The sequence below is a fragment of the Brassica napus genome, chromosome A4, assembly GCF_020379485.1.
Source record: "Brassica napus cultivar Da-Ae chromosome A4, Da-Ae, whole genome shotgun sequence".
Taxonomy (NCBI): domain Eukaryota; kingdom Viridiplantae; phylum Streptophyta; class Magnoliopsida; order Brassicales; family Brassicaceae; genus Brassica; species Brassica napus.
Genome location: NC_063437.1, coordinates 7,459,805 through 7,531,893, shown reverse-complemented (window position 1 = coordinate 7,531,893; position 72,089 = coordinate 7,459,805). Strand labels below are relative to the sequence as shown.

At 39.7% G+C, this 72,089-nt stretch overlaps 2 protein-coding genes and 1 pseudogene across 4 annotated transcripts; all 3 read left to right on the top strand.

Annotated features, from left to right (window-relative positions):
- Positions 1-12,045: 12,045 nt before the first annotated feature.
- Positions 12,046-19,790, top strand: LOC106424953 (transcriptional regulator STERILE APETALA). Its single transcript, XM_013865696.3, has 2 exons — positions 12,046-13,780; positions 17,202-19,790. Exons 1-2 carry the CDS (start codon positions 13,547-13,549, stop codon positions 18,339-18,341), a joined length of 1,374 nt encoding a protein of 457 aa, XP_013721150.2. The 5' UTR covers positions 12,046-13,546; the 3' UTR covers positions 18,342-19,790.
- Positions 19,791-44,525: 24,735 nt separating this feature from the next.
- On the top strand, positions 44,526-44,602 carry LOC125608496 (annotated as a pseudogene).
- An 18,127-nt stretch (positions 44,603-62,729) lies between these two features.
- Positions 62,730-65,858, top strand: LOC106390824. 3 transcript variants are annotated; one of them, XM_013831358.3, is made up of 3 exons: positions 62,730-63,000; positions 63,399-65,603; positions 65,693-65,858. In XM_013831358.3, the coding sequence occupies exon 2, from the start codon at positions 63,506-63,508 to the stop codon at positions 65,570-65,572; it is 2,067 nt and encodes a 688-aa protein (XP_013686812.2). In that variant the 5' UTR covers positions 62,730-63,000; positions 63,399-63,505; the 3' UTR covers positions 65,573-65,603; positions 65,693-65,858. The 3 variants fall into 3 exon arrangements, with proteins under 3 accessions (XP_013686812.2, XP_013686811.2, XP_048633296.1); XM_048777339.1 differs by lacking the exon at positions 62,730-63,000 and having other exon boundaries at positions 63,399-63,661; positions 63,750-63,864; positions 64,002-65,858; XM_013831357.3 differs by having other exon boundaries at positions 63,399-65,858.
- Positions 65,859-72,089: the final 6,231 nt, after the last annotated feature.

The following is a 72,089-nucleotide window of genomic DNA, read 5'->3' as shown; positions in this document are numbered from 1 at the left end:
TGTCCTCAAATCCATTGTACTTGTATCAAAAGGGAATAAATCAGATATAAAGGATTTAAAATTCATGGAAAATTCAGTGAATGAAAATTTTGGACATAAGCTTCCTTGGAAGTTTGAATTCGTTTCCCTCAAGTATGTCCGGTTCCATGTTCCATGAACACAAGTCCTTAGGCGTTCACCAGTGCTTGCTCTCCTTGGAAACTAGTCATGCTTATCCTATTCATTCAAAAAAACTAGAGAAATCACATCAAATCTGCGAAATAAATAATCAAAAGGTTTATCTATCACTAAGACATCAAAATCAGGATCCAAGCCATTAGGATAATCATCAAGCATGTGGGCAAGCATCAAGCAAGTAAACTGATCCCCAAAAATTGGTTGATCAATTTGAAAATTAGGCCAAGGTGTGAAACTGTTAGGAAAAGAATGAGAAAGTGCCAAATCTGAAAGCTTTTTATCATGAACGAAATCAAATTGATTCATTGGCCTAAGCAATTTTGGTTCATGCTTTTTCCTACACCAATTTGCTTTCAAAGCACAAATCATTGAAAACAACTCATGAAAAGATTTAAGCAAAACGTTTTTCAACCAATTAAAGATGTGTTTTTGCTTAGAAATTCTCGGATTCAAAACGTTTTCATGATGAGCAGATACAATCAATCCATGATCCTTACAGTGCTTTTGGTTTGGACAAGAGGTTAGCTGAGGAATCATCTTTGGTTCATTGAGGATCGCCAGTTCCAACGGTTTTCCATGTGGTGAACACTTTGCTGCCTCTTTCGGGTTTTCTTTCAATTCATCAAAATGAAAAGAAGATAGAAAACACTCAAACTCCATGGGCACGTCAATGGTAACTTGATTCCTGCTAGGACACTCAATAGATTCATCAGCACAAATAAAATTAGAAGGTTTGGAAGTACCTCCGGTTTCTTGGCTAATTGATGAAGGCTGAGCTGTCTTCGGTATAGCCGGTTTTGGTGGATGGATCATAACTTCATAATTCCATGGCCATTTCTCCTGATTTCGGTCTTTTTGGAAAGCTGAGAGATCCATCCTGAATCCTATGATCGGCTTTGGCTCATGCCGCTTCTTTCTTGGGCCTGAATCTCTTTTAGAAATCTGGTACTCTCAAATAGACGGACTGAACGACCTCTGGTTTGGAAAATTCATAACTTCTTCCTCCGTGAAGCTTTTCATGTGATTCCAAGCCTCAGTGAATCCTTGGTGAGTTGACCTTCCCGGAAAATTAGATTCACGACAAAGACCTTTTGAATGTTGAGATATTCTCCTTGGACTGAACCCCTGTCACTGGCATCTACAAGGTAGCCGGTTTGGACAACAATGCATCTCCGAATCTCAGGCTGTTGGGAACGGTTAATGCTTTCACATCTCTGACGTTGAACATGTTTTTCCTGGACACTTGATAGACCATATATTTTACCTATTTTTAATCATGGTCTATAAGTGTTTTAAAGTGTTTTAAGATACAATTATTATGTTTTGGAGTCTATTTAGAGTATTTACAATTTCAGGGACGTTTAGGAGAAATATGGTGATTTTGGAGTCGTTTGGACCCTTTGGAAGTGCAGAGTCGCACAGATGCGTCAGATGTTTAGCTATGGATGGAGACCTTCCGACCGTTAGATTGAGCCCATGTTTTGACACAAGTTAGATATTTGAGTTAGATTTTCAATGCCACTGGTCTCAGGTCAATCAGCATCCTGTAGAAAACGTTATGCCCGTTTTACTAAAGAATGGTCAGTCTGCCTCTCGAGAGAAAGCTGCCGAGAAGAGAAAGTCACGTCGATCGATGCAGCACTCTGCACGTCGATCGATGGAGATCCCATATCGTGGGCCTTGTATATTTTTTTACTGCGTGAAGCCCAGAAGTAACCACAAATTACCAGAATGCCTTTGGACAACCATAAACCCTATTTATGTCATTTCTAAGCCATTGTTGACGGCTACGCTTTCTTTACATTTTTCTTGACTCCATTATTCTTGTTTTAGGGTTGGAGAGAAGATAAATTCTCCTTCATAGATTGATTGGAACTCCATTGATTTTATTATTGCTTTCTATTCTATTATATTATTCAGACTATGATTTGTGTTTCTTCTATCATGTCTGAGTAATTCATCTTGTTAGGTTTAGGGATTTCATGAGTTTAATGTCAAACTGATAATCAATTAGGATTGCTAGGTTATCTATAGAACTTCTACACCAGGGTGATTTGTAATACTAGGATGTGGAATAGTTTTATTCTTATGAAAGTGTGACTGATTGTTTGAACCTAGAATCATAGGACAATTGAGATGCACTAAAGTGCAGTCAATTAACGGAACCCAAATCTTGCTGGATTAGATACTTAGGCGCATATGAGAATTTGGTCTAAGAGTCTAGTTAAACATAATCGATTAGGTCGTTAACGCTTGTCTGAGGAAGTATCGATCGATGCTCAGACCATAGCATCAATCGACACTCACTTCTTGTTCGCATGCGAAAGCTGGAACAGAGACTTAGACATCTGATTAGTAATTGCATTGAGAGATGGATTACTTACTTATTAAAATCGAGTTCTAGAATGAATCTATAAGCTATTAGCATCCTTGAACTGTAGTTTTGAATCTCTTGATTGATAAATCCCTAAGTCTAGCTATTTCTCCTTACTGTTTACAACCTCAATCAATCGAACAACTGCCTTGTTCACATTGCTTTATTTACTGTTTTAATATTGATTACCTAGCTTAACATTGATTTCTATAGTCTATTGTGTGCTCCTGCTCTCTATGGATTCGATCCCTAAGTACTACAATCGAACCTCTTATTTGAGAGAGTAAGATCACTTATTAGGGTAATTTGAGTGATATCAAATTTGGCGCCATTGCCGGGGAGCAAGGATTCGCCATTAGAATTGATTAATAGGTTTAGTTTAGGTTTTATTTACTGTTATAGTTACTTACAAAATTTTTTTTTTCTTGTCTTTCAGGTACATGCCTATCAGTACCAGAAGCAGCAAAGAGGAATTACTTTACGTCTCAGATCCTACAAGATTGGAGCGTTCAATCCGCAAAGAAAGACGTTCCCCATCGATCGACAATAACACTAGTTCGTCGATCGACACTCGCCAACCACAGTCGACCGAGACACCGTCTTCATCGGCCGATACTCGCCCACCCCCATCGACCGAAGCAACTCTTCTGTCGACCGACATTTTCCACCCGACATCGATCGATGCTTTACCTCAAACATCAATTGATACTGAGCTGCGAGACATGGTTGCGAATATAATCCTTCTACGAGATGAGAACGGAGACCTGCATGACCACGAGGGTCATCTGTGTAATGCAGCAAGTCAAAAAGTAGATGCACAGGGAGCTGTAATCCTCGAACCATCTACTGCTACTGAGGACGCTAAAGTTCTTCAACCGAGAACGATGGCAGAATTGATCAGACCTAGTCAAATCTATAGCAATAGGTCTGCAATTCAACCTCCAGTAATACAAGGTGTTGATATGAAAGCCATATACTTTTCTCATGTGGCTCAGCACCCTTTTCATGGTTTTCCTCAAGAAAACCCCTTCGACCATATTGAGACACTAGAGGATTATGTGTCTGGAATACATGAGAATGAAGCAGCCACAGACTTTATCATCTGCAAGGTGTTCAAGTATTCTCTCTCTGGGAAAGCAAAAATTTGGCTGAGGCACTTACCACCAGGGTCTCTCACTACCTGGAGTGATGTCAGGACGGCGTTTCTGACTGAATTCTTTAACGAAGGAAGGGCTGATGAGATAAGGGATAAAATTTGGACATTCTCTCAGGAACCTACAGAAGCTTTCAGAAGCTCTTGTGAGAGGTTTAGGAGATACCAAAGAGACTGTCCACATCATGGTTTTACAGAGATTCAGCTGTTGAAGAGGTTCGTCAAGGGTATTGATGTACGATATCATATGATGCTGGATACTGCAAGCAAAGGAAACTTTGAGACAAGAACCCCAGAGGAAGCTAAGAGACTGATTGAGAATTTGGTGTCTAACAACAGTGCCAAAAATCTGGATATGCACAGGATAAATTCAACTGTGAAGGATGACAACAAGATCTTTGAGGCTGAGATTGGTTCCATACATGAAGTCTCACTGGTGGAGCAAGCTATATGCCAGGATGAAGATCAGCGTGATATAGAGGAGATGAAATTTATGCTAGAGAAGCTCTTGAAAGAACAGCAGGAGATGACTGAGGATTTGAATCTGCATTTGGATTTTCTCTACAAAGAAGTGAATGGAAGATTAGAAACCTTAGATACCCATGTCAAGATGCTATACACCCAAGCTTCTCAGACTAAAGACTCTGTAAAGAAGCAAGAAGCATTTTTTCAAAAGAAAAGTACTGTTCATCGAAGTACTGTTCATCCGGTTACTGTTCATCCGGGTACTATTCACCCGACATCAATCGATACTGTTCATCCAACATTGATCGACACTGTTCACCCAACATCGATCGATATTGTTCATCCCGCGTCGATCGACACTGTTCACTCAGTTACTGTTCATCGTGGTACTGTTCATCGCGACACTATTCACACAGTTACTATTCACTACGGTACAGTTCATCGTGATACTGTTCACCAAGTTACTGTTCATCCCGTGTCCAAAAACACTGTTGATCAAGCCATTGAAGGACACCAGAGAGATTCCATCTTAGATAATGAATTGGGAGAAATACTTGAACAGGAAAAGCGGGAAGAAGATGCTTTTCTAGTCGAAAGTTCTAAGTCTGTGGAAAGTTCGTACTGGTGTCGACCGACACCAACATCTAAACATCGCTCGACATCATCGCCTGAGCGTCGACTGACACCATTAGACAAGCATCAATCGACACCACTTTTTGGATTAGACAAGACTGTCCGAATTCAGAGCCACTCCGACTTCGCCGCTCGACACCCACATCCTCCCACCCTAGTTCGCATCCAACCAAATGACGTTGATCGACAACAAGCTGAAAGAATCGATCGACAACATCACGAGAGAATCGACCGACAGGAACATGGGAGCATCGATCGACAAGAGCAGCATAGAATCGATCGATTTCCATCCACGCCATACCGAGTACGCTTGCCAAATCTTGTTGCACACCGCTTGAATGCCACTCAAAATTCATCTCAGACATCAGTTTGCTTAGGGACAACAGAGCAGATCAGTCAGCAAACTGAAGACGCAACAAAGAAAGAACACTCAACATTAGCTGAAACCTCTCTCGTTGAGATTGATCAACACCAAAGGAATGGATATGAACATGTGATGGAAGTGCAGGCAACCAAAGAAGGAGTTCAACGTGAGAAGAGAGTCAAATCTAGGAAACCCTTTATTCCCAAACACCTCAGGAGAGAAGTTAACAAAGTGGAACTTGATGGATTTCACAAGAGGGTGAAGAGGGTTCCTAAGGATATGTCTTTCGTAGATGCATACTATAAGTATAGACTTGGTAATTTCTTCAGAGAGAGCAGAGAGACATATGAGGACATTGAGCAACTATTCAACAAGGTCTGTCGTAAGCCTAAGAGGACTCTGAAGAAGGAACAAGATCCTGGAAAGTTCCTGATTCCATGCTCTATACAAAACCATGATTTGCCAAACGCCCTCTGCGATACTAGATCTGCCGTTAGTATCATGTCCATAGACACTGCTGACCTATTAGGTCTAAAGATGGAACCTTCTCAAGATAGTTTTACTTTCGTAGATAACTCCAATGCAAACTCAGCAGGCATGATCAGGAATGTTAAGGTGGAGATAGGAGACTGCACTACTCCTGTGGACTTTCATGTTTTGGAGATTAAATCAGGCAAGCCATCTTCTCTTCTTTTTGGAAGGGCCTTCATGGCTACAGTGGGAGCAGTTTGTGATCTAAAGAAGAATATGATGTGCTTGACTAACATTGATGAAGGAGTCTACTACGATCATGTGGACAAGACCAGAAGCAAGGACTTTATCTCTTGCATAGAGCTGTCTGACGATGAAGCACACACAGCTGATTCAACTCTCGAGCCAGCAAAACCAAAATCAGCATCGATCGATAATCAACCTTCGGCATCGGTCGACATGCAGCCTTCAGAGTCGATCGACACAAAACTTCCAGCATCGGTCGACACCCTCCATATATCAGAACAGGCCGTGACAGAAAAGTCTAAGTCTGGGGGAAGGACCAGGCAGAGGAAGAAGAAGAAGAGGAAAAAGAATATAGCTGCTGATTTCCTGTCACTAGTCCCTTCACAATTTCAGGAGGGAAGTCTTGAGTGTAGAGTGCACTCCAGAGGAGGTCATGAACCTTTTACCAAGGTTAGAGTGTTATGTGATTCAGAGATGAAAGATAAAGGGGAACTTTCAGCACGAACTTTCATCAACTGCATAAACAAAATGAGGAAGATGGACACTGAGACTTGTTTTAGAGCAAGTTCACATGCTAATCCAGAGTAAATCAGATCTCCCGAAGTCAAGCTAATGACTTAAAATAAGCGCTGAGTGGGAGGCAACCTACTGTTAGGTTTGTTTTAAATATGGTTTAATTTTCATTTATTACTGATTTTTCTTGTTTTCTAAGGATTTCAGGTTAAAAAAAAAATGAACAGTAACGACGACACTGTAGCAGAGGCACTGTAGCATCGAGCGATATTGTAGCAGGATTACTGTAGCAGGATCACTGTTCATCAGAAAAAAAAAATAGTTAGCAAATTGGTTTTATTAGTTATATATTACTGACTTTTAGTATTTTATCTATGTAAGGTTTTAGGAAAAGATCTCAAGAAGATGAGTTCGCACAAGAATCGACGAGTTCTGCATCAGCATCAGCCGACACTTGATCAGTGTCGATCGACAGAGCATCACAAGTATTGATCGCCACTTAATTGTGTTGATCAATACTCAAATCAATGGCAGGTATACCCGCGAGCCTTGTTAAATATCGTCCTTATGGTTTATTTTCCCACCAATCTTAGACTGTATAACACTATTCATAGTGTTGTTTAAATCTGGGGGAGGTTCTACTAATATTATGTTTGAGTTAGATATTTAGAATAGGGACCCGAATAGACGATTGCTTTGAATATCGACCGATTAGAGCATGTTGATATCGATCGACAGTACATCACCTGCGGCGACCGATGGTAACTCTTTTCCATCGATCGACACTTAATCTGGTCAGGTATATCGTTCTTACTTGTTAAATTTTGTACTTCTGCTTTTTGATTTTCACCTTACCACCGACTATGTTACACCGGGGACAGTGTAATTTAAGTCTGGGGGATTACTAACGTTTATCTACCTTTATGAATCTTATTTAAAACATTTTCAAAATTTGTTTTATTGAGTCAAGAAGGGGATGATGATCTAATTCGATTTATCCTTGTTATCTAACCACTCTTTAGCACCATTCTAGACTTACTGATTGCAAATAGTACTAAAGATACTAAAGTGGACCAACCTGTCAGCTATGACAACACTTTTTATGATTGTCTGGTAGAACCAAAGCTGATTTCCAACCTAACCTGACATCTTTTGCTTGTCTTGGGGCTTGGTATACAAAGGATCGGAATCCTCCTGCAAGTCTGGAAGGTAAAAGTCTGTACACTTTTGGTTCCCTTCTTTCTCTCTCTTTGGCATCTCAAAGATCAAAGTATAAAGAAAAGATTGAAATGATTTCCTGGAAAAGGCAGAGGGGTAGGAGTGTCTTCTATGACCCCATTATTCTAAGTCTGAAGGGAATGATCACACATTGTGGAAACGAGGCGGTAGGAGTGTCTCCAGTGATCCCATTATTCGCTACACATTGTCAAAAAGAAAAAGAAAAAAAAATCATCATGTCAATGACATGTACAAAGATTAGCCTGAGTGGCATCAATGTTCATTGGATTTGAAACTAATAAGAGATTCAGAGAAGAGAGTAAAGGGAAGAAAGGGATCAGAAAAGACTACATGTGTATTCAGAAACTTTCTTGAGTTGAATTCATGTGTTCTTTCATCGATACTCCCAAGATAAAGCCTACACCTTTATTTTTATGCACAAATGAAATCAGTAGAGGGGATAACATACAAGATTGCAAAGTTGTTGGCTAGATGAATTTGCTGCTAAGCTAGGATATGTTATAATGTGCTTTTGTGATTAGGACTTCTTAGATGTGGGTTGCAATATTGTAGATGTGATGATTCTAAGTTTTAAATCATGTGAGTTCCTGCCATTTTCAAACCACTTTCAGAGAGACTGCATGTTGGTTTCACTTGAGGACAAGCAAAAGGGTAAGTCTGGGGGAGTTGATAGACCATATATTTTACCCATTTTTAATCATAGTCTATAAGTGTTTTAAAGTGTTTTAAGATACAATTATTATGTTTTGGAGTCTATTTAGAGTATTTACAGGTTCAGGGACGTTTAGGAGAAATATGGTGATTTTGGAGTCTTTTGGAGCCTTTGGAGGTGCAGAGTTGCACAGACGCATCAGATGTTTTTCTATGAATGGAGACCTTCCGACCGTTAGATTGAGCCCATATTTTGACACAAAATAGAGCTTTGAGTTAGCTTTCCAATGCCACCGGTCTCAGGTCAATCAGCATCCTGTACCAGACGTTATGCCCGTTTTACTGAAGAGTGGTCAGTCTGACTCGCAAGAGGAAGCTGCCGAGACGAGGAAGCCACGTCGATCGATGCAGCACTCTGCACGTCGATCGATGGAGATCTCAGATCGTGGGCCTTGTATATTTTATGACTGCGTGAAGCTCAAAAATAACCACAAATTACCGTAATGTCCTTGAACGACCAGAAACCCTATTTATGTCATTTCTAAGCCATTGTTGACGGCTACGCTTTCTTTACACTTTTCTTGACTCCATTATTCTTGTTTTAGGGTTGGAGATAAAATCAATTCTCCTTCAGAGATTGATTGGAACTCCATTGATTTTATTATTGCTTTCTATTCTATTATATTATTCAGACTATGATTTGTGTTTCTTCTATCATATATGAGTAATTCATCTTGTTAGGTTTAGGGATTTCATGAGCTTAATGTCAAACTGATAATCAATTAGGATTGCTAGGTTATCTATAGAACTTCTACACCAGGGTGATTTGTAATACTAGGATCTGGAATAGTTTTATTCATATGAAAGTGTGACTGATTGTTTGAACCTAGAATCATAGGACAATTGAGATGCACTAAAGTGCAGTCAATTAACGAACCCGAATCCTGCTGGATTAGATACTTAGGCGCATATGAGAATTTGGTCTAAGAGTCTAGTTGAACATAATCGATTAGGTCGCTAACGCTTGTCTGAGGAAGTATCGATCGATGCTCAGACCATAGCATCGATCGACACTCACTTCTTGTTCGCATGCGAAAGCTGGAACAGAGACTTAGACATCTGATTAGTAATTGCATTGAGAGATGGATTACTTAATTATTAAAATCGAGTTCTAGAATGAATCTATAAGCTATTAGCATCCTTGAATTGTAGTTTTGAATCTCTTGATTGATAAATCCCTAGGTCTAGCTATTTCTCCTTACTGTTTACAACCTCAATCAATCGAACAACTGCCTTGTTCACATTGCTTTATTTACTGTTTTAATATTGATTACCTAGCTTAACCTTGATTTCTATAGTCTATTGTGTGTCCCTGCTCTCTGTGGATTCGATCCCTAAGTACTACAATCGAACATCTTATTTGAGAGAGGAAGATCACTTATTAGGGTAATTTGAGTGATATCAACACTCAAAACAGAAAAGTGCTCTTGAAGTTCAGAAGACAAAGGGGCAGGAGTTGTGTCAGGATCAAAGCAAAGATAGCTCTTCATGATGATGGAGATGATGCTTGTTGCTTCCTCATCAAAGACTGGACCAGGTTTTTCCTCCTCATCAAAGATAGGATCTGGATCATCATCCAAGGGTTTTCTAGTGTCAAGTCGTGGTCTTTGATGTGGATAGTCCAGTGGCTCTTCCTCAAAAATCTGTGGAAACAAAACAAGATTACTCGGATGCTCCGGTTGCAAAACGATTAGTTCTACAATAGCCTGTTCATCATCATTCATAAAATCAGATTCAAGAGAAAGAAGATCACAGTTTTTCTCACAAATAATCAAGCTTTCAATTGGTTCTTCATCATATTCAACAAAAGTAGGTAAAGAATCTGAAAAAATTTTCAACTCCTCAACATGGGTTTCAGATTTACCTTTGGATTTCTTGCTGATGAATAAGGATGGCTCAACTACAGGTGCACGTGTGGATGTGCTCTTCTTTTGGTTCTTGCTGATGTCCTTGAGGGCTTGTGGGAACCGAAATTCGCACTATCAATTTCCGTTTAAATTAGGAAAGTAGGAGAACCCTAGTTTCCCAGAGGTCCCGGATATCTGCTAATACCACACGCCAAGCAATCAGAACATGAACCGAGAACAATAATAAAATAAAAAATCGAAAAAGAGAGCAAGATAGTTCTTATTCTGAATCTGCGTATGAGCGTTTACAACAAGGTAAGTGCATGGGTTACGAGAGCTGTCGGCGAGATTCCTAGTTCTAAAAACCCTAAGACGGCAAAAACCTAATTGAGTTGCAGCTCCAATAACAAAAACGGAAAATTGTCTAAAATCGCTATAAGTGCTAAGTTTGCTGTGAAAAGTTCTCTCCTTGTGCCTCTCGCCTAGGAGTACTTATATATTCGCTCCTAAGTCGGTCTACATTTTTTCCCTTCTGCCCTTAAGTCGTCATAGCTTAAAAATAGAGATATTCCATTTTCCCAATCTTCGTGATTATCTTCGGAAACTTCGGATTTATCCGCGGAGACATGACATTTATCTTTCCTTACAAACCAAGCATAAACCGTGATATGGCATATGGGCTTTTGGTTTAAAAAATCGCAAGTGGGCTTCGAGTTTCGTCTTAGGTCTCTTTGGGCCATCTTTGACTCGAAATGTTCATTACGGTTTCTTCGTTAAAAACGAACTTTCCGCAGTTTTTATCGTGAAGTTTGATTGACGACTCTGAATGACAAAAAACATGAAATGGTTTAGCCACGGTTTTTGCGAGATAACATTAAAGAGTAGACGAGAATGCATGAATTCATATCGTATCGGTTTTAAGAGAGCTCAGTCGCTACGTAACGATCGAACCGTACTCGTACTCAGTCGCTTCGTAGCGACCAAGCTTGGCTTCAAGCTCGGTCCCTACGCAGCGACCGAGCTTGGCTCGAGCTTGGTCGCTACGTAGCGACCGAGCCGTACGCGTGCTCAGATTCAAGAGAAGGAAGATCACAATTTTTCTCACAAGAAAACAAGCTTTCAATAGGTTCTTCATCATATTCATCAAAGGTAGGTAAAGAATCTGAAAAATCTTTCAACTCCTCATCATTGGTTTCAGATTTACTTTTGGATTTCTTGCTGATGAATAAGGATGGCTCAGCTACAGGTGCATGTGTGGATGTGCTCTTCTTATGGCTTTTGCTGATGTCTTTGAGGGCTTTCATCATTCCCTTCTCAAAGTTGTCACAGATTTCTTGGACATCAAAATGAAGTAATCGCCTTTTTGGATAAGCCACATCTCTTGTCGTTTTTATATGATCCTTGCACCTTACGTCTAGCCATTCCTGCACACTAACAAACTCATCAAAATTATTCGAAGAATATTTAAATGGAGGTTGAGAGAAAGTTTGTCGCGGGGATTTTATCTTAACCTGAAAATCTCAACACAAAAGTTAGGAAATAAAACCTCACACTCTCAACTGTTTAATCTCACCCACTCAAGTGTTTCTCTCAGATTTTATGGTAATCACACAAGCTTTTTCGATCAAGGAATCCCAATGGGTAGATCCAAGCAAACAAAAGGTGTTTAAGATAGAGAGAAAAGAGATTTAACTTTTTGGAATCTGCCTTAACCACCTCAAAGGCTGGATTTCTCCTCAGCCAGCATGCTTTCTCTTCCACCACCAATCGCCAAATGAAACTTTCGATTTCTTTTTTTGTTTTCTCTTTTTTTTTTTTTTTGGTAGATCTTTCTTTCTTTTTTGTATATGGTGGATGGTAATGAGGGGCCCAGATTTAAGAAAGGTAGAAGAAGAAGTGTATATAAGAATGCTAATTTAACCTTTCATTCGGAGACCAGAACTGTAAGGTTGTCATTCATTATTCCAGTGATCGTCGTAGAAACTTGAGCTAATGCCTCTTCAATGTTTTCTGGATTTGATGATTCAAAGATCTGCTTAAAGTAGCTAGTAGCAATGGTTACTAATCCTTTTTCATCTTCAACTAAATTTCTATTTGTATCTAGGAATTGTGTGATTTTATTACATTAAAGGAACAAAAGATCCAAAAAACATTGAAAATAGATGGAACTGTGAGCTATAACGCATAAATCTTTGGCTTTGATTGGTAACTATGCTGAATGGCGGAATGGAGTGTGAAATGCGATTCCGCAAGTATTTTACCAATCAACAAAATGTTGCGGAATGAAGAAAAAACGCAAAAACGCAAGTTTGCGTTTTCGCTGACAAAAATATAAAAAAAAATTTTATTAAGCGAAAAAGTGAGTTTTAGTGGATTACGGTGGAAAAATTTACAAAATTAGTATTTCATATTATTAAATTATATGCTAATACTATATTAAAATTTAAAATACACATCAATAATTTTTTAATGATAAATAGTTATATTGTAAATAAAGTTCTATTATAATTTATATATTATAACATGTCAATCTATTGTTAAAACGTATTGAAAAATAAGCTAGATATTTATAATAAGAACTAAAATATTTTCAATAAATTTTAGTTGTTTTCACATTTGTAATCATTAGTTTAATTATTGCTATTTGTTTTATTGTTATAACAAATTAAAAACCATATAAAATAGTTTAATCAATTTAATATATATTCCACCATACCGCAAATTTTAAATTTTTCCGCGATTTAATTAATTTTTTTCGCAGCTTAACTATTATTTCCGCGATTGCGTGATTAAGCAATGGTTACTAATAGGAAACCATATAAAATAGCCTTTGTCTTGCCACCTGATACAACGCTTTTGTTTTTATTTTGTCTACAAATGTAAAATTTGTATATAAATATATGTAAAATGATTAAAATTAATTCTTGATTAATTACTGATTAAGTGATTAGTCTGTAATTTTTCTTTTTTAATTATTAAGTTCATGCCAACCAATTCACGCGTATCGCAATCTACAAAAATGGAATGTCTCAATAACGAAAAAACGCAAGAAAATGAATTTGTATCAACAAATTTTTTTGTTTGAATCCTGTAGTTTCAAATAAAAGTCGAAATTCGCTAAAATTTCTCAGCAAAATGAATCATTCACTTGGTTTATTTAACTTAATTTTTGTCTCATTTATAATTGAAAATAAAAAATAAAAAATACAGAGAAAAAACATACCTCCACAACCTGGGTCCCCCACCTCGAGAAGTGTCTTTATCTACACTTTTTGTATTTTGTTTCCTCTCTCCCCCACCATTCTTTCTCTGCTGCTCCTTCTCCTTCCATTGTTCCTAAGAAAACCCTTTTCATGTCTTCCTCCTCTTCAGCTTCCGACAACGGTAATTCCAGCGGTGGTCTCAGCTCCGTCGCCGGTAGAAGTGGCGGCGTTTTCGAGGCCCCATCTCCATCTCGCCCTCGCCACAGTGCCAACGACGTCTGGCCAGAACCTTTCCTCGAATCTCTTGCCGTTCAAGTTGCCGTTGACGCTTCCTTCTCTACTAGCCCTGTCGACGCAGCACCTGCTCTTGCCAGCGTTTTCCGGGTCAGTTATTTATAATAGTTTCGTAACGTTCTAGATACGTGTATATTCGTTTTATAGAGTAGATCTTACTCGACGAACATGACACTATCAGAATCGTTTATCATGTATAAGCTAGCAAAATTAGCCACATAGATCTAACAAAGACAAAACGAAGTCAAAATCAGGGGAGGTATACAATCTCGGTCTAGTCAAATGTACTGCTTGTTTCATTTTGTACTTTAGGTGTTGATTCTATAGGCTTAGATTTGTTTTTGAATATATTTCTATGGTATCATTGAATATATCCAGTTTAAAATTTTCCCGATACTATATCACAAAATCATAATGTATTTTTTTTATCAACATCATAAACTCATAATTAAATGATACTAGAAGTTATATCGAGTGGAATTATGAAGAGACAAAAAATAACTGACCTTTGGAAAGGTAACCGCCCTTTCTGTGTTTCTATGATGGGTCCAAGTCCAACTTTTTTGTCTAACAAGACGACATTAACTTGATGTCTCTTTCACATATCATATGGTTTTGGGACTATTTTCTTTTTTCGTTTTAGAAACTTTTTGTCTTCCATTTACCCAATAAGTTTATTTCTTTTATTCTTTGTTCACTCGGAAACTTTTGATACCTTTTAATGTCTATTTCTGGATCCACAACGAACGTACAACCCTTCGGCCCCCAATTTCGTTTTGTATCTTTGAGAAATCGGACATGTAAATTCTAATATTAATACTAGGGCAGAAAATAAGTTTTTTTTTTTACTTGTTGCCTTTAAGATCTTCCTTTCTTGGCATGATGAAATTATAATTTTAATAAGAAAAATTCACTTTTTGACTGAAAAGTCCTTCGGATAATAATTAATTTAAACACTTTCTTGACTCGAAAATATCGACAATTAGGCACAGTCTTTAGTCCAATGGCAGATACATTTAATAGTTCTTTTAATCTATTTATAACGGTATTTATCTTTCGAAAATCTAAAAATCAAATCTTAGAGAGTGACGTCTCAAGATAGACTCGTAAAACTAGAAAATGTCGTAGAACATCTTCAAGCAAAAAAAAATATTTAAGAACATCTAAAAGATAATGGCGAAAAAACCTACAAGTAAGGTCCTGTCTTTTTTGCTTTGCCAATGTTAAGTCATATATTATTATTGCCACATTTAGGTTATTAGATAAATACACAGTCTGCAACAAAAAAAAAAGTATACATGATTTATGTATTCTCTTAGCCGTGTACATGGTCTTCTTTTCTATTAACTATGTCAAAATGAAATTGCAGCTTTTTTGTATATCATATATATATATATATACATACATATAATGTTTAGTTTTTTTCTCATATCTAGTAACGAGGAATAACATAGGAGTACATATGTGCATTTTTTGCGTCCTGCTTTTGTTAATTTTTTCCTGTCAATATTATGATCCAGTGAGTAATGCATGCAGTGCTTCTGACAACTCATTCGCTTTTTCGTATATCTCTCTATATGTGAATATCTATTAACTCCATGGTATTTTTATAATATATTAAACTTTCAAATTTGCAATTAAATATCTTATTAGAAACTCCAGTGTGGTTACAGCATAACCCTTTTGTCAGAGATTTAAGGGTATAAATAGAGTTTTCATCGTTGGTTTTCACTTTGAAATTGATCATGGATTCATCTTTTCCATCGAAGTGGGTTTATCTTTTGTTTTTTTCCCTAACATTCTCAGTCAAAAGAGACGACAGTATGGGCACTACATATGCCAAAAAGCACATGGAACCCAATGTTATGGGTCTCTTAGAGCACGTGGTGTCTCTAGATTATATTGTGTTCTTTACATTTGAACACTAGGCTCTGGTTGTTAACATTACTTATTCTCGTAATTATTGAAATTTTACTTCTTCCAAAACAAATATTGATTCTTTAGAATGAAAATTGTAATATAAATTATATAAAAAGTTTCATTGTATTTTATATATTATTAAGTCTATCATAAAAATAACAGTTAATAATAATTAAACTAATTATTACCAGAAAAATAAATATCTTAGAAACAAGGTATAATATTTCCTTTCAGTTCTTATATAGATATATCTTTTTTTGTTTACATAGATATATCTTAGATCATGTTTTCACTGAGTTTTCATAGACAGTTTTCTAAGTACTAGAATGAATTTTATTGTATATGGTAAATGTGATCATGCCCTAGATTATTGTATCGTGGTCTTAACTGCTAAATGTTAACCTATAGCTTAGCTTGATGTATTATCGTTTCAAAAATGAGTTTCTAGAGCGGAAGGATGAAGTTAAATACAATGCTTTGCGTTGATGAAGAATAAGATACACGCTAAATTAAGTATACTATATACATATGTAAATGTAGAAAATGTAGATACACGATATATTATGTATAGTATACTATATACATACGTAAATGTGGAGAATGTAGGTCCACGGATTCTCGGAGAGAGAGAATCGTGTGTTACAACACATCAAGTATATAAGTGTAAAATTTATGTATTTATGGGAAGCTCTACTTTTAACAAAACAGGCTTAAAGCTATCCTTTCTTGGAAATGAAAGAGAGAAGGGCATGCTTGTTGGCAAAGTCGTAATCTCATGTTCAGCTTCAATCTGTTACTTCCTCTCGTTTTTTTTTGTTTGACAACTTCTCATTTAATATCTTCATCTGTCCACTAATAAATTTACCTCACAATACAGACAAAAGCACCTAAAAAAACCATAACGTTTTTTTTAGGTGGGGAGGTATTAATATCACATTGATTTGCTTTTTCTTTTGACTTGCGAGTAGGGCTTCTCTCGTTATTCCCTTTACTAGGGCCTCTGTTGCTAAATCTGTAACTTGCAGAGATTGATTAGTCGCATCAAATGAACATATACATTACTAACATTCTCGTAATAAATAATTTTTTAAACAATGAGTTGTATTTTCAATAAGACATATTTACGCAGAGCTTGTGTCTGAGTCTGTCGTTGTCTTTCCATCATCCTCCTAGTCCCTATAGAGTTTTTCATGCTTCGTTGCAGGCCTACTTATTTAATTTGAACTAGAGGCTATATCTTCTTTCTATGTTTAATTTTTCCCTCGTCATTTTTTGTATTTAACCACTCTTCCTAGTCTTTAATTTGACTAAGTTGGAATAGCTTCAATTTACTAATATTTGTTTTTATTTATTAATGTTAAGTTATGTACCAACAAAATTTTATCACAATAATATCCATTCTAATAAACTTATATATATTCATGTAAATATAGGATTGCAGATTAACTATATAGTTTGCTAGTAATATCAGTTCAGCTCTGCAATTTAGGCGTAATTAATTCACTGTATATAAATACTCTCCCTTATGTGACATTGAATTATGAAGCTGATACTAACGCTCTCTATATTTCACTAATATTTGTCATTATAGGTCTGCACAATGTGGCAGGCTGTTTCTCGTTCCGACCATCTGTGGCAACTCCTATCTCGCCAAGTTTGGGCAAGAACACGTTTAATGCACGACACATGGCGAGATGAGTTCATCTACCGACATCGGACGGCTAGGAACTTCCAGACGCGTTCGTACGTACACGTCACACTCAATTTTGATCCGTCTGACGTGGACGAACCGGATAGTCTCTCTTGCCGCTGTCTCAGACTCTCTGATCTCTATTTAGCTGCGGGTTTCGCCGACGGAACAGTTCGTCTCTTTCTCTTGAACAGCCGTCTCCACGTCAGGACGCTACGTCCGCCTCCACGAGACCGGTTTGGACGATTTTCCCGAGCAGTCTCGGGCATTGTTATCTCAGATTCGAGATTGGTTTTCGCCACGATGGACGGAGACATCCACGTGGCGGAAATTAACGGCGTGGGTAGTCACACGCGCACAGCTTTCGTTGGAGATATTGTTAACGACGGCGCGTTAGTGGATTTCACGGGCTGTGGACGCTACTGGGTCGGACTTTTTGCTGGTGTTCCGGGTCGGGCTTTTCACATTTGGGATTGTATCAACGAAGAAACAACATTCGTTGGTGGTTCGCTCACCGATCCAGAAGCTGTTATGGGATGGCACACGTTAACGGAGCTAACGATGTCTCTTGGCCGGCTTCGAATCTCCGGTGGAGAAACAGCAGTGGCGTGTACAGGATGGAGAATCATGGTGATCGATCTGAGAAACCAAGGAGTGATCATCGGGGAGGACGAGGAGCAACGGAGAGGACTTATAGTGACGGGTTTTGATGCTAACGATCAGGCGTACGTTAGAATGGATAGTAGGGGTAACGCTATTGTGCGCAGAGTGAGGACGCAAGAAACTGTTTGTGAATTCCGTGTGAGTAGAGCGGCGCAGAGAAGAGTGATGGGCTGTGTTAATAGACTGCACGCCTTAATGTGCGCAGGAGGTGTGATGCGCGTGTGGGACGTACAGAGAGGAGGAGAATATCTTTACAGTTTTAGAGAGAGAGTAGGAGAAGTTGATGCTATCGTTGCCAACGATAGACATGTGGCCGTTGCTTCATCTTCATCAACGGCTGTGAGTACTATACATCTGTGGGATTTCGGTGCACTGTAGAGTTCCAGATTATAACGTGTGGTTGATTAATTAAAAGGAGAAAAGGAACCATTTTCTCTGAAAAAGCGAAGCCCTAAACCTAGGTGTATATGTAGGGTTTCTGAATTATAATTTAATTTGGAAAGTGACGGATTGGAGATGGTGACATGAGGGTGAGATTCACAAGGGAGATTGAATATCTTCTACAGAGTTTGACCAAAAGTATGTTACTGTTTTTGTCTAAAACCAAACAAAATGGACTTTTTCTTATCGCTTTTTCTGACGTTTAGGGTTCTCATATCAATTCTGACGCTGTACGAGATGTTATTCATTTTCCATTTCTGTTTTTATTTTTGTGGTTCTGTATAATTATTTGAAAGTGTTAAAACTTTATCTAGAAAAATATTTCACACGCGGTGTAGACAGAAGCAAGACCAAAACTGTAGAAGGGTTTAAAAGTGAATCATGAGATCAAGTGGAGTTTTGGCTGTTTATTAAATGCTAAGAGCATCTCCTAACACTACTGTAAAATTGAGTTGATTATGTAGTTGTGAATAAATAAAAAAAATATAATTGCATATATAGAGTAATGATTTTTTGTTTGTTCACAATGGTATAATTCACAACGGTATAATTCACGTTATTTTACCATAAATTTTGTAGTAGAGTTGGAAATGCTCTAAGAATAACAACTATTATTATTAAACTTTTTTATAAGAATTTTGATTTTGATTATTATTTTTATCATTATTAGTGTCAATTTCTAAGTTGCCTTCTTCCAGATCACATAAATTGGATTACATGGAATATGAAATATAAGAGAGTTGATGATGCAACTGTTCAGTTCTTATTGTTAGAATTTGTCCATTTGTATCTGTGCCCAAGTAAAATGTTCAAAATGACTGTCAAGCTAATATAGCCATAAAATTTTATGAACTTTTATACACAGATATTGCAATCTACTTACTATATATACAAGTAATTTAAAGATTTTTCTTTCAATCTCAGATACGCAGTAAAACCATTTAGTTAATTAATCTCTGTGTATTTATACTCTTAACTCAATTGTTTTGTAGAATTATGATACAGACAACAAATTTTTATCTTATATGAGTGTCTTTTTTTTTTCTTTTTTTTTGAACGCCATCTTATATGAGTGTCTATAACAAGAGATTTTTATAATCAATTTTGGATACGTCATAAGGTAGTTATCTCATTTTTCATTTTATTTAATCTGCCTTTTACAAAATTCATAATAGAATGTTTGACATTTGAAAGTGAGGGCTGAAATTAAGTATTTTCCAATGTTTTTATGGGCTAACAATGTTTTTGATATTGGATCCAAAATTATAAAGTCACTAGGACAATTCTCTTAAAACACGCTAAAATAGTTTTTTAACCGATATAATACATAAGAAAAAATGACATAAATACATTTTATTAACTAGATAAAAAAATTTTATATCCAAATTTTATAAATATATATATATATTATAATAATTATTTATAATTATTTAAATAAATAATAAATATAAAAATAACTTTTATTATTAATTTGGATTAATACGTTTTTGAATTAGAACTTTTTATATTTTTCAGTTATTTTTCAAAATTTTATCTTGAAATCCAAAATTATTTTTAAAAATATTTTAAAAAAATTTGTTAAAAATTTATTTAAAAAGAAAAAATATAAAACACACTATCCAAAGTCCTATCCCTAAAATCTAAACCATTACTTTAGATTATTTAATCCTAACAGTATAAATATCTATTTATCTATATAATGAAACATGTGGGTCATTTTGACTTTTGTATGCTATATCTATGATAAAACTTTTTTAGTGTCATCTTAAAAAAAATCTCAAGTCACTGTTATATTTAGAGTTTTAATTTGTCATATTAGTATTTATAGAATTGATTCATAAAATACGACATAGTTAAAGTCAATTCTATAAATTTTGAATCAAGTAAAACAAAAAATATGAAATTTGGTTTTCGTATGAAATGTGGGCATATTGGAAAGCTATGTTCATCCTGAGGATATACCTCTCATAAGGAGTTTGGCCATAAGCTCAACTCACCGTCGTGATACGTTCTGCTGGAACTTTACAAGGAATGGCCAATACACGGTCAAATCGGGATATTGGGTGGCTCAGAATTTATTAAAGTCGACGGAGGAAGAGGAAGTTCTGTAGCCAAGTATCACAAAGCTCCAAGCTTTTGCGTGGAAATTGAAGGCTCCTACGAAGATATGTCATCTTATATGGCAGTTGTTAACTGGTCATGTGGCAGTTACGAGGAACTTAATTAGACGTAATATGAGGTGTGACAATTATTGCCCAAGATGTGGAGAAGTGGAAGAGACCGTCACACATGCCATCTTTGAATGCCCACCAGCCCTTCAAGTGTGGTCTTTATCAGCAACTCCGACATGCCCAAATATTTTCCCGGTTTCGAGCGTCTACACGAATATGGATTACCTATTTTGGAGAAAGAATGGTATCATTGAGCCAGAACAAGATAGGGATCCTTATCCCTGGATAATATGGTACATTTGGAAGGCCAGGAATGAAAAACTCTTTAGGGGAATAGACAGAGATCCTTTGGACCTAGTTAGACATGCAGAGAGTGAATGCCAAGCCTGGTTTGATGCTAATGAAGTGGTACAAACGGTGGCACTAGATAACATAAATGAGGAACCTCAAGTCGTAAGCTTGAGGAATATCTGCTTGTTAGATGGATCTTGGACGTCTTCTGCCGTCTTTAGTGGATGCGGATGGGCATGGATGGATAGTTCTGGGAACACTCAGCTTATGGGGACAAGGAACTTCCCACGACGCGAATCAGCCTTACACTCGGAAGTAGAAGCACTGCGGTGGGCGATGGAGAATATGCTGCAACATTCGACCTGCCAGAGCTTTGGGACAGACTGTAAGGACTTAATTGCAATGGTGAAGGATCCTCAGGCGTGGCCAAGCTTTTCGACGGAATTGGAGAGGATAGAGACGCTACAAATATGCTTCCCGGAATTCAACATCATTCACGTTCCACGGGCGCACAATCAGATTGCAGATTTCTTGGCTAAGACCGCTAGATCTTTTCATAGGGAGTTACATTTTATTGGTTGTTCTATTCCGGTTTGGTTACCCAGACCACCTCAAGTTTGAGTAATAGAATGACCTTTTGACGTCAAAAAAAAAAAAAAAAAAGAAAACGAAATTCAACTCAAAGCAAGAAAGAAACGCTGAATACGAGAAAATGCTAGATAAATGAAAAATCTCATAGATTCAAAAAAAAAAACATTTGACCCTTATCTTTACCTTCATTCACCATCAATTGAAGCCTAAGATTTTGAAATACATGTCATAAGATGAGGTGGAATCTCAAATCTCTAAATCTCTAGAAACACAATAATTATAAAAAAATAATTTTTTCTTTATTAGTTTTATTAAACTACTCAAAACAAAAACTCTCGATACTTTTCTTAGATCATATTCATTCTTATGAAACACTTCTCGATACGATCTCTATTTATATGAAATACAATTTTTTTTTAACATGTTGGATATGAAAAACACAAACATAATCTAATAGAAAACTTCATTTTCCTATTCTAGATTTCTTTATTGTGTTTATCTTTTAACTTATTAAACATCTAATAATATGTTAAGTTTCCACAAACTTGAAATTATCCAACATTCACTTCCTTAATTCCAACTTGAACTAGGAAAATCAATTTATTGAACTCTAATTAAGCTCCTCATTTGCTTGAACTTAATCCTTGTTAATGCCTTGGTAAGGATGTCAGCCTTCTGCTCAACACCCGGCACATGCTCCCCTTCGATTTGCTCATTCTCCACACACTCACGAATGAAATGATATCTTGAGAGTATGTGCTTACTCCTTCCATGGAAAACTGGATTCTTAGTTAGAGGTTGATTTGTTGTCTATCATAAGCTTGACCTTCTAACTTTCTTCACTTAGTATCTCACATAACAACTCCTTGATCCATATAGCTTGCTTCGTTGTTTCTATTGCTGCCATGAACTCTGCCTTGCATGATGACACTACAACCGCCTGCTGCTTCTGCGACATCCAAGTAACCAGTGATGACCCGTAATAGAATGCATGTGCTGACGTGCTCCTCCCATCATCGACATCAATGTTGTGATTGTTGTCACTATAACCAACGACGCTCCTTGACACATCTATCTTGAAGAACATACCGAAGTTTGTTGTTCCTCCCACATACCGCAGTATGTGCTTGATGGCGTGTCCGTGAGAGTCTCTCGGATTGTGCATTTATCTGCTAAGAACGCCAACTGCGTAACACAAGTTGGGTCTTGTATGAAGTAGATACCTCAAACATCCTATGATTCTTCTGAACTCTGTAGCATCTATCTTTAGTTCATCTTCAGCTTTTGAAATCTTCAAGTTCGCTTCCATTGGAACTTGAGTCGCATTACACGCTTCCATCTTTGTGTCACACATTATTTCTTGAGCATACTTTTTTTTGTTTTATCCTGATTCCGTATGCTCCTTTATTCACTTCTATGCCAGTGTAGTACATTAGCTTACCATGATCTGACATCTCGAACTTCTTAGACATCTCTTCTTTGAATTGTTTAATCATCTTAAGCAAAGTTCCCGTCACAAATAGATCATAAACGTATATGGCTAATAGCAAGAAGTCTCTTCTTTCATTCTTGCGGTACACTGATGGTTCTTTCATGCACTTCTTAAATCTCATCTCCTTCATACCCTGATCGAGTTTTACATTCTAAGTTCTTGGTGTGTGGCGTCACACATACAACGCCGGGTGTAATACATAAACTCGATCCTCTTCTCCTTTCTTTTCAAAACCCTCGGGTTGAGTTACATACACTAACGCCTTTAGATTTATATTCAAAAAAGCGGTCTTCACGTCCATGTGATGTATCTACCAACCGTTTGTTTCTGCGAGAGCTATTACATAAGCTTTGAGGAGACCAACACAATGCCATATTGGTTATAAGTCAATCTTAATATATGATGGCTAATGTCCACCACAAAAAAACATGGCTTGTTTTCTAATCCACATAGGAGTTGTTCTTCCCAGAAATGTCAATGTTACGGTTGCAGCGATAAAAAAAACAATGAACCATTCAGTTTGTGGATCCGTGTCCTGCCGGGTTTAAGTGGGGTATCAATTTCCAGCCTCCAAATTCTTTCCCCGGTGCTGATCTTGCTAAAGTTCCCGGTTACAATATATACAAAATATCACAACATATTTATAGTTAAATAAATCATTTGCAAATAACTAATATTCTCACAATATTCTCTTAAAAGTATCGTAGGATCCTAATATGTATAAATAACAACTCACCGGCCGATGCATCGACACCTACAAACAAATAAGAGCATTAACTCGACCGTCCATCGTTAATTGACATGAACAGATGCAGCTATGGGCCATCCACACCTACTTTCTCAGCCGTGGGCCCCAGCCCGTTCCAATAGTCGGTCCGTTAATTTTTCTTCGGTATGAAAAGTCTTGTTTACTGACCCTGCAAACACCACCCGACCTTTCTCCGTGTTTTGGCCTCACTCGCACGGTATCGCGAATCACTTCCTGATAGGTCACCCATCCTTCCACTACTTCAGCCCAAGCACACTTAACTTCAAAGTTCTAAACAGATGTGTGACGAAAAAGGAAGTCAACTTTGGTGACATAGGTAGCCAAATCAATTCTCTTAAGCCTTTCCATATATCACAATTCGGGATGTTACAATTCACCCCCTCTCAAAGAACACAATGTCCTCGTTACGCCCACGACAGGTCTCAAGACGCCTTTCGGGTCAGAACCGAGATGGCTAACCAGCTCTGATACCACTTGTAATGCCCCGACCGCCCACATCTACTGTGCCACACACGTCCGCTCTCTCGGCCCGTGGGCCCCATCTTATTCCTACGATCGGTCCGTTAATTTTTCTAAGGCCCGAAAGTCTTGTTTACTGACCTTGCAATCACCGCCCGACCTTTCCGCGTATTTTGGCCTCACTCGCACGGTATCGTGAATCAATTCCCGATAGGTCACCCATCCTTTCACTACTCCAGCCCAAACACACTTAACTCTGGAGTTCTAAACATATATGTGACAAAAAAGGTAAGTCAACTTTGGTGACATAGATAGCCAAATCAATTCTCTTAAACTTTTCCATATATCACAATTCGGGATGTTACAATTCATCCCCTCTCAAAGAACGCAACATCCTCGTTGTGCCCCACGACATGTCTCAAGACGCCTTTCAGGTCAGAACCGAGATGGTTAACCAGCTCTGATACCACTTGTAATGCCCTGACCGCCCATGGCGAATGGGCCATCCACGTCCGCTCTCTCGGCCCGTGGGCCCCATCTCGTTCCAGCGGTCGGTCCATTAATTTTTCTAAGGCCCAAAAGTCTTGTTTACTGACCCTGCAATCACCACCCGACTTTTCCCCTTATTTTGGCCTCACTCGCACGGTATCGCGAATCACTTTCCGATAGGTCACCCATCCTTTCACTAATACTACAGCCCAAACACGCTTAATTTTGGAGTTCGAAACGAATGTATGACAGAAAAAGTAACTCAACTTTGGTGATATAGGTAGTCAAATCAATTCTCTTAAACTTCGGGATGTTACAATTACATTCCTGAAAAATATGAAACCCTTTAAAACTAGGTGGCGTATTCTGGTTTTTTTCTCGGCGTATTAAAGTTAAGTTATTTTGTAACCATTTCCAAATTCAACTATCTCAAAATCACCACTTTTTCTAGAGAAAGAATAGGAATATTGAGCTACATCCAAGAATTTTCATCCTCTTTTCTCACCTTTTTGTGAAGAACCCAGTCTTGTTGGCATATGTCTTATATCTAGTAGCTATCTTCGGTATAACATCTCTTCTAATCAACTCAAGCGTCTGAATAAAGGGCTTCTTCCTCTCTAATTTCAAAGTTATATTGAAAGACTCAGTGAAGTTATATGTATCATAAATTATAAAATAAATTAGTATAAAATAGATAATCCAATTAAAATAACAATAAAGATCATATCTTTTTACCAATTAGAACGTGTGCTTTAAGATTTTCATTTCCAATATCTTCATAACTCGTGAAAGTTAGGAAGTTATTATCGGAACGGAGATCCAAGCGTGTTATTAAAGTTTTAATTATGATAGACATATTGTATACTTGGTTTGTTGGTCGATATTGGCCATAATTTGGGATATTTAGAAATTTTCTATCTTACGCCGTTCTTCAGTAGATTGATTGCATTGGACACAAAGCATATGATTTTTCATGCAAGAGGCATGGATTTAACACCCTACACTTATATCAGAAAATTTAATTAGTAGGATAAAAATACTGAAAGAGTGCTTACAGTTTCATCGACTAGAATCAACTCTAGAGAAGCTCCGTTCCGATAATAACTTCCTAACTTTCGCGAGTTATGAAGATATCGGAAATGGAAATCTTAAAGCACACGTTCTAATTGGTAAAAAGAGATGATCTTTATTGTTATTTTAATTGGATTATCTATTTTATACTAATTTATTTTATAATTTATGATACATATAACTTCACTGAGTCTTTCAACATAACTTTGAAATTAGAGAGGAAGAAGTGTTTTATTCAGATGCTTGAGTTGATTAGAAGGGATGTTATACAGAAGATAGCTACTAGATATAAGACATCTGCCAACAAGACTGGACTCTTCACAAAAAGGCAATAAAAGAGGTTGAAAATTCTTGGATGTAGCTCAATAATGCTATTCTTTCTCTAGAACAAGTGGTGATTTTGAGATAGTTGAATTTGGAAATGGTTACAAAGTGAGCTTGCGTTCTCGACGCTGTGCTTGTAGGAAATGGGACTGGTTTGAAATTCGATGTCGCCATGCCGTATATGCTATCTGTGAGAATGGTATGGAGGTTGATGATTAAATTTCAGCATGTTATCTGACATCAAAGTGGAAAGGTTTGTATATGGATGGGTTACGTCCAAAATCTGGAAAGTTTCTGGTGCAGAACGTATTGAAACACCTCCTTACTGAAGACCTCATGGAAGACCAAAAGGTAAAGAAGGGATTAACGGAGTGCATGAATCTCCCAAGAGAAACCAGATGAAAGTAGGTCATTAAGGAAGAATATGTCATTGTGGTCTATGTGGTGGTGAAGGCTACAACTCTAGGAAATGCCCTCGACTCCTCATGAAGTACATTTTCATAGCATAGTTATGTTTTTTTTTTGTTGTCTTTGTTGTCATTGATAAACTTGATTTGGGTGCAGCCTGAAGAGAACATACCCAAGTGTAGGAGTTTCAACATGAAAGGACATTCTCAGGAACAAGAAGCACATGATGTCTCCTCAACTGCTCCACCTACAATACAAACTTGATGGGTCTCGTCTATTAGGATGTCTTTTTGGATGTATGAAAGTTGATATTTCTCAGCTATATCCTGTTGGTCTTCGGATATGTTTTTTTTTCTGGAAATTTCTGTGACATAATACTTTTAATGTATGACTAATCACTAATATCTATGACAAATCGACTATTTTGGAAGTTAATCCAATGAGATAAAACTACAGTTTGAATAAAATATAAGTGTGATCGAATTTTTTGAATGATGAAGTCAAACATATTTTACATATTCTGCTGACCAAACACATATGATGTTCAAATCATTACAAAGCTACGAATAGGACAACATTCACATGCTAAGCATTACAATAATATTTTCTTCATAGCTAAAGAAAATTATTAATGATGTCTTCATCTGCCTCTTTTTTTTTTGACTAAATCACTGCAAAGTTCCAAAATTATCTTCTTCAATTGATCAATAGTCATGTTCTTCTCGTGAATCTCATCTATAGCTTCAATCAAATCTTTCTTTGCCATCCGTACGTATGCATCATCCTCATCAAACCATTAAATGAATTTACATTTACCTCCTCACTAGCACAACAAAAAAATTAACAACATATGAAGGGACTACAAATCAATAAATAGAGAAATCACAATTTTTGTACCTTGTATCGCTCACACTCGTAGAACCTTTGACTCGGATTTTTATCATTCAATGTTGATATATCTTAGCCTCCAACCCATAAAAACAAAGCACATTTCCTTCACTCCCCTTGCTCTTTTGGATACTCCACCCAATTTTCTCTTTCTCTTTCTCTTTCTCTTTCTCTCTCTCTCTTTCTAACTCTCTCTCTCTCTCTCTCTCTCTCTCTCTCTCTCTCTCTCTCTCTCTCTCTCTCTCTCAATCCACATTATCCAATATCATAGCTTAGCAACCAAATTCATCTAGTCAACAACTTACCAAATCTTATCTGACATTCTCCTCGGCCAACCTCATTTCTCAATAGTATAAAAGTGTAGGCTTTACCTTGGCAGTATCGATCACATGATGCAAAGATTCTCAGACAAGTATTCTGGAGTTGCAAGTAAAAGTTAGTTCATATTTTCTCTCTCTCTCTCTCTAATTTCTCTCTTGAGTCAAAGTCTGCTTTTATTACACGACAGTGACCAAGATTGGACAGGCTTCCATGAATCAAGACTTAATGGTGGTTGCCACCAAGCCCTGTTCACTTCTGTTTGACCTTTATCCAAGAATTCTTTGTGAAGCGAGCCTTGAAGATTGCCGCCTCCAAGTCTCGTTCGAATTCTTGTTATTGGAATCTTTATGAATCAAGGTTTAATGGTTTTAGCCACCAAGTCCTGTTCAGATTCCTCCTAACTAAATCCTAAGTCCTATTTAAATAATAAATTTCAGATTTTTTATTTATTTATCTATTTATTTATTTATTTTTTTGTTTATAAAACAGTAACTACTCTAGGGTCGAAATAGAGAGAGAAAAAGTGATAAATGAATCTAAACAAGGCGTTACCTTCCAGACTTGTCTGAAGAATCCGATCCCGTGTATACCAAGCCCCAAGACAAGCAATTACGTCAGGTTTAGTGTTAGAGGTCAGCTATGGTTCCTTCAAACAATGAAGGCAAATGTGTATAGTTGACAGGGATCCACTTTAGCATCTTTAGTACTATCTGCAATCAGTAAATCTAAAATGGTGTTAAAGAGTGGTTAAACATTCAAGTATAAATCAATAAGAAGATCATAGTCCCTTTCTCATATCTAAGTATAACTTTATTAAAATCCTTTTAATAAGAATCAGAATAAATAATGTCAGTAAACCTCCCCCAGGCTTAAATTACACTGTCCCAGTGTAACACAGTCGGAGTTATGGTGGAAATAAATCATAAGTACTCAATGTAACAAGTTAGGAAGATAAACCTGACCAGAGTGGAAATCGATCGATGTGCATCAGTATGCATCGATCGTTGCAGGTGTCATCATGTCGATCGATGTCGACGTCTCGTCCACGGTTGATATGGTGATCATCATCCTACTTGGGTCTTGCAATAAATCTGAAAGAATAAAAACGAAAGTAAATACCAGTAACTAAGAAAACCAATTAGAATTACCTAATAGTGGGTTGCCTCCACTCAACGCTTAAATTTTAAGTCTTTAGCTCGACTTCCTGACAAAACTAGTTATCAGGGGGTTCTAGAAGAATTGGCTGATTTGCTGGCGGTTTGGCCCAATAATGTTTCACTCGTTTACCGTTCACTGTAAACTCATCTCCTTTATTAGAGTTATGGCTCCGGAGGGTTTTACGTCTGTTACTGTGAATGGTCCAGACCAACGAGATTTAAGCTTTCTGGGAAATAACGTTAGCCGAGAATTATAAAGAAGGACTTGATCATCTGGTTCAAAGTGTCGGGATAAGATCTTCTTATCGTGATACGCTTTCGTCCTTTCTTTATATAGTTTCGAATTCTCATAGGCTAAATGTCTCATTTCATCAAGCTCGTTAAGCTGGATGAGTCTCCTTTCAGCAGCTGGCTTTATGTTAAAGTTCAGAAGTTTAGTGGCCCAGGCTGCTTTGTGCTCTAGTTCGACTGGTAAATGACAGGATTTGCCATAAAGGAGGTGGAATGGTGTTGTTCCCAACGGTGTCTTATAGGCAGTCCTGTAGGTCTAAAGTGCATTATCTAGTTTCCTAGACTAATCCTTTCTGGAAATTCCTACAGTTTTCTATAAAATTTCTTTGATTTGCCGATTAGAGACTTCTACATGTCCACTGGTTTGTGGGTGGTAGGGTGTAGCTACTATATGCTGAACATTGTTCTTTTTAAGCAATCCATCAAAGACTTTATTGATGAAATGGGTTCCACCGTCACTAATGACTATTCTAGGAACTCCAAATCACGGAAAGATTATGCTCTTGAAAAGCTTAATAACTACAGATGCGTCATTGGTTGGGGAAGCTACTGCTTCAACCCATTTGGATACATAGTCTACAACGACTAGTATATACTTGTTTCTGTATGAGGATGGGAAAGGACCCATGAAATCTATCCCCCAGTAATCAAAGCCTTTTACTTCCAGAATGAATTTCTGTTCCATTTCGTGTCTTTTGCTGATTTTTCGTCGTCTTTGGCATCTGTCACATTGTGTTATAAATACATGGACATCGCGAAAAATTGTCGGCCACCAAAATCCTGCTTGAAGGATTTTCGAAACCGTTTTGTAGGTGGCAAAATGTCCTGCATAGTCAGATCCATGACATTGGTATATAATGTCCGGAATTTCAGCTTCGGATACGCATCGTCTGTATATTTCATCAGAGCAATGCATGTAGAGGTATGGTTCATCCCAATGATATCTTCTAACTTCTCTGTAGAATTTCTTCCTCATATATCCCTTGAGTTCTTCAGGCTCGACTTTGGCTGCCAAATAGTTGACTATATCGGCATACCAGGGTCGATCTTTCAAGTTCCTACCAATTGCGTGCACCTCTCGTTGCGATTTTTCATCAGGTGCGGGATTTATTTTATCACCAGCAACGTTAACCTTTATGTCGATATTTATTTTTATAGACGAGGTGCCGTGATTGCGGTTACTAGGGAATCGAGGCTTTGCGATACTGTTGTTATCGATCGATGTGTTCTCTGTCGCATCAATCGATGTCTCATCAGAAGTGAGATATATTTGACCTACGAAGGATGTGTCTATTTGTGGAACGTTCTCCATTGGGAAGAAATCGTCTATAGGGACATTATCCTCTATTCTGATCCGAGAAAGATGGTCAGCGAGTCCATTATCTACTCCTCGTTTATCCTTAATTTCAATATCAAACTCTTGGAGTAGTAAAATCCAGCGTATGAGTCGAGGTTTTGCATCTTTCTTTTGCATCAAATATTTAATGGCAGCGTGGTAAGTGAGCACTATCACACGTGTGCCAATTAGATATTGACGGAATTTTTCAAATGCATAAACTACTGCGAGTAGTTCTTTTTCTGTTGTTGCGTAATTCTGTTGCGCTTCATCAAGCGTACGACTGACGTAGTAGATGGCATGCAGCTTTTTATCTTTTCTTTGGCCTAAAACTGCTCCGATCGCAAAATCACTCGCATCACACATGATCTCGAAAGGGAGATTCCAGTTGGGGGCTTGAACGACGGGGGCAGTTATAAGGGATTTCTTTAAGTCCTCGAAAGCTTTCATGTATTCTGGGGTAAAGTCGAACATTACTTCCTTGCACGAGGTTATTTAAAGGTCTAGCAATTTTGCTAAAGTCTTGTATAAATCTTCTATAAAATCCGGCGTGTCCGAGAAAACTTCGCACATCTTTTACATTTTTGGGTGCTGGCAGACCGGTCATCACCTCGATTTTAGCTCTATCTACCTCTATACCAGCGGCGGAAACCTTATGTCCTAATATGATACCATCGTTACCATAAAATGACATTTTTCCCAATTTAGGACAAAGTTCTTTTCTTCGCATATTTCCAATATCCTGCATAAATTATTGAGGCAACTCTTAAAGTTTGATCCGTAGACTGAAAAGTCATCCATAAAGACTTCCATAAAGTTCTCGATCATGTCTGTAAAGATTGACATCATGCAACGTTGGAAAGTGGCGGGAGCATTACAAAGACCAAATAGCATTCTACGATACGCAAATGTTCCATAGGAACATGTAAAAGTTGTCTTCTCTTAATCATCAGGATGTATGGGAATTTGGAAAAATCCGGAATATCCATCAAGGAAACAATAATACTGGTGATTGGCTAATCGCTCCAGCATTTGATCAATAAAGGGCAGGAGAAAGTGATCTTTCCTAGTAGCAGCATTTAATTTCCTATAGTCGATACACATCCGATGTCCAGTGACGGTACGAGTCGGGATCAGTTCATCGTTTTCGTTCTTCACTACTGTAATACTTCCCTTTTTGGGTACAACATGTACGGGATTTACCTATTTACTATCCGAAATAGGGTAGATAACTCCAGCATCTAGGAGTTTAATAATTTCCTTTTTGACTACTTCCTTTAGATTCAGATTTAATCTCCTTTGCTGCTCTATCGATGTCTCCGCTAGTGAGATTGGCGTTGACAATAACAGGGTAGGATTTGTCATAAAGAAATGCGTATTTAAGACCAGTGGGGAGGGGTTTTAATTCAACCTTTGGTGCCTTGTCTTTAGACCAATTAAATAATGACGATGGTTGTCGATCGATGGCTTCTCTGAGATATCGATCGACGATAATGTCTGAGTCATCATCTTCTTCGATGTTTGCAACCTCGATGCTTGCGTCCATCAGTCGCACATAATCATCTGTCCTAATATCTATGCTGAAGATTTCCTTTTCGATATAGGTAAGAGCGTTTTCTAATTGGCCGTCTGAGCACATGTCTATGAAAGATTCCTTTTCCAGCCCAGAAACCTCTTCTACATAGAAGGCATGGTCATCTATAAAGTGTCTCTTGATTAGCTTTTCCATATCAAAGGTCATCGAGATGTACCCGATCTTCAAATTTATTCATCCTTCTTTCACATCAATGATCGCTCCAGCTGTAGCTAGGAATGGTCGACCCAGAATGAGGGGGTCTTTTGGTTTCTGTCTGTATTTTAACACAACAAAATCCGTAGGCACGAAGCAATCATTAATTTTCACGGGAATATCTTCGAGTATCCCTACGGGTACCCTGATAGACCCATCGGCCAGAACTAGGGTAATCAGAGTTGACATAAACTCATTGTATCCCAAGGTTACTGCAACGGAGTAAGGCATGAGATTCACGCTAGAGCTAAGATCACATAGTGATCGAGGAAACCGCGTGTCTTGTATATTGCAATCTAGGACGAAACTACCAGGATCATGCCTCTTAGTTGGAGTTTCTCCTTGAATCATGGCACTTACTTCCTCTGACACCATCATCATGCTTTGTTCTGCAGTTGGATAGTTTGGAGTCATCATATCCTTCATATACTTCTTTATCGAATGTGCAATTTTTATAGCATCACTAAGGGACATCTCCACAGTAATTCTATCCAACGCTTTCTTGCAGATCGCATTTTCTAATGATTTCTTAGTTTGCGTTTTAGGAGGAAAAGGGGGTAGGGTTTTATAGACTCTTTCAATTGTTGGTTCGGCTTTAGTAGAACGTCGATCGATAGGGTTATCTGAATGTTGATCGTTGACAGGCTTCACCGGTCGATCGACGTGGATACCATACTGTCGATCGATTTCAGCCTCTATTTCCGAATCGTCTTCTACTTCTAAATCTATAGTCTTTTCCTTATCTTTTTCAGCGGTAGACTTCCTGTTTTCGCGAGAAGGTTTTGGGTCGGGGTCATCAAGAAGTATAGGCTAAGAATTGCTTTTGCTTGTTTCATCAGCATTGGCAGATTTGCCAATTTCGGTATTGTTCTTCGTGTTTGTTACGAGACGTTTTCTGCTATGCAACATTACGGCACTGACTTGACGTCTCGGGTTTAAATCAGTCCTCCCAGGAAGACGTCATGTTTCTCTTTTAATGGCAGTCGCAATTTCAGCTTCTTGACTTTCTAATTTTCGGATAAGTTCACTCAAAGAATCTGCTTTCTCCATTAACTTTCCGTAAATTATATTTATTTTCCGCAAAAATCTGACTTTTTTTTTACGGTTTCCAGTAAGGGCTTGTCTGATATTGAACTTCTCCTTTCTAGTGCGTGATTTCACAGCAATGTCATAGGATTGGGTGAAGCTATCAATGTTAAACACGAGATAAGGGTCTGAATAGCTCGTTTCTTCTTCTAATTGATTTTTCATATCAGACAAGGCATCATTTTCGATCTGGGCTATATCAGATCGGTGCTGATTTTGAAGAAAAGAATGAAGTGAATTGAGGGAATTTTTGATCTCTACCAAATCTGAATTATCTTCTAAATTTATCGAATTTTCTATTTCTTCATCCATCTTTTAATAGGATTTTCCCGTGGCTACGTTTTCGATAAGGCTTCTAGCATCTTTGGGGCTCCTAGTGACGAAATTTCCTTCACTCGCCGTGTCGATTGTAGTTTTGTAGCTCAAATTAACACCTCCACAGAAGATGTTAAGGAGTTGTGGTTCTGAATAACCATGATGGGGGCATTCAAGTTCATAGCTCCGGAATCTTCCCCATGTGTTTTTAAACGATTCACGTGGATCTTGGCGGAATGTAAAGATTTGTCTCCTTACTTCCCAGTAGCGCTAATCATCGAAACATTTCTTAAGGAAGGTGTTTCTAATCTCTTCCCAACAAGTAAGGGATCCTGTTGCTAAACAGTTTAGCCATCTGAGAGCTTCTCCCTCTAGGGAAAATGAGAATAGTTTTCTACGATTGTATTCATCTGGGATTAATTCTTCCAAAGCTTCGATGTGATCTTGCGGGTGCTCTGAAAGAGATCCACAGAATGGGTTTCGACGAACCATACACTAGTAATCTGCGTTGAACTTAGATTTCTTGGTATCGTCTCCTGGTATTTTAATAGCGGACCTATTGGAATAGGTTCTACCAGGGTTTAGGTAGTCTTGCAAGGGCAATCTTATTTCTTCACCTTAAATCAAGGTGGGATTTATCTCAACAGGAATTTCAGTCCCCAGTTTAGTTTAGCTAGTCTCATTGCTTAATTGACCTATTGGTTCTGTTTGGACTACTTCCACATTAGTAAGCTCGGTAAGAGAAGACTTACCTGCTTCCGGCTGGGCGGTGTCGATCGATGTCGGGAGCTCCGTGTCAGTCGATTCTTCGGTCTCCACATCGCTCGATAGCATAACATCTTCGTCGATCGATGCTCGACCGAGTTCTATGTTCTCCATTCTTAGTGTATGCGTGGACAGGGAAAGAAAGAAAACTTAGCAAGTTTATCGTAACAAGTCTATACTAAATTCTAAATTAAATCTAATGGTAATAAGAAAGAGTCCCCGGCAACGGCGCCAAATTTGATATCACTCAAATTACCCTAAAAGTGAATTACTCTCTCAAATAAGAGGTTCAGATGCAATACTTAGGGATCGAATCCACAAGGACTCTAGGATTACTCAACAGATCTAAGGTATTAGAAATAAAGATAGAATAAGAGGTTTATTTGTTTAAAAGCAGTAAATGATGAGTCGAACAAGGTAATTGTTCGGCGGTTTAAGTTGAAGTTGTTTTAAAGATGGGAAAATAGCTAGACTTAGGCAAATTATCATGAAGGGTTTGACGGTTTTTGAACTCAAACAATGATAAAACCAGATGGGTTTTCTTTACTAGATCTAGGATCTCAACTGTCGTCTTTTGATCACGAATTAGAGTCGATCAATGTGACTTGATGCACATTGTTCGATACACCTTTCAAACAATCGATCGACACAATGATAGTCGCGTCGATCGACGGTTCTTCTAGCAAGCCTTGCGAGAAGGTTTGAAGCTGTTCTCTAATCTTCTAGACCAACTGATACCACTCAAATTACCCTAAGGAATGTTACTCTCACCAAAAGAGGTTCAGATGTAGTACTTAGGGATCGAATCCACAAGGAGCTAGGGAACAATCAAATCTAGTGTTTATTAATTCTAAGAGTTGTAAATGTTTAAATGAAATAGCAATAGTAACAAGCGAAGTAAATAGTAAATGTAACTTGGTTGTAAATGTTTAGATGCAGAACCACTATTCAGGTGTTGGAGATTATACTATAGATGCCTATTTGCTGCATGCATGATATGATAGAGCTCAACCGCTTAACTCAGTGATCAGCTGTCGCATGTTTCACTGGTTAACAAGCTAGATCTCGTGTCTCAACGGTTAGTATGTTGACAACAAAAGAGTGTCGATCGATGGTCCTATAGGGACGTCGACCGATACACCTTTACCTACGTCGACCGATAGTCAGTTGAGGACATCGATCGACGGGTTCTAGCCAGGCCTATGCGCGAGTATGATATGCCCTATTAAGATACTAAATTGCGGTTAGCCCTCTCTAGTAGTCCTAATATGATATATAGATGTCAGGATGGGATAACAAGGGTGCTTGAGTATGCAATCCTATGATCATGTTCTAGTTAGCAAGGCTAAAACAAGCAATGAATACAAATCTATCATGAATATCACAACAAGGCAGATCTATAGTTTGGGCTAATCCCGCAAACCTATGTGAACCCTGGATCTAATAAATGAACTACTCAGACATAGCAAAGCAATTCATGATAATGAAGAAATGAGAATTCATAGTATAGATGAAAAGAAATAAAAACAAGGAGTTTCAATCACAAGTGATCTTCTCTCCAAAACTCTCTCTCTCTCTCTCTCTCTCTCTCTCTCTCTTTCTCTCTCTCAAAGTAAAACTGTAACAAAAAGCTCTCTCTGCCGTCAAAACACTTAGGCAGTATATAATCTACTAGGTTAAAAACTCGTCAGGGCATTTTCGTAATTTAGCTTGGACTTGGGCTTCAAGTATGCTGGATCCAAAATGTCGCATGTCCAATGTCTCGACATCGATCAATGGTACTTGTGTGCATCGATCGATATTAATCTTCATTTATCGAGGCAACTCATGGTGTCGATCGACAGCACTGGATGTGCATCAATCGATTGTTCTTCCTCTCGTCAACCTCTACATGGTAAGCTCGGATGAAATGTCTTTTAAGCTCCAAAATGCTCCAAAGTCATAGTTTTACTCTGAAATGCAGTACCTGAACCTGAAAACATACCTAGAAGAGTGGAAAACATAGATATATATATATAGTAAAACACCTATATACCTTAGATGAAAACGTGTCAAATCCAAGGTATATCACCAACTCTCGTTGTTATCTAGTCAGTTAGATCACGCTGGCTATTTCAGGTATTGAGGGTAACAGTTAGTTATCTCAATTAATCCCAAGATCTAAAATGAGGGTGATCAATCCTAATTTTAGCACTAAGCTCAACAAGCATGAAAGAACAATCAAAACACCATTATAACAGTCTTATTATCAACACATACTTTCAACCTTTATGAGAAACCTAAATATAACAATTGGATTTACTCAGACATATTCATGAGAGACAAAGTTATGATGGTTTGAATAAAACTCAAATGAAATATTGAATAGAGCATGTAAGAGTAATAGAAATGAAGGAGTTCAAGATCTTCTCTATTATGCAGTCTCAGATCTATCTCTCCAATCCTAAGCTCTTCTAATGGTAGCCAAATTGCTTCTTCTCCAAACAAGGTCTTTAGGCAAGTCTGTCTCTAAAATGATACAAACATCTAGTACATATAGCCTCGCCGACGGCTAAGGGCTTAGGTTGCAATTAATAAACTTTTTGGAACTGAAGTCTTCTAATTTCGTGATTAATCCTCAAGTGATCCAATATCGGTCGATGAAGCTGAGAGGCCGTCGATCGATTATAATTGGCACTGGTCGATCGATGTTGCTCTCAAGCGTCGATCGATTCTCTATGCGTAAAAGTACTCCAAAATGTCCCAAAAGCATCATTTCCTTCTATCAAGTATTGAACCTGTAATTGCTTTGAAAAGACTCTAAAACATGATAAATATATCTTAAAACACTTATATACCATAACTATAAATAGGTGAAATCCATGGTATATCAACCCGCCACTTGCCGTTTTTCTTTTTGACTACAACAGGGTTGGCGAGCCAATCCGGATACCTTACTTCGGTTATCGATCCCACTTTGAGTAGCTTTTCGACCTTGTCGTTAACGGCTTTCGTGCGTTCTGGTCCCAACTTTCGTCTCTTCTGTTTTACTGGTTTGAAGGTTGGGTCGATGTTGAGTTTGTGACATGTTACGTTAATGTCGATTCCTGGCATATCTTCTGCGTTCCAGGCGAACGTGCGGATGTTCTTTTTCAAGCAGGACAAAAGTTTCGTTTTTAGAGGCTCGCAGAGGTTAGCTCCGATCTAGGCATACCGAGTGAAGGACCTAAGATCGGCTCACTCGAATGGATCAGATTTGATATGAACTCCGGAAGGAGAACTGGTGGATTGAAGGGTCTCATGAAGGTTGCGGAAAGGCCTTCGATATTCCCGACTCCAAATGGTGCTTGATATGACTCACAAGACCACCAAGTGAAGGATCTCTCGTCGTTGCTTGATATGACTCACAAGACCAACGATTTGAGGAAGTGTTTACTTGGATATGAATCACCAAGAAACTAAGAACAAGTTCTTAAACGAAGAACAAAGAGTTTAACTCAAACTTTAGAAAAAATCGATTTTCTGATTTATTAAAATGAAAGAGTTTCGTCCTTATAGAGTTTTCTAGATCTAGGAATTAAATAGAAAAGTAGATCTAGATCAAGTCATTACACGGAAATATAGAGAGAAGACTAGTCAAAGTGACCGTTCGGCTTCTGTCCAAATGTATCCGAACCAGCTAAGTCCAAAGCGGTAAGGATCAACACATAGGTGGGACGATCAGCAAGGGCCGCAGGACGTTCTGATCGGACAAGTTGTGTTCCAACAAAGCCCAAGTCTTCTGATAGCTTAAGGATCCTTGCCTTTGATAAATTTCCAAAGGAAATGTCCATGATCGGATCGAACAAAGTAGAGAGATCATCAGCACGGTCGTCGGTCCATGCAGTACGAGCCAATCGAGCCAAAAGATAGAAGTCTCGATCATTTTGTGGAACCTCATGATCCAAGTTAAGTCTGGCATGATCCAAGTCAAGTCTGACATGATCCTTGTCAAGTTTGGCAAGATCCAAGTCAAGTCTGGCATGATCCACGTCAAGTCTTGCATGATCCTTGTCAAGTCTGGCATGATCCAAGTCAAGTCTGGTACGGTGAAAAACATGAACCTTGGTTGAAATGTTCAGAACGTTCTGAACTCCATGCTGATCTGGTTCCATGTAATGATCCGTGGACTGTGGCACATCACCGAGATTACAGGTTTGCAAGTTGGTTCACGCTTCTCGTCCAAAGCCTTTGTTTTTTGTATCTGCCAAAAGATCTTTGTTTCGTCTCCTGCCAAGCTTTCCTTGACAGAAGTTGATTTCTGTTTCTTTTTGGACAGAGCGTATGTGACCAAGCTTTTCCGTTTTAGTTCGGAGGCGAAGCAAACTTGCGATGCCTTAAGGTCTCCATAGATAGTCTCGATTCCGAATAGTGTTCGATACTTAAGACAAAGATGGTAGGTCGATGGAATTGCTTGCATGGAATTCATCCATGAAGTTCCTACGATCGCGTTGTAGGACGCTGGGTGGTCGACAACCAGGAACTCCACGTCCTTTTCCACACTTCCAGCTTTTACGCAGAGGTTAATCAAACCGAGAGTCATGGTCACTTCCCCCGAGAGCCCATGTAGCGGCGACGAAGGTCCAGTGATTTGGGATGGATTGATTTCCATTCTCTTGACGGTGCTCTTGAAGATAATATCAGCCGAACTGCCTGTGTCGACTAATATCCGTGTGACATCGATATTTTGGATGGTAAGTTCAATCACAAGGAGATCATTACGAGGTTTGGCTTGTTTTTCCATTGCCCGTTCCTCGAATGTGATGACGCTGCCGTCAGTCGAGTCGGTCATAACGTCTTCCGATTGGGGGTGTTGTGGCTGTGAGTTAGATTTATCCGTAACCCCCCCCCCCCTCCTTCTAGATAAATTTCCAAAGGAAAAGTCCATGATCGGATCGAACAAAGTAGAGAGATCATCAGCACGGTCGTCGGTACATGCAGTACGAGCCAATCGAGCCAAAAGATAGAAGTCTAGATCATTTTGTGAAACCTCATGATCCAAGTTAAGTCTGGCATGATCCAAGTCAAGTCTGACATGATCCTTGTCAAGTTTGGCATGATTCACGTCAAGTCTTGCATGATCCTTGTCAAGTCTGGCATGATCCAAGTCAAGTCTGGTACGGTGAAAAAGATGAACCTTGGTTGAAATGTTCAGAACGTTCTGAACTCCATGCTGAGCTGGTTCCATGTAATGATCCGTGGACTGTGGCACATCACCGAGATTATAGGTTCGCAAGTTGGTTCACGCTTCTCGTCCAAAGCCTTTGTTTTTTGTATCTGCCAAAAGATCTTTGTTTCGTCTCCTGCCAAGCTTTCCTTGACAGAAGTTGATTTCTGTTTCTTTTTGGACAGAGCGTCTGTGACCAAGCTTTTCCGTTTTAGTTCGGAGGCGAAGCAAACTTGCGATGCCTTAAGGTCTCCATAGATAGTCTCGATTCCGAATAGTGTTCGATACTTAAGACAAAGATGGTAGGTCGATGGAACTGCTTGCATGGAATTCATCCATGAAGTTCTTATGATCGCGTTGTAGGACCCTGGGCGGTCGACAACCAGGAACTCCACGCCCTTTTCCACACTTCCAGCTTTTACGCAGAGGTTAATCGAACCGAGAGTCATGGTCACTTCCCCCGAGAGCCCATGTAGCGGCAACGAAGGTCCAGTGATTTGGGATGGATTGATTTCCATTCTCTTGACGGTGCTCTTGAAGATAATATCAGCCGAACTGCCTGTGTCAACTAATATCCTTGTGACATCGATATTTTGGATGGTAAGTTCAATCACAAGGAGATCATTACGAGGTTTGGCTTGTTTTTCCGTTGCCCGTTCCTCGAATGTGATGACGCTGCCGTCAGTCGAGTCGGTCATAACGTCTTCCGATTGGGGGTGTTGTGGCTGTGAGTTAGATTTATCCGTAACCCCCCCCCCCTCCTTCTAGATAAATTTCCAAAGGAAAAGTCCATGATCGGATCGAACAAAGTAGAGAGATCATCAGCACGGTCGTCGGTACATGCAGTACGAGCCAATCGAGCCAAAAGATAGAAGTCTAGATCATTTTGTGAAACCTCATGATCCAATTTAAGTCTGGCATGATCCAAGTCAAGTCTGACATGATCCTTGTCAAGTTTGGCATGATTCACGTCAAGTCTTGCATGATCCTTGTCAAGTCTGGCATGATCCAAGTCAAGTCTGGTACGGTGAAAAAGATGAACCATGGTTGAAATGTTCAGAACGTTCTGAACTCCATGCTGAGCTGGTTCCATGTAATGATCCGTGGACTGTGGCACATCACCGAGATTATAGGTTCGCAAGTTGGTTCACGCTTCTCGTCCAAAGCCTTTGTTTTTTGTATCTGCCAAAAGATCTTTGTTTCGTCTCCTGCCAAGCTTTCCTTGACAGAAGTTGATTTCTGTTTCTTTTTGGACAGAGCGTCTGTGACCAAGCTTTTCCGTTTTAGTTCGGAGGCGAAGCAAACTTGCGATGCCTTAAGGTCTCCATAGATAGTCTCGATTCCGAATAGTGTTCGATACTTAAGACAAAGATGGTAGGTCGATGGAACTGCTTGCATGGAATTCATCCATGAAGTTCCTACGATCGCGTTGTAGGACCCTGGGCGGTCGACAACCAGGAACTCCACGCCCTTTTCCACACTTCCAGCTTTTACGCAGAGGTTAATCGAACCGAGAGTCATGGTCACTTCCCCCGATAGCCCATGTAGCAGCGACGAAGGTCCCGGGATTTGGGATGGATTGATTTCCATTCTCTCGACGGTGCTCTTGAAGATAATATCAGCCGAACTGCCCGTGTCGACTAATATTCGAATTCGCATATGAGCGTTACAACAAGGTAGAAGCCTCAGCTATGAGAGCTATCGGCGAGATTCCTAGTTCTAACAACCTAAGACTGCAAAACCTAGTTGAGTCGTAGCTCGAAATAATAAAAAAGGAAAGTTGCCTAAATGTTCTAAGTGTTAAGTTTGCTCTGAAAAAGTTCTCCTTTGTGGCTCGCCTAGAACTCCTTATATACTCACTTCAAGGTCGATTTAAGCTTTCATGTTATGCCATTTGGCCAACTTTAGCATCTTTCGGAAATATTCCATTTTCCTCGATCTTCATAATTATCTTCGGAAATTTAATATTTATCCTTTCTTACGGATAAAATATAAACCGTTGTAGTACTGATGGGCTTTTACCGAATAAAATCGTAAGTGGTCTTTTAGTCCCGTTTTAGACCTCTTTGGGCTGATTTTGGACTTATCACGTTTATTATGATTTTCGAATAAGTTACCGCAGTTTTATCTTAATGTCTCGACGACAACTCCACTTAGGATGGAGTAAGGGACAATATAGTCGTAGTTCGTAAGAGGTCGTATCGAGGTTTAGACGAGAGTGCATGAATTGGTGTCGTCCTGACAGTTTCGGGTTGGATCGGCGTTTAGGGACAGACCACTCGACGATCATCGAGTGGCCTGCTTGGGCCGACCACTCGATGATCGTCGAGTGGTTTGATAGTCCAATCACTCGACGATCGTCGAGTGGCCTGCTTGGGTCGACCACTCGACGACCGTGGAGTTGTTCGATGGTCGGACCACTCGACAATCGTCGAGTCGCCTTCTTGGGCCGACCGATGCTCGGACTACTCGTTGATCAACGAGTGGCCTGCTTGGGCCGACCACTCGACGATCGTCGAGCGGTCTGTGAGTTCGGTATGATTGCTCCAAGCATATTTAAGACGACTGGTTGTTTCGGTGTTTCTGATAAGTCTTTCCAAGTATTTAAAAATCAAAATCATTATGAAAAACTTTCCCAAATAGTATCCTTAACCATTGATTTCAAGATAACCATTTTTGACCCTAACAATTGCCTTAAACTGACTCAAAAGAAAAACAAACGAAAGAAACAAGTTAGTAAACGACGAAAACCATCCCCCAGACTTACTTCACAACGTCCCTGGTGTGAAAATAAATCAGAGAAAAGGTGAAAACTAGAATAAACATTTTTTTGTGAGATACTTACCTGAGTGGAGCGGGTGCTCCACGAAAATTCTGAGTGTTCCATCACAAGATCTCCGCGTGGAGCAGTCGCTCTTTCACAACCCATAATTTTTAAGTATCTCGGATTTGTCTGCTTTTTGACCTGAGACTCAATAAACTAAAACGAAAATATGCAAACAAAAACAAAACCAAGTTATATTTACACTTACCAGTGGGTTGCCTCCCACCAAGCGCTTGGTTTAAGTCACTAGCTTAACTGGGTGACAAGGGTCAGTCGGGTTGAGCATGAGGGCTTGTTCCAAAAAAAGCTCCACAATCAGACATGTTCAGCTTCAGAACTCTGCTCAGCAACCCCTTCACAACAGCTTCTCCTTTCTCTTTCAGCTCAAGTGTGAGAACTACTCTGACTTTAGAGAAAGGTTTAGAGGTACCCTTGCACTTTACCTCATACTCAATGAATTTCTCATCACACAAGCGAGGTATCAAAGTCATTGTAGGATCACCCTTGACCCTTTTCTTCTGGACTTTTTCTTCACCTTTGCATTTCCACTGACTTTCTTGGTATCAGTGTGAGGATCTTCATCCATAAATCCTTTGATCTCACTCTTATCACCAAACTCCTTCTTTGGATCAATTTTTGGCTGTTCTGTACTGACCATTGAGATGCAGGAGGCGTATCGGATTTGTGATCTGGTTGGGACAGCCTTGTAGAAAACCTTATTGTTTATATTGGAGAAGGAGACTCTCTTATTAGGTATGCCGACAATTGCTCCCACTGTAGCCATAAATGACCTTCCAAAGATCAGAGGCATCTCATGATCCTTCCTCATCTCAATAACTTGAAAGTCGGTATGGAGCACACAGTCCCCAACCTGGACAGGAAGATTGCGAATGGTTCCATAAGGGACTGCCACGGAAGAGTTTGCAAAAGCCAGCTTCACCTAAGAAGGCTCAACATCAAAAATGCCTAGCTCGTCTACAATCGCTTTTGAGACAAGGTTCACAATAGACCCAGAATCACAAAGAGCTTCCTTGAATTCCACTCTAGTAATGGAACAAGGAAAAACAAATTTTCCAGGGTCATCAACCTTAGGCAGTACCTTCAGCGATGGTGTCAGTGCTTCACTAAAGAGTGCCTTGATTTCCTCCTGAGATTCCCTGCAATTTTTGAAGAACATATGCAATGGCTGAATCTCCGAAGCATATTCAAATGAGATATTTTAAGGAAGCCTTCTCACCATATTCCTAAACCCAGTTAGCTGCTCTGCACTAATAGGATCCATCAGATGTTTAGGTAGAATCAGATAGGAAACCTTAGGAACATAGAATCGCACTGGTGGAGTCTCAGCAGGTTTGCATTTCAGAGCTAGCAGGCTACTATGTTCTCTCTTCTGCGCCTAGAGCAGTCTCAGCAGACAGTTACTCTGGTTCTTTTCTCTTATCTTTCTCACATCTCAGCTCTGTTGCATTACAGTACTCAACCCTAGGATTCATCGCACTCTTTCCAGGAAGCATACCTTGCTGCCTCTTAACACTCTCAGCTGTTTGAGCAAGCTGAACATCAATCCTCTTGATGTGGTTGCTCACATATCATACTTTGCATTCAGCTCCGTGAACATGTTGTCCATCCTGTTGTTGATGTCTGTAGAAACCTGATTCAGTGCTTTGCTCTGAATCAGCATACCCTGCAACAGCTGTTGCATCATCATACCCATACCCTTCAGCTCATCTGGTTGACTGTTCCCAGTAGCTGGAACACCTTGCCGATTGTTCTACGGTTGTCGCTGGATCTGGTTCTGAATCTGCCCGGCCGTAGCTTGCTCCATGCTGAAGACGTGCCCTTGGTTATTTTTCAGTAGATGATCAGATCAACCTTGATAGTCAGCTCATCTATCTTCTAGGTGTCAGAATTGTTCCCTTTCTTGGAGCAATCACTCTCCTCGTTCTTATTGGCTGAGATAGATCCAATGTTCTCAATCAGCTCAAATGCTCCATCAGTGGTCTGAGTCATGAAGTCTCCATTGTTGTCAGAGTTCATAGCACTCTGAAATTCCCAGTCAACTCCATCATAGAAAATTTCCAAGAGGTAGCCATCATCAAAATCCATGGTGAGGACATTCTCTGCGATAGTCATTGAAACGCTCCCATGCGTCGAAGAAAGGCTCATCAATGAGATGTCTGAAGGAGGTGGCTTGTTCCTCAATGCAGTTGTTCTCGCCTTAGAGTAGAAATGGTTGAGGAACGCTGATCGGACATGTTCCCATGAAGCGAGAGAGCCAGTAGGGAGATACTTCAACCACCGTGCACCTTTTCCATCAAGAGAGAATGAGAATAATATGCACCTGATGTAGTCTGGTGGAACACCATTTGCGCGAGTGAAACTGCAGACTTTTTCGAAGCTCTCAATATGCTCCATTGGAATTTTGTATTTGAGACTAGAGAATACCTTTCTCTGTACTAGACCGATCAAAGCAGGCTTGATCTCGAAGTCCTGTCTGAGGCAGGGTGGAAGAACTATGGCAGAACGAGTAGTAGGGATGTTGCAAGGAAGGTTTATCTGCCCGATTGGAGGAGCCTTCTAAGCAGCATCCTGCTGAGCTTGGATGCTCTGCTGCAACTATTGCATCTGCTGCTGCATGAGTTGCATTGCTGCAGCGAGATCATCTTGATGGCCTTGATCACCCATTTTGGTGTTGTTTGGCCTTTGTTGTTGTATGTTCTGTCTTTCTAACCTTGCCAGCTCCTGGTTAGTAAGCGTAACTAATTCTCCTTGTGTGTTTCTTCGAATATGTATAATGGTCATGCACTTGGAGCATTAGCTGCAACAAATAGGATAGAGCAAGTCGGAGGTCTTAGACTAAATATATAACTGAAAAATAAAGGAAATAAGCTGGTCCTCGGCAACAGCGCCCAATTGATATAACGTGTATACGCACACCAATTAACCTAATGTGCACACTACCACAATCAAATGGTATGTCGATATAGCACTTTAGGATCAAATCCATAGAGACCAAGGATTACACTTTATTTCTGTAGGATCAATATGAAGCTAAGACAATGTGGGGGTTTTAAGATTTGTGTATCCTGACAAGTAAGTAACAAGATTAATTAAAGATTTCAGATGATTAAAATGATATCCTAGGGTGGTTTGATCGGGTGTTAAACAAGTTGTTGGGGTCAAAATCGGTCACGATGGAATCAATGTCTGAAAGTCCGTAAAAATCAGCATGAACGTTTTTACGAAAAGTAATCTGCATAAAGAAATCTTTACGAAGAGCCTTGCGGTAAAATCTTGTTCAAATCTCAATCGAACCACTAAATACCGATTGTCCGAAGGCAATGGACATGTATCCAAATCGGCCACGGACAAGCTCAAGTATGGCCATCGGACCACGGACAAGCCAAGCACGATCGCTACGCAACGACCAAGCATGCACACTGCCCGGTCGCTACGTAGCGACCGAGTTCGAGCCAAGCTCGGTCGCTACGTAGCGACCAAGCACGCGTCCCACTCGGTCGCTACGTAGCGACCGAGTTCGAGACAAGCATTCTCGTCTACTCTGTAATGCTATCGCCCGAAGGCCGTAGCAAACCCATTTCATGTTTCTCGTCATTTGAAGTCATCAGTCGAACTTTTATCGAAAGAAGCCGTAATTAGTCAAAAGACGGCCAAAAGAGACCTAAGACGTAACTCGAAGCCCACTTACGATTTCTTAACCAAAATCCCGTAAACCGTAGGACGGTTTATGCTTGGTTCGCAAGGAAAGATAAATATCAAGTTTCCGCGGATAAATACGAAGTTTTCGAAGATAATTACGAAGATCGGGAAAATAGAATATCTCCATTTTTAAGCTATGATGGCTTAAGGGCAGAAGGGGGAAAGTGTAGACAGACCTAGGAGCGAGTATATAAGGAGTCCTAGAGGAGAGACACAAGGAGAGAACATTTTCACAGCAAACTTAGCACTTAGAGCAGTATAGGCAATTTTCCGTTTTGGTTATTCGAGCTGCGACTCAATTAGGTTGTTGCCGTCTTTGGGTTTTAGAACTAGGAATCTCGCCGACAGCTCTCATAGCCCAGGCTCTTACCTTGTTGTAACGCTCAAACGCGAATTCGGAATAAGATATACTTTGCTCTCTTTTCGATTTATTATGTTTTCTCGTCTTTATTTCGTGTTCTTATTGCTTGGTTTGTGGCATTAGCAGATATCCGAGACCTCTGGGAAATTATGGTTCTCCTATTTTCCTTATTTAAACGGAAATCGTCAATGCGAATTTCGGTTCCAACAGTTTGGCGCTAGGAGGGGGTACGGATCAATCTAACTCTCAGCCACAAAACGCTTGATCAAAACAATGTCTGGAAATACGAAAGACAAAACTCGCAGTTCGCAATAACGCTGGTAAGAGAACCTCAGCCGCCACTGCGCCTATGGCCAACGCCTACGCAAACGCCACAGATCTTGAGAAAATTGAAAACCTTGCTGCGACTTTTTGCCACAGGAAGTGCAATGAAACGAGCTCGCGATTTCTCTTTCTAAACATAAAGGGAAACGATAAATCTTATCAAACCCCATAAGCTTGGCTCATTACCGAACAAAAGAAATCTCATTGCGTAAAGATTTTACCAAAACACGTTTTCCGAAAATATTTCGGAAAGTTAAAACTGGTTCTCCCAAAAACCGCAGAAAACCCCTAGGTTAATCGCGGAAAAAGGAAGCGCAACAAATCAATTACATAGCTCGGTTGCTACATAGAGACCGAGCACGCACACGGCTCGGTAGCTATGTAGCGCCTGAGCACGCATACCGCTCGGTCGCTACGTAGCGACCGAGCACGCACACAGCTCGGTCGCTACGTAGCAACCGCGCACGCACATGGCTCAGTCGCTACGTAGCGACCGAGCAAGTACACGGCTCGGTCGTTACGTAGCGACCTAGCTCAAGCCAACTCTCCACTCGCTATGTAGCGAACTGTAAGGCTTCAGAAGGTCCTCCTCTACGTTCGCGTTTGAATCCTCATCGAAACGCTTTTCGTTTCGTCTCAATCGGAGTTTCCGTTGAGATTTTACGACGAAAACAAGTAGGACTCTTGTTTGCTTGCTTCTACTCGCTACGTAGCGACCTATCAGACCTTCACTCGCTACATAGCGACCTGTCAGGCCTCAGAAAGGTCCTCCTTTGTGTTCTCTTTTGAATCCTCATCGAAATGATTTTCGTTTTGTCTCAATAGGAGTTGCCGTTGAGATTTTACGACGAAAACAAGTAGGACTCTTCTTGGTTTGCTTCTACTCGCTATGTAGTGACCTGTCAGACCTCCACTCGCTACATACCGACCTGTCAGGCCTCAGAAAGGTCTTCCTTTGCGTTCTCTTTTGAACCCTCATCGAAACACTTTTTGTTTCGTCTCAATCGGAGTTTTCGTTGAGATTTTACGACGAAAACAAGTAGGACTCTTGTTGGTTAGCTTCTACTCGCTACGTAGTGACCTGTCAGACCTCCACTCGCTACATAGCGACCTGTCAGGCCTCAGAAAGGTCTTCCTTTGTGTTCTCTTTTGAATCCTCATTGAAGCGCTTTTCTTTTCGTCTCAATCGGAGTTTCCGTTGAGATTTTACGACGAAAACAAGTAGGACTCTTCTCGGGTTACTTCAACTCGCGACATAGCGACCTTTCAGACCTCCACTCGCTACATAGCGACCTGTCAGGCCTAAGAAAGGTTCTCCTTTGCGTTCTCTTTCTAATTCTCATCGAAACACTTTTCGGTTCGTCTCAATCGGAGTTTCTGTTGAGATATTACGACGAAAACAAGTAGGACTCTTGTTGGTTTGCTTCTACTCGCTACGTAGCGACCTGTCAGACCTCCACTCGCTACATAGCAACCTGTCAGGCCTCAGAAAGGTCGTCCTTTGTGTTCTATTTTGAATCCTCATTGAAGCGCTTTTCGTTTCGTCTCAATCGGAGTTTCCGTTGAGATTTTAAAACTCCGATTAAGATTTTACGACGAAAACAAGTAGACTCTTCTTGGCTTACTTCAACTTGCTACATAGCGACCTGTCAGACCTCCAGATCGCTACATAGCGATCTGTCAGACCTCAAAAAGCTCCTTCTTTGTGTTCTCTTTTGAATCCCGATTAAAACGCTTTTCGTTTTGTCTCAATCGAAGTTTCCGTTGAGATTTTACGACGAAAACAAGTAAGACTCGTCTAAACTCCTTCGCTTGCTCCAACTCGCCCTTACCTCCATCTTTGTGTTCTCCTTCAAAATCTCGATCGAAACGTCTAGCATGGATGTGTTACCATTGAAACTTTACGAAAAAAAAAACCGTAAAGACTTGTTTTCTCGCATGGATTCAGATTAATCGTATAAAACGACAACGGTTAACTTAACATCTTAGCCGCCTCAACTATACGATTACGTTGAATTTTTTTATAAAATTGACGTCGTATCTAAGGAGAAGATAACTGTCAAGTTCGGAAGATAAATGTCAAGTTTCAAAGGATAAACACCAATATCGAAAATGGCGAACATACACGAGAAGAGGAAGGGGAAATGAGCAAGCAAAACTAAGAAGAGAGAAAACTGTCGAGATAACTAAGGTATTTCCGACTTGAAATTTTTGAAATCACTTGGAATTTTTGTAGGAAATTACTAAGAAATAAAAACGCATTTGAAACCGCCATAGAACTTTAAGGAACGTAAAACCTAGGAGAATAGTCTAGCGAACTATGTCTTAGGCGATTTTTCCTATCTCGATATATTGTTCCATAACTGTTCATCCAGATCTTGCAAATCGATCTAAACTCTCCGAAAATCGAGAAACGATCACGACGCATATAAAGCTCGCTTCCTAAGGAGAAAAAAACTAGAGATATGAACGTCGTCTTAAAACCAATTCGTTTCTGGCAATTTTCTTGGAACCGACATATTCCAAGTCGTCAACGTGGACACAACCAAATCACAGACCAAGCGTCATCTTTAAATCATCCCGAATTATTGACCATTCCAAACCTCAGAAGAAGAAACCTACACAACACTTCAAAGTATCGGTTCAACCGTTTTCTTCCGTAAAAAAAAAAAAAAAAAAATGGGGAGTAGGTACGTATACTATACTCGTATACTCCCAAACTTCAAAAACCTTTGCAAATCGTCAAGAAAACGATTTTGTCAAAGCAAATCGTCTCAAATAGGCAAACGAAAATCTAAAATTCGTCTAAACGCTAGCAACATATCCAGACGATCATGAACATAATCTCAAAGACTATACATCATTTCTTGTCGCAATCATGCGTACAAAAAACCTGTACCAATATCAAACTGAAACTTGACGATTAGCCAAAGTATTGAAGCCCTTTCCGGTTTTAGAAAGCCAGTTTCGTTTAAAAATTTCTACGAGAAATCTTCAATCACCAAAGCATTTCTTTCAGTTTCCGTTGTACCAAGTGAGTCACGGAAAAGCATCAAAAACAGTTGTGACGAAGAAAACTCAAAAATAGATGTAGCATCGTGCACATTAAAAGGAATACTTTCCTCCCGATGGTGGCTAGATCCACCTCTGGTTGACTAATTCATTCCATAAACGAATGTATCATGAGAATCCTCTCATAAAACCTATGAAAAACTTTCTGCGACTAGATCGTAATGAAATAAAATTCGGTAACACTCCATGAGTAACTCCAAGCAACTTTCACCTAAGATCGAAATCACAGCAGAAACGTTTCTCGTAAAACCTGTAGAAACAACTCTACTTTAGCATATGTATACATATCACCGATTTACAACCTTCATAAAACCAGTCCCCGTTACTTACGCACAAAATCCTTCGTTCAATCTGACTATGTCTTACGAAGAAACTTTCTAAAGTTAACATAACAGGCTTTATGAAGAACCCTACGGCTCACTGGCATCTGCTTTTCTTTTCCCTCGGTCACATCCGAGAAGGCAGTCGTCCCGCCGCTGACTCCACACTGGTTATGTAGCAAACCTCTTGGGCTTCGTTTTCCTCAGGCAAAAAATATTCGATTTTCATAAGACTATATGCCACATTATACGAAATATTCATTGTATAACTGAAACCTAGAGCGGATAATCGTTTTCTACGACTATCGGCCATATTAGCATGGATAACCCCAGGAAAATTGGCCTATCAATCTCGACAAGCGCTCTTTGGCCCTCGGTCAATTACGCCTTCCACTAAAGGTCCAAACCAATATTTGCCATCCCCTTTAAGGATGATCGTAAACTAAAATGGCCTTAAATGTTAAAGTACCATGGTATAATCCTTGACCTACAACATCTTTGGCTACCTGAGTGAACACATCCCTCACGTCAAGCCAAATTATTTGAGAAACCATTGCTCTACCACTTAACGGCTAAACGACAATCTATGATTTGTCTAAAAACGTCGTGTGACTATTAAGAGAAAAATTATCGTATAGCTCATAGTCGGAAGTCATATGATAAATTCTTCGTAACGAAACTCAGTCCTAACAACAAATGGTTAACGAAAAATCTAAACTTTTCGAAAATTGACCAAGTTCAATACGCTCCACAATTCAATTTAACCCCGCAACGTTTTACCCATAATATGCGGCATGTAAGGAAAAATTCGTAACAAAGCTTCTACAGCTATACGAAACATCCTCAAAATGCACGAAATAGATCTCGGAAGGCCAACACTTCACAAAGCACTATGAAGGAAAAGGCTTCTTCCCATGGACAAATTTACGCGACACCTCAGTCCTAATTCCTCGATCGTAAATCAAGTTATTAGCATCCAAACAGGAACAACAATTTTGGCTGCGAACATCCGTAGTCAAATCAGAATGTTTCTCAAACGCAGGGCTAAGACTAAACCCATGCAACATCGCAAACCATTTTTAAGCGCGCGAACATTTCAAGCACGAAACACGGCATACGAAAGAATAACAAATATTTAGCATTGCGAGACGTCGCAGAAGCCTGAAGATTCATTCTTCGATGAAATTTCCTTCCTCGATAAAACATCTTCTTGGAAGACCAGACAGTCATACGCACTAACATCTTCTCAAAACATGTCCTTTGCGAAGACTCGAAATGGTAATTTTTACCATTAAGTTTGTTGCTGATCACAACAAACTCTTAACGTCCTAAACAGACTTAGCCATCTCGTAGAGATGACTTTCGTACATCGGACACAAGGATAATAGCACTATAAAAGAAATCCAAAATTTTTGGTCAGCACTTCTAGGAGGCTTAAAAATTGTCCTTGGAGAGATGCTCAGTTCCAACCATACAAGTCGTATAAGCCGAGAACCTATCGCGGACTCTAAATCGGTATGGAATCAGGATGAAACTGAAACGGGATACGTAAGTCGAATTAGTCATCGCCCCCTCTAAAACCAGGAGTAAACCTAGGTCTTGCCCTAAACCCAACGCACTGGTCTCTAACATCTCTAGGCATAGTATCAAACACCCTGATACGAGATCCCAAAATTTGTCTCTTTGTATATTCGAGCGTCTTCAGAAATTCCGCAAGTTTACAAACTAAGGAAAACTCTCGAAACAGATCACGGATATAGCAGTTCACACAGAGTTAGATTACAAGATGATAACTCAGAGTCTTCCTTCTACACCCATATAAAATGCCATCTGCAGCAACACGCCTGATAACCTCTACATATAAACTAGACCGCAAAGGTCTCGCTAGAAAACTAGTCATAAGAACCTTAACTCCAAGACGAACTACGAAAGGCTTGATCCCTTCAACAAGGGTACGTAGGCACCCGTCATAAGGCGCAGCCCCAATCTTATCGCGTTCTACTTTAAGAAGAGCGAGAAGACCCCTTACCACGGACCTTTTCAACCATTAATTCTGCCTAACTCACCTAACTTGCCTAACTTGCCAAGCCACTCGCTACAACCTCACGCTAGAAGCTCATGGTTTTAACGAGCTGGGGGGCTAACTGTTGGGGTCAAAATCGGTCACGACGGAATCAATATCTGAAAGTCCGTAAAAATCAGCATGAACGTTTTTACGAAAAGTAATCTTCATAAAGAAATCTTTACGAAGAGCCTTGCAGTAAAATATTGTTCAAATCTCAAGCGAACCACTAAATACCGATTGTCCGAAGGTAACATACATGTATCCAAATCGGCCACGGACAAGCTCAAGTATGGCCATCGGACCACAGACAAGCCAAGAACGATGGCTACGCAACGACCAAGCATGCACCCTGCTCGGTCGCTACGTAGCGACCGAGCACGTGTCCTGCTCGGTTGCTACGTAGCGACCGAGCTCGCGACCGAGCACGCGTCCCGCGCGGTCGTTATGTAGCGACCGAGCTTTCCCGAAACGTCGATACGACACGAATCCATGCATTCTCGTCTTCTCTTTAATTCTATCGTCTGAAGGCCATAGCAAACCTATTTCATGTTCTCGTCATTTGAAGTCATCAATTGAACTTTACGATAAAAACCGCAGAAAGTTCGTTTTTATCGAAAGAAGATGTAATAAACATTTCGAGTCAAAAGACGGCCCAAAGAGACCTAAGACGTAACTCGAAGCCCACTTACGATTTTTAACCAAAAGCCCGTAAACCGTAGGACGGTATATGTTTGGTTCGCAAGGAAAGATAAATGTCAAGTTTCCGCGGATAAATACGAAGTTTTCGAAGATAATTACGAAGATCGGGAAAATGGAATGTCTCCATTTTTAAGCTATGACGGCTTAAAGGCTGAAGGGAAAAAGCGTAGACCGACCTGGGAGCGAGTATATAAGGAGTCCTAGATGAGAGGCACAAGGAGAGAACTTTTTCACAACAAACTTAGCACTTAGAGCAGTTTAAGCAATTTTCCGTTTTTGTTATTCGAGCTGCGACTCAATTAGGTTGTTGTCGTCTTAGGGTTTTAGAACTAGGAATCTTGCCGACAGCTCTTGTAGCCCAGGCTCTTAGCTTGTTGTAACGCTCAAACGCGAATTCAGAATAAGATCTACTTTGCTCTCTTTTTGATTTATTATATTTTCTCGTCTTTATTCCGTGTTCCGATTGCTTGGCGTGTGGCATTAGCAGATATCCGGGACCTTTGGGAAATTAGGGTTCTCCTACTTTCCTTATTTAAACGGAAATCGACATTGCGAATTTCGGTTCCCACACAAGTGTGAGCCAAACAATTATTGACGTTCAAATAAGAGAAAGTTTAGAACTCGGATCACTCAAGTAGTAGAACAGTCCACTGTCGTGGTACTGCTCTCTATGCTAATCGATCTTGATACCTAAACTCTCGTTTGGATCAAGACCCGCAACAAGCAATAGAGATCAAGTCCGATATGTTCACAAAACACCATAATATCTACTTTCGCTGATTAGGGATGTGATGCGATGCTCATTCAAAACAGATCTAGCAACCTATTACACGGTTAATGAATCAGTTAAACCTAGGATCTAACAATAACTGGCCAGTTTAATGCAAGCAATAAGAACAGTTATGAATGAAGACAATTGAATGATTAACTTATTTATGCTTAGCTCACAGATCTAACACCCTAACACCCTAGACTAAGCAAGTGGATTACTCAGCCATGGACAGAGAAAACATAGAGATAACAGATGAAGAAAACATGTTTGAATCAATAATAAAAAGCAAACAGGATTTAGAAATCTTCTCCAAAGAATGTAAACATTCTTCTTCCTTAACAAGAGTACAAGTTTTCTCTCTCCAAAATCTCTTTAAAAAGTAATGTAGAATGTCTAAAAAAATAAGAAAAGATATATTTGCAGGTCTCAAGGAGAAAAAAGGGAAAGCCCTAGGTAAAATCCCGAAATATTTGGAAACTTCCTTAAAAATCTCTGCCACTGGAATATGCACTCGGGGTGTTCTGCATGGTTGGAAACCATCAAGACTGTACTGCGTGAAAATCACCAAATTGCACTCTTTTCTGCCTCTTTTGTTCCAGCTGGTCCATCTCCCATCCAATGCAGCTCCAGACCTGTAATGACTCGAAAAGGACTAGGAAGACTCGATAAAGACTTAAAAACACTTTAGAAAACATTGTTAGAATGTATCAAATCACTGATGTTATTTAGATGGCATCTCCTTGGTGGTTGTGAATGTTTTTAGATAACACATCTGTACCCCGCCACTGGTCGCATCAATCCCATTTGTGAGCTGATCAATCTCTCTTTTGGTTTATTAACTTATTATTTATTCTTTTGACTAAAGATGTACCTTTTTGAGTGGTTTTGGTTTGACAGGAAGAGTCGAACAGGACGGTGCTATCCAAACTGGAAAGAGGTTGAGACTAAGGAAGTGGAGACCATTCAACCAGATGGCATGGAGCTTGAAAAATGGAAGTTTTGGTCTATTTAAATTCTCTTTGCTGGTCTGTGAAAGATTCTGACAAATCATTAAACCTGATTTTCTTTTTGATTTTTGCTTGAGTTTGCCTCTTCATTATTGCATTGTGGTCTCAGAAAACGATATGATATTGTACTAGAAAACTTCTCCAAGTTTTGTGTTTTGTACTTTGTTAAAGTGTTATTATTTGGGTTTTTGAAACGTGTATGAACCTTTTTGTACCGCACACCGTTTGTAGTGGAAACTTAGATTGTTGAATGATATTTTCTTATGTTTGGATGGTGTTAGTAATTGCTTGATAGTCAAGTAATCTCTGAATTTTTAACTTATTTTGTTGCAGAGATATGCTGTTTAATACCAGATTTGTGAGGCTGTTATTTTAGAATATACACATGTTCGTTACATTCTAGTAGTTATAATATTTAATAAGGTATATCTGATGAGGCTCCTATGTTAAGCTTTTAAAAACTAAGCTATGCCGGCTACTTGTGTGTGCACAAAAAAAAACCAGGTACTTGTGCTAACGGGTATTAATTATTGAAATTCAATAACTTGAAACAAAGCTTAGGAAATCAAAAGTCATGGAAAACCCATCAGTTTCTACAGTTGTGAAGTCAGTTTCCAGCTTAGTTGTTTAATGTGCGTCTTCATGCTATAGTTTTTAACCTATAAAGAGGCTTTGATTTACTTATAAAAACTTGATCAAGAAGAAAAATGTATAAGGGAAAAAAAAACCGAGAGAAGAGAGATCAATCTTTAACCTGCATAGCTGCTAGTATTGATAAGAGTCCTTGACATTGTTTGAGCAAGACTGATATTCATTATTTCTGTCATTACTGAATTAATTATAATTTCATCTAGTTACCAATGACAACAAACAATTAAAAAAAACATGCATTTAGATAAGGTCCACAAAACACCAGAGTAACAGCCAGTAACTAATGCTTGAAACAATTCAGCCTTCAGCTTCTGGACATATGCATATAAGAATGACTAACACGTAGTTTCCACTTTATATCTAATAATAATTATTATGATAATTGTTTGCATCTCTGAACTCTCATGAAAACCAACTCCACTGCAGTATGTACACATGGAGAGTATGTTGCGGCTACAGAGAAACGATAAGAGGATAAGCTTCATAAAATCGAAATTTACCTTTGTTATCAGCGAGAATATGGAAGACGCCAGACCGTGCACGACATCAACAGCTTAACTAACAATATGCTTGATATATCAACCTAACAACACAAAAATCATAATAAAAACATTCTGAAAACGGACTCTAATGATACAAAGTAAGTCAAAGCAAACACTCACCACAGCTTTCCCAATAATTGGAAAACGAAGCGTGCTGGCTTTCAAGGCTTCAGTTGCTCCTTACAAAGAATTTGAATGATCTATGTCGAGAAGGGACCATTCTTCTAGGTAACTCATCTACATCTCCAAATACAATGATTTTGCAGGTATTAAACATGGCAACTACGAACACAATTATACGAAATTACAGGATAATTGACATAGCTTGAATTTCATATTCTTACATGCGCTTATGTACTATGATGACGCTCTTATTTGAGAGAGTTTCTTTAGGTTAATTTGAGCATGCTTTGGGATTATTTCAGACACATGGAGAGGGTATAGACCAATCACTAGAGTTGATGGTACCTTCTTGAAAGTTGTTGTAAAAGGGGTGTTTCTAACTGAAATTGGGCATGAAGCAAACAATCAGATTTATCCTATTGCTTGGGTAGTGGTGCAATCTGAGACTACAGATAATTAGATATGGTTCATCCAACAAATCAAGAGAGGTTTAGTTATTCTAGATGGCAATGGTTTGTTTTGCTTTCGGATATCTAAGGGACTTAAACTGCTGTGGAGGCAGAGTTACTGAATGCTGAGCATAGAAAGTGTGTTAAACACATCATGAAAACTTGAAGAAGATTCATGCCAAGAATATTTTACTAAAACAGATGATTTGGGACATTGTTAGGAGCTGCACATAGATAGATCTACAACCTAGCTAAGTTGAAGGCATACAACTTGGCTTGGTACAATGATGTCATGAAACAGAAGCCGCATACTTGTTCTCGACCATTTTATAGAATTGGAGGCTGCTGTGAAATGTTGACAGCAATGCAACATAGTCCTTTAACTTCACTATCACGGAAGCAAGAGCCAAGGCAACAGTGAAAATGTTGGAGATGATAAGAAGACATGCAATGGATCGCATAGCAGAAAGACACATAACATCAAATAGACATGAAGGATTGTGTATGAAGTATGTAGTAAAAATATTTGTAGTGAAGAAGCAGATCCCTGATGATTGTAGAATTTCTCTAGGTACCCGTGGAAAATTGTGAAGTTGATGACGTAGAACAAAAGTATAGATGAGTCTGGATGATAAAGATAAACCTTGTGGTGTATTAGAAATGATATTGAAACTTAAAGAATTTACTTTTTTCATATGAAAATGTTTCTTTTCATAGTGTGAGTCTCTGTTGCTTTCAAACCTCTTTTATAAGACTACTCTGTGTTTTGCTTGATGACAAGCAAAAGGATAAGTCTGGGGGAATTGATATACCATGGATTTTACCACTTTTAGACCATGGTATATGTGTTTTTAAGGTCTATTAATTATGTTTAGAGTATGTTTTAGAGTGTTTTCAGGTTTAAGTAAGTTTTAGAGAACTTTGGTGATTTTGGAGCCTTTTGAAGTGCAGAACTACACAGACGCGTCAGATATTTAGCTATGGATGGAGATCTTTCCACAGTGAGATTGGGCTCATCTTTTTACAAACAATAGAGCTTTGAGTTAGCTTTCCAATGCCACCGGTTTAAGGTCAATCAACATCCTACAGCAGATGTTATGCCTGATTTACTGAAGAGTGGTATGTCTGCCTCGCCGGAGAAAGTTGTCGAGGAGATGAAGGAATGTCGATCGACAACAGACACTTGGTGTCAATCGACGGTAACCCCAGAAGACGGGTTGGGCCTATTTCATGATCGATTTAAGCCCAGAAGTTATCGCAAATTACCAGAATGCGTCTGGACGATCTAAAATCCTATTTAAGTGTTTTTTATGCCATTATTGACGGCTACGCTTTATTCTATTCTTTGTTCTTACTTTTATGTAAGAGAAAAGAGAGGAACTCCTTCAGAGTCCTCTTGGAACTAACTCCTTTGGTTTTCATATTGCTTTCTATTTTATATATATTCATCAATGGTTTTTTGTGACAACTATCATGTTTAAATAGATCTCTATTAGATTTAGGGTTTAAAGTAAGATTATGAGGGATTAGCCCAAACTATAGATACGCTAAGGTGATAAGATTTCCTTCAAATAATTGTTTGTAACGCTTGTGTTCTAGAGTAGCTAACTAGAACACTGAAATTAGGATAATTAGACGTACGCGACGACATGGTCTTTTACCTAAATTAATTCTCTTGAGCTAGGATTGCTAGAAATAAATGACAACTAATTTAGTTAATACTAGTGAACCTATTGAACGGCTTGATAAAACTTGTCTAGTTAAATATCGATCGACGCTAATCTCATAGCATTGATTGACACTCGAACCATATCAACAAGTGACAGCTGAGATATTGGACTTAGTCAATAGGATTTATTCGCACGCGGAAGCTGAATACTTTCTCATTAGAATTTGAGTTCTAGGATTGATAACATTAGCATCTATATCATTATAATCATGATACCTGAAACCTTAAGTCTAGCAACCCTCATTCCATCAAAGAACTCATTAATCAACTAAACAATTACCTTGTTCATCATGTTTACTTTATTTACTGCTTTCATACTTGTTTACCTAGCTTAATCGCGACTGTATTGAGTTTATTGTGTGCCCATGCTCCATGTGGATTCGATCCTTAAGTACTACAACTGAACTTCTTATTTGAGAGAGTAAAGTCACTCCTTAGGGTATTTCAAGTGATATGACATAGCAAAAAGACACATAACATCAAATAAGCATGAAGGATTGTGTATGAAGTATGTAGTAAAATTACTTGCAGAGGAGATGAAGATCACTGATGATTGTAGAATTTCTCTAGTTTTGAAGTAAGCTATGATAGAAATTCATATAGTGTCAACATTATAAGGCATACATGTTCATGTGGAAAATTGCGTATCAGTGGAGGTCTTTGTGAAAATGCCTATGGAGCAATGATCAATGATGGTTTGAATGTTGATCATTATGTCTCGAGATTCTTAAGAACACTTATATAGCAGGTAAATTTACAACACAAACATTGAGCTAGTTAGAGGACCAGGAGTGTCTCGGTATGCATTCAAGTTTACCACTGATAGCTGCTCCTCCATAACCTGAATTATCTGGGAGAAAGAAAAAGAAAAATCTAAAGAAGTTCCCTAAAATGTAAGGCAAACATGAATCAACTTTTTTTTTGTCAACGGTTTCATTTCATAAACTCAAAACAGTGTTCTCAAAGTTTGGGGACAGCACCCATAGCATAAACAACAACAACTAAAACGAAGATATTGCAAAGATTAAAAGAGCATGATAGCGGAATGTCGAGAGGGACAAGGTTCCTGACAAAGTAACCTGTAATCTCAATCAAATCCAACCCTGTGCGCAGGGCAGAGAAGGGGACGATAAAGTCCGAAAGAATCTGAAGGCTTGAAGGTCCAAATGATAATGTTGAGTGAGGAGCTTCCTGAAGCATTCCATCATTGGCTTGTAATGCAGAACTCACAATCCACGTTCCATTAGCCGAACAATGCGAGAAGTTCCCAACCAACTCAGAGGCTACCAAACTCCTCTTCCAAAAGATTGGTTGTTGTGAGGTGAAACACCATCGCCAAATAGACAAGCCTGATCCAACAAAATCCATAGCCACAAAGACAGAAGTCCAGATAACAGCCTCACAATGAGGTAATAACCTGGTTCTATAAAGAGTAGCATCCTCATACTGAGGGAAAGGGAGCTTAAACCTGAAGCTCAAAGGGTTTGTAACATCCTCACTACGAGGTAAAGATCCATTCAAAAGCAGCATAATCTCTTGATTACCAGGAATCAAGGATCTCTTACGAAGCAGCCAATTACAATATATTCGGAGACAATTATCGAACAAGAATGACTCACTCCAACAAGATATGAACACCATACCTTGCTACAGCCGGAAGCAAGGGGAGATGGGTCCAACAACATGTAACCAAAGTTTCAAATGAAGGATATGCATTGACTTAGAACTGCAAATAGCAATAGAGAACTGCACTCCAAAAGATTGCGCTGAGGTAATAACAACTGCATACAGAATACTCACCCCCACCAATATTTCAACTTTCGAAGTCCAGTCCTCAAGGACTTGAAATGATGAGCCATGAAAGAAGGTAAGCTTGCAATCAGTTGTCAGTAACCCCAAAAACCTTGCAACTAATATCTCAACTTGATGATAATAAGGCAAATCTCGTAAGGGTGACTTTAACGAATCATGTTCCACACAAGCGACCAAGTTTCTCAGCTTTGACACCGGAATTAGTTGGAAGAAGGAGGAGACCTGGCTAGTGGTGAGAGAGCTGGAAAGAGCGACTTCAGCCAGTAAAGGATTCATCCACAAAGACTGAACAGATAGTATACATGCATCTGAGCAGAGAAGCTTGAGCGAGAAACCGGTAGAAGCACAGAGAAACCATGGCATCGGAGCTTCCTGATATCTCTGATGGTGAGGAGTGGTAAAGGACGACGAGATATGGTGGAGAAACGCACAATCTAGGAGAACTGGTGGAGGGTCGGGAGGGACTGGAGGGACAGGAGGATTCACTGGAAGCATCACGTCGAGATCCGGATCTGGTGGCTCAGTCGGCAGGGGAGGAAAACCAGATGAAACAGTTTCAGGAGACTCCATTGACAGGGAAGGGGAAAAGCTTCGGGAAGGAACGCGAGGCGTCGGCATCAGCGGAGGAGAGGCTCGTGGTTAAGAGAGCAAGCATAAGCCTCAGATATGAGGTAGGAACTGTAATCGACAGTATAAACCCAGCGACGAGGAAGCGCAGAAAAATTTCAGTAAAAGTCTCCCGTGAAGAACTTTAGATCCAAGATCTAGCACAGATGAAACACCCCACACAAACACTGACATCGTGAATCAGTAGCCCTCAACATCAGGATTCCAAAAGCAGAAGAAAATTATGGTCGGAAAGTTTGAAGCGGTGGCCCCCGGCATAGAGTCGCGGTGCGGAGACGGCTGAGCTGCGGAGGAAACTAAAGCCAGGGAAGAGTCACCGGAGTCTTGGGAAGAGCGACAGGGAGCATCGTAGAGGAACAATGGCAAACATGAATCAACTAAGAAGAAAAAGAAGAGGGTTAAAAAACTTGGAAGGGCGTGGTGCACAGTGCTTTGCTCAAAGTGTGCTGAGACGGAACATAATGCAAAAAGGTGTGAGCGTCATCAAAAGAAGAACATGAAGAAGACAATTGAAGAGGTTTATCAATCATTTTCTTGTATTTACTGACATGGTTGTAGTGTATTCTCGTCCTAATGTTTGTAGAAGGTCAGCCACGACCTATTGAGTATAAATAAGTATGGAGAAGCATTGTATGTGCTTAACCCAATAGAAATAAAGTTTTCGAAATAAAGGGGTTTTTAGTTTCTTGTAAGGAAGTCAAACACTATAGAATAAAAATGTTTAACTAGAAAGTTTTTGAGTTATGCATATAGACTTTTGAATGTAAGATGCTAAATAAATAAGTAAATGTGTGTGTTTAGCTTATTGAAAGATTGTTATAAGTAAAACTTGCAAGTTTACTAACAAAATAAGAAGATCACAACAAACTGAATAAAATGAAGAATTTGGAAGACTCTTCTTTGCAAGACAATGAGCGACTTTGTTGAAACATCAATTTGTTCTACCTCACATATAGAACTTCTTAAGAAATATATGTATCAAAAAATATTTTCAAAGAGTTTGCATTGATAGACTATGTGTTCACAATTTATTTATTTTTTTCATTAAAACTTGGCAATACTACCCCCCCCCCCTCCCCCCCCCACTCTTCAAAAATAATATATTGGAACTTTTGAATTTCGTATCATTGATTGTCATCATAAGAAGTTTTCCTTCTGCTTATAAAACATATGATGATTCTCCTAAATTTTCAGAGCTCCACTATTTTGCTGCACCATTTTTTCTCCATAATCTATCTTTTTGTAACCATTTTGGATCGAGCATCAAAAACCGTGTCAACATCACATTTATAGTATATGTTGATAGTCTTGCACATGATGATGATTTATTTGTTTCCATAGTCATCAATAAGTATTTTCTAAATAATTAGTTTATTACATCTTAAGTTACATTTATCTATTTTAGAAAGTGAAGTGATTTATTAGAAAATGATCCGCAATACCGTCTGAATTATGTCGAAATAAGTGAAAATGTTTTGTCAATATTGTCAAATTTGTAAACAATTTTTCGAACTTCCAAGAATCTATTATTACACAGAATTACTGTCATAGACCAAGAAAACAAACATGCACAATAGCCATATATGGTGAGGAGATGTTACAATTTTATTATGGTACTCCATAAATTATCTTCAACACTGAGAAGAATTGAGAAAAGGACGAGATTAACATATATTATATACATATGTATATATATATATATGCGTACACATATATACATAAATGTGTGTGTGTGTCATGATGATCCATCCACAGTTAACAATTAGTAGATGTATGAGTCTGCAAGGAGCACAAACTTGTGTGTGCATTGGCGGGAAGCTAAGTTTTCATGTTTCAGTTTTACCTCCAATACCGCTTATAAATTCATTTTGATAAGGGGTTTATGTATTATTATCACATTAATTAATTTATATACAAAAAGGTTATGGACATATGATATTAAAAATTATAAAATACATAAATGCGCACTGTGCACGATAGCATAAAGCAGTATTAGCAAATTAGCATCGTTTACTTTCACTTGTGAAAATTACTTAAACCAATCCGAAGAAATAAAAATTCCATATTTTTATATTTATCGTTAATTTTCCCCTAAAATTTTCGATTTCGGATCGACGGCGAATCTGGAGCTTATTCGGCCGGCAAATCCATAAGGGATGTGTGATTCAAAAGAGTGCTGAAGAAACTTCACTTCATCGGAAACCCTAATTTTTAGTGGAGTGGATCTACAAATCTGTTGGGGATAAAGCTAGGCTTGATCTGCTCTGGAGGAAAGTCATAGATTTACAGCATTGTTTCCAAGTAAGATCTCTACCTATTTCTTGACGAATTAATCGATCGTGGTTGATTAGCTTTTTTTTTTTAATTTTGAAATTAGCGAAGCTTTAAATGTATCAGATTTTGTTGTGATTCTTTTGCTGGAGTTATTAAGCTTACATTTGACTCTGTTCCTGTTTCAACTGATTGTTTTGTCGGAAAAGGAGACAACTTTAAGCTAGATTTGACTTCAGGATGCGTAAATACTCTAAGAGGTTTTTTTTTTTTTTTTTTTTGTATTTCTGACATATGTTAAGCAGCAAATGATCCTAAAATGGAGCTAGTACAAGTGAATTTTCTCTCTCTTTTTAAGGGTCTCAATAAGATTATCCTGTTTTGTGTTAGAATGTTGTCTTTTGACTGAAAGTAATCATTGATTGCAGATGATGATGCTTGAAAATGGGCAACTTTGTGCGTGTTAGCTCCCGAGAACGGTCTTAGTTTCCTTTTGCAGAACGTTTCGAGAAAATTGACCAGAATTATTCTATACATGGAAGCATACAGAGAAGAGGCTCTTAAAGCCAAGCAATTCGCTGAGAGGAGATTTGCAGAAAAGGATTTTACGGGCGCAAGGAGCTATGCGTTGAGGGCGAGGTCGCTGTTTCCAGACTTGGAAGGTTTGTCTCAAATGCTCACCACCTACGATGTTTATATAGCTTCTCAGAGTAGACGCAGCGGGGAGATTGATTACTATGCTGTTCTTGGACTCAAGCCGTCAGCTGGAAAAAGAGAAGTCAAGGCACAGTACAAGAAGATGGCTGTATTGCTTCATCCCGACAAGAACAAATGCCTCGGAGCTAGTGGGGCTTTCCAGATCATATCCGAAGCTTGGGCCTTTCTCTCAAATGAGTTCAAGAAAAGCACTTTTTATTACAAAAGAAAGAAACTTATTGACTCCATGGAGGATCAGAACAACAACAACAACAACAACAACACAGAGTATGTCCCTGGGACCGCAGGATTTGATTGTTGTCCACCAGTTTCAGAAAGACTCGATACATTCTGGACTGTTTGTACCTCTTGCAAAGTTCAGTACGAGTATCTGCGCAAGTATGTCAATAAGCGGCTTTCGTGTAAGAACTGCCGAGGAGCATTCATTGCTGTGGAGACTGGGCCTGGTCCTGTTAGTGCGTCAGTTCAATATGCGCCTCCATCTCATACAACAAGTAATGGCTACGGATCTCATGGCTATGATTTTGTCTCGGGCATGCCTACCAATTCCACTTATTTCTTAGGTCAGTATCCTGCACATGGATATGAATATGACTGGAACTCGTACGTGGGAACATCTCCTGGGAGTCTAGAGTCAAACCGGATGTCTTCTGTATCAAGCGGATATCCTTCTAAGCTGGCCAATGGAGTAGTCTGTAGGGGAAGAAAGAATGTTAAAGAAGGGTCTATCAGGACTTCAAGCGCAGCCACTGATCTGAGCCCACCCAATTGGTCTGCTGATCCTTCACTGACTAAGGCCCCCAGACCTGAGAAGAAGAGGAACGTGAGTTTGGGGTCGTCTGGTAACGGATTTGTTGAAAACACAGAATCAAAAACAACCAAGTTGGATGGAAACAAGGAACCTGAGTCTAAACATCTTGGCCAAAGTCATGGTAAATCTAGACGGTGGTCCGCGCCTGCAACAGGATTGGATACGCGGAAGCTATTGATTAGCAAAGCTAAAACACATATACAGCAAAGACTAGAGATGATGAGATTGGCTTCAGTGGCAGCAGAGGCAATGGCTACAGAGGACGCAGCTCCACTTGATGAAGTAAAGGCCTCCTCCAAGGTAGGAGATGGTGTATTCGGAATAGGAAGGCATGTTTCTTCCGGTCATCAATCTGTTCGGAAAATAAACGGACCAATAACAGTTCCAGACTCCGACTTCCATGACTTTGATAGTAACAGATCGGAAGGGTGCTTCGAGGCGAGGCAGATATGGGCAATTTATGATGAAGATGATGGTATGCCACGGTTATATTGCGTGGTCCGGGAAGTGCTCTCGGTTCAACCATTTAAGATTGACATAGCCTACTTGAGCTCCAAAACTGACATCGAGTTTGGGACAATGAAATGGGTGCAGTACGGGTTTACCAAGTCGTGCGGACATTTCAGGATACGGAACACTGACATAGTTGAGCACGTTAACATATTCTCCCATCTGTTGAAAGACAAGAAGACGGGAAGAGGTGGTTGTGTTAGGATATTCCCCAAGACCGGAGAGATTTGGGCTGTGTACAAGAACTGGTCACCAGACTGGAACAACTCAACACCTGATGAAGTGAGGCACCAGTATGAAATGGTCGAGATCCTCGATGAGTATTCTGAACAGTTTGGGGTTTGCATCGCCTCGCTTGTCAAAGTAGAGGGTTACAAGACCGTGTATTGCAGGAGGGAGGAGAGTACAAAATGGATACCGAGGAAAGAGATGCTCCGGTTTTCGCATCAAGTGCCATCTTGGTTTCTTAAAGAAGAAACCAGCAGCGTGCCTGGAAACTGTTGGGACTTGGACCCGGCGGCTATACCTGAGGAGTTGCTTGGCACGGGGGCAGGAACTGATTGAGATGTAGCTTCACTGTTAGTGCAAGAGACGAGTAAGATCTTTTATATATCTCCATCAAAAGGTTTTTGACTCTGTAGAAAACCCAACTCTATCTACAAGATTTCTGGTTTATTATGTCAGGGACTATATGCGCGCAAGCTTCTGTTTGTTCATTGGAGTTGTTGTATTAGCAATGTTGAAGAATCAAAACATAGTTGGACTTGTTATTTGTTTTAGGATTCTGTATTTCATGTTTCTTTGTTAACTTTTACTATAAAAATGTAGCAAATATCATTTTGCTTTTTTACTTGTCCCTCTCGCTTCAGATGGCTAATGCTACCTGAGATACTTTAGTTTCATCGGTTCGAACTTCAAATTCGACATTTTTGTTTGTTTCAAATTAAGCGAAAAAATATACATGTTTCTGTAAAATAATCTGAATGGAGAATATATAAGCAAAAAAAAGTTAAAAAATTTATTAAGAAATAAACGAATACACATATGAATCTCTTTCATTAACTTAAATTTATTAGTAAAAATCATGAAAATTTTACACTTACACATACTTTTTCCTTCTTCCATATCACATAGACATACTCTCTACTTGTAGAGTACTTTATTGGGCTAAAATGTCTTAACTACCCCACAAATTGAAAACCCAACTCTAGTTTAGTACCTCTAGTTTAGTTAACACTTTTACACCTCTAGTTTAGTTAACTTATATTAACGGCATTTTTTTTAATTTTTTACCTCACATAATTTTCTAATTTTATCCTCTCTGTCCAAACCCTAGATGTCGTTCATTCATCTCCCAAATCAGTTTCACGGCGTAATCCCCTGAATCTCCGATTACTCATCCCACTTTCATATCCTCAAGCTCTCCATTCCAGGTTCCTCCTAACCCTAATTGTTTGTGTTCTCCGCGGCTCAGCTACAGAACCACGCTGTCTTTGTCGCCGCCTCGACATTGACCCATTCTCCGACGAACAATGACTGGTACGTATCTCCTACTCTGATCTCTCGGATTTTTTTGAACTAACTTTAATTCTAACTAGTTTCCTTTAACTGGAGGTGGAGAAACTGGTGTGTGTTCCCGGCCAGATCGCCGGCTTCCGGAACGGCTCTTCGCAACAAACCGTTTCCCAATGAAACGTTTAAACGTATATTCCAAACCCGACATACTCTGTTTCCTCAGTCATGTCCTTCACGGCTCAGACGAGTTTGAGATCATAAGGAACTCTTGCTTTGGTCGCCTATTCGACATCCCTGCTCGCCAGTCCCCTGTCTCGCACAAACTTCTCCACAGCCTTTTGAGCAGACAGATTTTGCCCCTTCAGGAGTATACGCTCTGGCCAGTTGTTGGTGGATCTCCCTTCCGGTTCTCCCTTGCTGAATTCCACACTGTCACAGGTCTCCCTTGTGGTCCTTTCCCCGCAGACTATGAAACACCTTCATTCAACATCAGAAACCCTGCTAAGGACCCTCTATGGCGCAAACTACTTGGGCCTGACTCGCACATTACTATAGCTGACATTGGGCACATGCTTGAGACTGACCAAACCATTCCCAAAGACAAGAGGCTTCGACTCGCACTCATCATGATTGTCGACGGTGTGCTTATCGCTCACAAACAAGTTGCCAAGCCTACTCTACGCTATGTGCGTATGGTCGACAACCTTGAAGACTTTTTAAACTTCCCCTGGGGCCGTGAGTCTTTTCTCAAAACCATTACCTGCATGAAACCACCCACTGATGCTGAAAACCCCGTAGCAGCGCTAGCTCAAGTTCTTCAACAGACAACCTACAGACTCACGGGATTCCCTCTAGCGCTCCAGCTTGTGGCATTTAAAGCAATTCCACTCCTTGCGGCCAAAATACCAGCACCACACTACACCCTCAAATTGCTAGACCTTGAAGAAGGTCACCTACCACCACATGGCTCTATACACCTTGAAGATTTCCTCACAGTCGAAGTAAACCCACAGGTTAGTTGTAGAATCTATGCTTCTATTTCTAGTAATTGTTCTCCACTGCAGACTATAACCGTGTGCCCAATGCAGCTGTCTGTAACATCACTCATACCACTGTCTCCAAATGCACCATCGTGGGGAGGCGAGACTTACGACGAGCGAGTCTGTTATATGGAGAACCTGATCGCATCTGGCAATAAATTCAAGCCCACCGACTGGCCTGGCGGCGATACATCCAACCCTGAGTTTGTTTTCAGTCCTGCGGTCCAAACGGTTCACAGGAAGCAAACAGTCCCCAAGAAACATGCTCTCAAAGTCAACAAAGCTCCAACAAAAGGAGCATCATCATCTCGCAAACAAAGGAGAATCTCAAACTACTTCAAATCTGATGTTGCCGCGGGGGCGCCCACGAACGAGTGGCTAGCAGCCAAAATCAGAGAACACGACGGTTTGTTAGCTCAGCTGCAGTCAGATAATCGGCGTCTCAAGTTGAAACTGAAGAAACGCCACAGGAAGCCGGGCTGTAAATTGACTTCGATGACACCAACGCTGCGTAAAGGAAAATCAAAGTTTACTAAGGTACACTACAACTACCGTCCACTTTTATGTACCCCCAGTGGCCACTAAACATAATATGCTTTCCTATAGGACCAGGACATGAGCCCGCAAAAAACCAACAATGGACAGCGACCAGCTTCTAGCCCTACCCAACAAGACAACAACACTGCAAATGATGAAAATCAACAGGTAGAACATATATTTCGAATGGCCAGTCACATACATTGCCCACCGTTAACTCCTACAACGTAATCTCAACATTTCTGTTAGGTAACCACAAGCTCCCAACCATTTGGGCACGACCAGCTCTCCGCCGGATACGTGGAAAACTCTACTCAGTCACAAGATCCTCAATCACCGGCCCTCACCAACTCAAGAGAAGCAACCATTGCTCAAATGCTACAGGTAATACTAAGCCACGCAAATATGCACGTTCTAGCGCTTCCTAACACACCAGACCGTTAACCCGTTTCAGGAAATCATATGCTCCCGCCAGCCAAAGCAAGGCGCTTCCTCGCAACAAGCAACCAAGGTAATCTAGTGTGGAAAAAAATACCCAAAGACATGTCGATTCCTCTAACCACCTTAAAATACCATAAGCCTTACCTTTTCTTTTGTAGGTACTACCATCTCCCTGTCGACCACAAGAACCCATCCACTCCTACTCTCGATCGCCAACTCCAACACCCATTTCTCCAGTTGAGAGCCAGTACAACGCCCAACGTTTTTCTGCAGGAATTAATGAGACAACAACCGATGATGCAGACTTCATCATCAGCAGCGTCATTGGCTCTATCGAACCAGCAGAAACAACCTCAAGTCCTCAACGCCCCCACCAAGCCTCTAAACCAAACCAGAATCCTCTTCACCAAATAACTGCAAACAGCTCCCCAGAAAAACAGTCTACTCATACAAAAAACAAACTCCAAATAACCCACAAAACACCTACAAAGCCCTCACAGACCCACGAGATACAAGTTTCGTCCGCACCTCCGCGACTATATCCCTCCACCCAAAACGCCCTACTCATCTCCTCTAAACCTACCAGAATCAACGAAGTTCGCAAACCAGCCTCAATGAAAACCCCCTCCCAGCTAGGCTTTACTGCACATGCATCGACTGTGAATGCGTTCGCCTCACAAGCAACTTCCAACCATACTACCACAAGCAGCCCATCAGTCCAAGTAAGGAACAAACCAATGAAAATTCTTCCGCCTACAAAATGTCTTTTCCTACTAACCAGTTCGGTCCTTGCAGGCAAACTCTGGAACGTTGCTTGAAGCTACGTCTGAACTTATATGCGTCAGCGACTCCTCACCCTCAAAACCAAAACGAGATCACTCCCCCTCTGTGCAAGAGCAAGAGCTGGCACGCCTGCTGCAGAACTCACCCACAGTCCCCGCCACAATGCTTTTCCCTCCCATTCAACCACAACTATGGGAGTTCTTTCTACAAACTCTTCACAACCACAAAGACATGTAAGTAAATGGGCGAGAATGAAATATGTAATCGCTTTTTGCTTTAAAACGTTGACCACTAAACACGTGACCAAAAAAAATTGCAGCTGCCACATCAACCCATACACAACAGCCTTCACAAACTCATCACTTATCGAGCTAGCAACTCCAGGGCACTGGACAGACAGCACGGTACGTTACCTTGTACTGCAAATTCAGCTTGTTTTGCACTCTATATCTAACAGAGTAAAAACAATGTCTCGACACCAATGTTTGCAGCAAATGGAAGTCCTCATGTACATGACTGGTGTGTCGCACAAAAACGTTTTGGCCAAGGAAAACAGCCTCTTCGTTACCCCATGGCTCACTTCTTACATACAGAAGAAATGGAGACAATTCAATGCCGCTGTTGACAAGGATATGTTTCGCTGGGATTCACAGTTGTCAAAACTTGTTCTACTACCAGGCCAAAAATGGGTTAGCAACATCCACACCATCTACGCACCAATGATATGGGATGACAGACACTGGGTCGGCCTAGCTATCAATCTCCCATTGAGCCATGTTGAGGTCCTGGACCCATTCTTAACTCTCTACAGCGAAAGGAAGGTGAAAGCTGCACTACAACCAGTTCTTGAGATGCTCCCATTCGTCATCAGCAAACTGACCACCAACTCGCCTTCACAGTTCGATGGTTCTCGCCCATTTACATATCAACGCCGACAGGAGATATACATCAACCACAGCGGGGGGGATTGCGGGCCTTTGAGTGTCAAGTTCATGGAAATGCATGCTAATGGAGATCCAGACCCGCATATGGCGGAGCTGACGGACGATATGGTCGTCGCCGTGCGCAAGCAATACGCTATCGACATCTACCGCAACATTGTCATCCCCACTTACTCTAACCATTAGCCTCCGCCCACTACTACTTAACCACGCCATCGTCTTTTTTTCGCTTCTGTAGACTCTTTTCACAATCTTTTGTTATCTAACTGCATCGAAACTCGTTTATGTTTTGGGTATCGCCACCGTGGCTTCTGCTTTACAACAAACTCTTCCTTAAAAAAATTTATGCAACAGCGTACGCCGTCTAAAATCAAACAAAAACATACAGTCAGACCAGAACTAACGTCTCGGCCCACGCCTAAAAAAAAACTTAGAGCACAAATGAGGGGGAATAACAAAACAAACAACGATAGCCAAATCAAACGTCGTTAACCACGCTTTCCCAGAGAAACACAGCTGATTGGGATTATCAAACCAAACAACATTGGCCAATCTGCCACGAAAAGATCAACATATAGAAATAAAGTGACACGTGGTCGAGTTCATCGCAAGAACCATTCTACTGAATTAAAACCTAGATCCCAGTCCAACAAGATGTTCGAAATTACAAAAACGCCTTAGGTACGTTGCACGCTACCCACAAAACATATAACCGCAACTCAACGACCACACAAACACACACACCTCCCACCAACCTACCCGCAAAAAGCTTTGTACACCAAAGCTAAACCACCGGCAACAAAAACAGCAACCCCAAGATGACGATATGCTCCAAAAACGGCCTTCCGTTTGTTACTACATTCCTCTGCTTCCCTCAGTTTTGCGTCATTCTCTAATTGACAAACACGGGCCTCGAGGCTTCCAAATTGAGACTTCAGGCAACGACCCAATGCAATGCAGTCACCTCCCATCCTCTCCAACTCAGCAAAAGCCTTCCCAATTTCCACTTTCTGTTCCTCCAATTCCTCGGCCATAGCTACCTCTACCCACTTGAATAGGTGTGACTCAGTCTGCCGCTGTAGTTGTTCGTTCGTCGTATAAAATTAAAAAAAAACATTACTTACTCTACACACCGTAAAAACTCAATCAAATCCAGCTCCAAAAAAAAAAAAAAAATACCTGCAGCGCGCCCTGGCAACGGTAGAACCTCCGATAGGGATTCTCATTGGTCTTCGACACCAGCAAATCCACCTTCCTCCCGCACCAGCAACGCTGAGGGACTCCGATTGACTTCTGTCGTTCTTCCCGATTCACCGAACTCCCAGTCGTGCAGCTCATCGCTCCCCTGCTACAAAAACCAAATTTGTCCCACGCTCAGATCTACAAAACTAAAAAAAATATTATAATATTTGGTAAAAAAGTGGCAAAACCCAAAACGACAAGAGAAAATCCCGTTTTGTTAAGTTTTCAAACATTTCTATTTTCGCATTCCCACCATTTTTAAAGATGGCCCGCCACCCACATAGCTCACATACATATGGTCACATCGCCGACCATACAATCTAACCGTTGCTACGTTAACCACACCATTTGCCGCAAACGCTGGTGTACCATAACCACAAACCACGGGTTACTGGACCGATAAACTCCTGTTCAGTTTGCAATCTCTAGGGTGATTCTAACAAATTCATTAATTGACGTTCTATAACCATCCGTTTTTGCGTCCACCAAACACACATATTCATCGTATCCACATGGTTGAAACGCGCGATGCACCCGCTGACCACGTAAACAATGACCACGTAAATAACACATTTTTGTAGG

Bases quoted from the DNA above. Each gene is read 5' to 3' on its own strand.
- LOC106390824 (XM_013831358.3), top strand. From the start codon at position 63,506: ATGGAAGCATACAGAGAAGAGGCTCTTAAAGCCAAGCAATTCGCTGAG.
- LOC106424953 (XM_013865696.3), top strand. From the start codon at position 13,547: ATGTCTTCCTCCTCTTCAGCTTCCGACAACGGTAATTCCAGCGGTGGT. The intron at 13,781-17,201 runs GTCAGTTATTTA...TTGTCATTATAG, and splicing joins CTCTTGCCAGCGTTTTCCGG to GTCTGCACAATGTGGCAGGC.